General features: G+C 42.6%; 2 protein-coding genes across 11 annotated transcripts in view; one reads left to right on the forward strand and one right to left on the reverse strand.

The window, feature by feature from the left end:
• PLEKHH1 (pleckstrin homology, MyTH4 and FERM domain containing H1) overlaps positions 1-1848 on the reverse strand; it is a 51122-nt gene extending 49274 nt beyond the window's left edge. Inside the window, exon 1 of the mRNA XM_027894051.1 lies at positions 1660-1848. The gene's annotated coding sequence lies outside the window, so the exon portion shown is untranslated. The remainder of the gene's footprint in view (positions 1-1659) is intronic.
• Positions 1849-20928: 19080 nt separating this feature from the next.
• Positions 20929-56076, forward strand: TMEM229B (transmembrane protein 229B). Of its 10 annotated transcripts, none has more exons than XM_027894027.1 (4): positions 22689-22782; positions 24466-24579; positions 32602-32771; positions 52362-56076. In XM_027894027.1, the coding sequence occupies exon 4, from the start codon at positions 52388-52390 to the stop codon at positions 52889-52891; it is 504 nt and encodes a 167-aa protein (XP_027749828.1). In that variant the 5' UTR covers positions 22689-22782; positions 24466-24579; positions 32602-32771; positions 52362-52387; the 3' UTR covers positions 52892-56076. The 10 variants fall into 10 exon arrangements, with proteins under 10 accessions (XP_027749833.1, XP_027749825.1, XP_027749824.1 ...); XM_027894025.1 differs by lacking the exon at positions 22689-22782 and adding an exon at positions 23229-23928; XM_027894032.1 differs by lacking the exons at positions 22689-22782; positions 24466-24579 and adding an exon at positions 20929-21207.
• The last annotated feature ends 15758 nt before the right edge of the window (positions 56077-71834 follow it).

The following is a 71834-nucleotide window of genomic DNA, read 5'->3' on the forward strand; positions in this document are numbered from 1 at the left end:
TGTGCACAAATGAAAGATGTGCCCAGTACATCTGATGTGAACAAATGGTTAAAATAAAAAATTGTGTGTGATTGATGTGAATAAATGGTTAAAATATAAAAACATAACTAAAAACATAAGGTCGAGATTTGGACATTGGAGCGAATAAAGGCAGACTCTGAAATCTACACCTCATTATCCAAAGAAGTAGTCAGGTTTCCAAAGACTCTGAGGACCCTGCAGTTTCTTAAAGATGGTTTCGCTTTAGATTTCTAATCCATTTCCAGTTTCATGGGAATTTGGTTGAATGAAGTTGCCTGTTCCTTTCTAGCTAAAAGACAAAGCATACATTATGGAGCTGGTTCAGGCAGAGAGCAGGATAGCACTACAAAGATATGGCTGGAGAGCCAAGTGGAGACAGGCAAAGAACTGAAAAGAAACAGGCATCTGGTGAGGAGCTCTCTCATTTGGCCAGCTGAGCAAGGACAGGCAGGAATACGGCCAGAAATGGAGCTGGTTGTTGGGACAGTATCATCCAAAGAGATTTCTCTGCCAATTCCCAGTGGAAGGGACTCCAATTGCCTACAATTTGTATTTTGAGTGTGAGTCTGTATTAATCATTATTCCCAGTGATCAAAGAATTGTAATAAATAACCAGAAGCAGCACAATTTATCTCTCTTTAGGTATTTCAGAGGGCAAAAGCTAACTTCACCCTTCAGAGGGTCCCCTCCCGAACTGAGGCTGACCAAAGGCAAAGTAGGAAAAGCAGCCATTCTCTTCGTGTTCCTCATCCTATTCCTACTCCTTTCAGCCACGGCATGCAATCACAATACTTCTTAATCTGAATTTTATGAGGTATTTTTATTCTTCCTTTAAAGGCACTGGTCAAGTTCTCTCATTTGCACCAGCAAAGCCAATCAGATCGTATCACTTACTGAAATGTCAATCTGGCCTTCTGTTTTTCCCAGGCAATGAAGCTTGACTGCCAGGACATTCCTCAGCTACTGAACTTTATACAAAGTACCTCCCCAAGAACCGCCTGCACACACCTTGCTTTAACCCCTGGAGGCCCAGAAGCACATCGGCACTCACACAACCTGCTGCCGTGTTTTTAATACAATTATTCTTCAAAGCTGTGCCTCCTTATGTCTTCTGTTGCTTCTGTTAAAGTATTTAACAAAATTATTATTAAATAAAATAAAATTGTGGCTTCCATTAAACAATGCAAATAGAAAAACAGTTTGAAGTTCAGAGGGAGAAGGTTGTAAGAAGAGCCAGTAGTATCTCATTGTTCCCAAGTGATTTCCCTTGGCAGTTATCTTTAATATGGCTGCTTAAGCACTGTATGTTGGGTCTTTCCAATTTGCAGACATATCATTCAGCATAAAATAAAATTTACTATAAACAGCAAACATCTTACTAACAAAACAAATTCTCTGGCAGATCCAAGAGAACTAGCTTGGCACTGTTAGACTATCACTATCACAACTCAAGCACAGGCTGCTTTGTTAAGAGGACCACATCCAAGATACGTAAACAGAAGGACAAAGAGATAAATGAGAACGAGATGTCAGAAAATGAGAGCAGAAGAAACTCTTTCTCTTAGTAGGCAAAGTTGTCATAGTTCTGCAGGTGGGAGAGAGCATTGCGTTCCAGACACAGCACTGCTGAAAACTTACCAAAGGGGCAAGGACACCAGCCAGACCAAAAGTCCATGCATCAGAGCTCCACTGAAGGCTCAATCCTATGTGGGAAAAAACTTGCACAAAAGCAAGGCAGGAACTTGAAACACCTGTTTGAGGTACTTGTCTCTCTCCACAGGCAATTTAAGCTTCATATTGTTGTTCTCTGAATTCCACCAATGTTACAGGCTTAAAGATGTTGAAAATAGCCTTTGTGCCTCATTCCCTTACTCTGTTTCTCCTGGGCCTTCCTTCCCTTCTAATCAGCAGGGACAAGCTCATGCAGCAGAAAAATAAGAAACTGGCAGCTGTGGATCACCTCACTGCATAAACCAATTGCTCGTGGGAGGACCCAGTGGGAGGGCCAGGAAACCATTGCCCTCAGGTACTTTGCCAGCTGGTTTTGATTGCATTATGGTCATCTCGTCACACTTCACACCCAGTCTACTATTCAAGTCAGAACTTGAGCAAGAGCATGTGTTTTATATACGTGGTCTTGACTGGCACAGAGCAAAACAATAGAGAATTCCCATTTTCCCAAGGGAGTCATGTTAGGGGCAACTTCAGTGTTATTCTCAGTATTAATAGCCCTCTCCTTGTTTCATCTCTGGATTTCTCCAGTTTCAGCTTCTACATACTAGATTTCATTACGTCTTATCCTGATAGAATAAGAAGCCATCAACTATAATTAAAGCAGCCTGTGATAAAAAACTTAACTTTCACTTCTATAAAAATACACAAATATAACATCTCTCACAATAATTAATGTTTTCTAATGTTTGTATTCTCATAGGTCTATCTAGAATATAGATTAGACAACTGGTGCTTAAAAAGTCAATTTGGGATTGTTATCAGCATGCTGGTGTGTACCTGTTCAACTGCTGTTTCAGAGTGGGGAAGAAAGGAGGATGGCATGTGGGAGTCTTCAAGCTGAGGAGAAGGAAAACAGTCCTTGCAAATGTATTTGTTTTGTGTGGTCTTTCTGTGCCTGGCATTGGCTGGTATGCAGCCCTAAAGGTTCCCACATACCACAGCGCTCTTTGAATCTGTTTCTGAGTCTACAGCCTACAGCAGTAACTGCTGTGCAACTGGTACTGCACATGATGTATGTCACAGGTAAACTGTGTCAAGTCCAGATGCTGCAACTATGCAGACAGAGCTGGCTCAACAACACTCGCAAAACTGAATGTTGCTGCTCTAAGGTTGAGGGGCCTGGCTGCTCATGCTGAGATAAAGGAGGCATAGAAAGAGACTGGTGGAACTGTGATGAGGTGCTGGAAGGAATCGTGAAGAGCCCTGGAGAGTTGCACCTCGGGGTCTGGGAGCCCTGGTGATGTGAGGGATGGCCACAGTTCTGCTGCTGCAAGAGAGAGTCCATATCCCTCAACCCTTCCTGGAGAGGCAACAACAGGTCTTTCCCTTTCCAGAGGGAGGGAAGCTCAGGCGAAGTAGGCAGCAGACTGTGGTAATTTTGTTTCCCCAGGAACCCTGTGAAATGCCAGGCAAATACCTATTTACAGCACCAGAGAAACACACCCGAACAACATGGAGAAGCAATGAACTGACTATAGATTACTGGTTTGAATTCAAGCTAAGTAAAAGAAATATCCTCTGGTCAGCTACCCTCTGACATGCAGCAGCACTGACAGCTGTACAGACGGACTGGTCATCTCAACCCAGTTTTTAAACATCATCTGTCTGAGGCACACGTTTATAAGGAGCGAGTGCTGAGGAGGCAATAGTGTGTGCTGCAGGTCACCAGAGGAGCTCCATGGTATAGCATAGACCTGTACTACTGCTGTTGTTCATTACAGTTCTGCATTGACCCATCATTGCAAATAGCTTCTCAGCACAAAAACTCAGGCCACAAGAGATCATGGGAAGTGAACCTGTGTGTCTGATCCTCACTAGAGTTGTGAGAAGAGTTGCTGGATGAGAGAGCCTTGGTTAGGCCAGAAGGGGTTGTCCTTGTCCATGGCAGAGCTGGGAGAAATACCATTTCCAAAATTGTTAAATCAATACTCTCAGTAAAGACAAAAGTAGGTCCCAGCTTGCCCTCTACTTGGATGCTGATCCAAGAACTTTGCTGGGCACCTGGGGCAGCTCTGGTCAGAGCAGGAGAGGCTGCAAAAGACAGTCTCTGATGGAGGATCCTTGCCTCTCCACAACCAGTAGCATGGCCTGTATTGGCTGGGAGTGGGGGAAAGAAGACACTAGTAAAGATGGGCTAGCCTGTGGGAAGGGTTTTTTTTGGCTGTGTTTCCAGTCTTGCACTGAAGTCATGCCTACAGCTGCCAGATGTCAGGATGGGGTGTGGAGAGGAACATGGTTCCCTTCCTCAGGACTTCTACTTGCAGAGCCTCTGTTGCTGAAACCAGTGGGCAGGCTGTCCTCCATGGGAGAGCAGGAGGAAGGCTGCTTTAACAGGAGAGGTTTTTGGCTCTGTTCCTGGTCTCACACCAGAGCCAGGCACACAGCTCTCAGATGTTTGTGATCTTCTGCTCTGGGATCTTTCAGGCTTGTCAAGGCATTGCATAAAGGAAGGAATTATTTCACTTCCACATGGGGGGGGTGGAAATGTCAAGAGCCCCCACAGAGATCTCTCTGCTTGCTTCTCCCAGGATGGGTCACTTCCAGGGGAGGAGCCTTGGAGAGGGTTCTCTCTCTCTTCAGATGAGATGCCCGGACAATGCACTCTCAGAGCAACAGTTGCTGAGCTTCCCTGGCATGACTCTGTTTCTGGCAGTTTCCATGGTGATCCAACAAAACAGTAGAAAAGCACAGATCTCTTTTGGAAGACAGATAATACAATATGATACTGCATATGCCTGGGCAGGGGGAAACAACCCCACTTTCATACAGTCAACTGAGTTCTGGGATCAGTTCTGGGATTTACCTCCCTGCCTCCCTGTGTTGTCAAAGAAAGCATTTCTGTACCCTTCCCAAAGGGCTCAAAGCAGTAGCTCCCACCTGTAGGTGTCACAAGCTGCCACAGACAGGTTCAAAGGATATTTCAAATTGGTTTTAATGGACAGCACTGGCAAATAATGTCAGCAGGCAGCCCAAGCAGCATCTGACAGTACTTTGATTGGTTGGTGTTAGAAGGAAGTGCTGATGAGGAGCCCAAGATGTACCACAACAGGGCCCAGCATGCAAGCACATACACAGGTATGACATACCTGTCAACCTAAAGAAAACATTTGCACTCTGCCCTCTCTCCTGTCATGTCTGAAAGCACATGGAAAAAATCTCAAACCTTTCTTCTTGGTCATAGAGGGAAACTATCCATATGCAAGAAAAATTCAGTTTTACCAGCACAGTATCATGTCACCAAGACTTCAGCCACTGCCCTCAAGGTCTCACCCTGCCCTCGGCTTCATTACAGAAGCAATAAGTGTTAGTGAGCACACTCTTCCCCATGCAGTTTGGAGGTGCCTGCCTGTCTGATACCCCCCACCCACACAGCAACAACTGCCAAACAGCACAGCTGCCCGGATGAAAGGACGTGGAAGGAATGGGTGGATGGGTAGCTTTTCCAATCTGCATCACTTTTGTGATGCAATTTATGGTTTCCAGAAAATTCTGGAGGAGGGAAGGGGTAAAAGTTATAAAGGATAATATGGCTTTCAAACACAATCAACATGCATCTTAAAAAGGAAACCTAATTTTGTGTGCCTTCACCTTTGGGCAAAATATTCTTGGCTTGGTTTCAAAGGTGCTGGGAAATTCAAGGGTTGGATATCTCTGAAAACCCATCTCAGGGCGCCTGCAACAGGGTGACCTGGAAAAGGTGACATTTTTGAAAATGTTATCTTAATTATTTTTTTTTTTAATTTTGTAATTTCCTATCAATGAACACTCCTTGGGATGCTCAGGGATTGATCTAGTACTTGTCTTTCACTTAATGTGCTGTCTGAGGCAGAAGTCCTTGTAAGAGGAATGATATCTTAACTGTAGAATTCAATGGTGCTTGGACTTCACTGCACTGACTGCTGCAATGTAAGAGACTCCCAGTGATTTCCCCATGCTGTGCTCCCTTGCCCAGAATCCTGTGAGTCTGCAAAGGAGCTTCTGAAGTTGAGGTCACTGCCTGGCCTTTCCCTCTGTTGGTGATTTCCTCCCTTGCTCTGGGGCAGCCCTGTAAGCTCAGTCCTGGTGTAAAGGAGTACTGTGTCTCCTCGTGCCCTCAGAAGCCCATGCCAGGACACAGCTCTAGACAGACAGCTAATTAAAACAGCATGAGCAGCTCCAACACAAAACTAAGTTAGGACCTTCTGCAGAGAATGTAATGGGTAATTTTTAATTACTTGTTTAATTAGTGTTAATTGCACACAGTAGGAGGTCAGAACTCAGCATGCAAATGCTCAGTTGGCTGTGAAGTGCGAGTTCTCCAGCCATTCTGTAAACCTCAGTCGAGGAGCAGGAGAAGGAGGGGGATTTGCAATTGGCTGTCATGATGGCTCTGGGGATTTTTTTCTGGACCAGAAGGAGGAGGAGAACAATAAGTAAAAGAAGCTCATCCGATGAGCCACCGAGGGGGTTAGTGGGCACCCCCTCTGCACCGGAGACACCTCAGCCACACCCTCCTGGCTGCACAGCCACCCTCCCAAGGCAGGGGCATCCCAGTCCCACAGGCAAGGATTTGCTCTAGGTATCTAAATTGGGGATGTTCAATTCAGCCTTTCCCTTTTGGAGTTTTCTTTTTGTCAGAAGTGTCTTTAACATTTGTAGCTATTATAAAATATATGGATAATTTCATGTATCTGTGTTTGTATTTATGTATAATAATGTACCTACGCTGCGTACATATCACATATCTGTATAACTGCAAAACGGCTCATGTTACAGCACTAAGTGTCCTCATGGCAGCATGGAATTCCTATTGAGCTATTCTAATTATATCATCGTAATATCAGCTATTACATAAATCACGCGTAATGGGGACTGATACAGCAGGTTAACAGGTCAGTGAAGGCAGGGTGGTTTTAAGAAACCAGCTACGTATCTTGCAAAAAAAAAGTTGTAGAAAAAAAAGCTATGGAATCTCATAAAATTTAGCTCTGGAAGAGACCGTTTTTGGAGCAGTGACTTCTCTTTAAAATCAGCAGCAGCACGATGTGAGCCCACCAGGCCGAGCAGGGCCGGAGCCCGCTCCGGCACCGCCCGCTGCCGAGGGCCGGGCGCTGCGCTCCGGCGCCACCTGGGGGCGGCAGGCGGCAAGGCCGGGCTCGTCTCTGGAGTGTTTTGTTTTGGTCTAACGAGGGGACCCCCCAAAAACGAGGGTCCTGAGAGTGGGCAATGCCTTTGGCTGGTTTCTGCCTTACCAAGGAAACAGACTTCCCAGTGGGAAAGTAAGGCATTGCCCTCTGACAGAAATAAACACAAGTTCTGTTAATTACATCTAATAGAGAACTTTCTTCATCTGGAATAAGAAACCTTGGATCAGACAAACGCACAGGTCCTTCCTAGGGAACGTCATGGGGATAGAGCTCTGAGGAGAAAGGGATTATGAATGGCCATAATTTTTTATGTTATGGGCTTTCTCTTGGAGGAGTGCTAAGACTTAGCCCAAACCATGTCTCTGATACATGGGATGCACATGCTATCATATAATCCTGATTTAGCAGTCACCTGGATAGTTATTCCTAAAAAGCAGATAACAATGGGATTTTACCAGACAAACATATGGGACTTTGTAGGAGAATAGAAAAGGTGTTCCTAAGTCAATGATTGCATACACTAGCTATATTCAGTTCAGGCATTAGTTCAAAGAACCTTTTTCTCTTTTTGATGCAAATTATACAAAGCACTTTAAGACTCTTTTTTCCTGATTTCCATTACAGCTGAACCCAATTCCAGCCTTACAGCAGGTCAAAATTCAAGCCTGATGTTTCTGTGCAAGGCACTTCTCTCAGCCTTGATTTTTTTTCTCATAAGGGCAAATTGACATGATCCATTACCATTTATATTTGCCCAAAGATTATTTAGCTTCTCAGAAGACATCACAGAAATAAAAAGCCTTATAATAAACCTTTTATAAGTTAAGAACTTTAACAAAATATTTTTGTGCTGGATCAAAATTATAATGTCATTCTTCTAATAAGCAAAAGTAATGCCACCATTACCGCAGGGAGGGGTTGCTTTTGCTTTTAAATCTAGGAGAGCATTTGAGCCTGTACTGCTAACTTTACATTCCCTCTGCAAAGCACTCTGCAGCCATACAGAAATGAAGAATACTGACTCCAGATTTCTATAATCTTGTCTGAAATCAATGTCCACAGTTTTCTATCTGGGCTTAGACTGATTAGATTTATGTTTAAGGTAAGTCTGCTGCCATAAAAAGTACTCTGTGAATTGTAGCCATGTAGGCATAAAAAGAGAGAGGATCCAGGACATTTTCCACCAATTTCCTTGCACAGACTCTAGCAACATCCATCTGCTTGCAAGAGGTTATGTTCACACGGATTTGTGACTGAGTCATGTCTTACAATCTCTGCAGAAAAGACAGCGTGTTTTGGATAGCACAAGCTATGCTACTCCTGAAAGTTCATATTCATTCCTCCCAGAGACCAACATCTCTGGGTACTGCCCTTGATGTCCAGTAGCTGCTTACACCATTATCACAAAATCGATCACAGATAGTGCTTTTGATGCTGGCAAGTTGGAAAAAAAATCTCTTGGCTTATATCCTGAGCACATTTGATCTGGACTGACTGGGTGGAATCATGACAGCCCATCATCTTGTCATTGGAACAGAAACACTTTCCTGACTGCAACTAACGCTCGGGCAAGGATGAACATTTTCCTTTAAATAGCAAACTTCAGCCTTAAATAGTTACACTTTGCCCTTGCTGTTTGGCTCTCTTGCATACCAAAGACTTAGCTCTTAGCAACATGAAATCCCATCCTAATTAGCTACTGTTAAACAATACCACTTTGTACCACTCTCAGAATGCTAAGCTCCTTCTGTTCTGGGGCTACAGAGGAGGGAGCATTTCATATCAAGCCCAATGCAGTTCAAGCCTCTTTCTGTGAAATTTGATTTTTTTTAAGTTGAAAGTAGTCCTGTGTGTTAAACCCGAACCACTTTGTATAAGTGACACTCAAGAAATTAAAAACTATTAACCAAACATAGCCCAGTGTAAGCACACAAAACTGCTGTAAGAAATTTTGAAAAATTCAGCAGTGTCATAAATTCAACATAAATGGTGCATGCCAAACATAAAACTCGAGCATAAGTGGTCAGGTCAATTCCTTTCAATTTGACACTCAGCTGGAGAGAAAAATGAGTATCATTTATCACTGGGGAGTCAGTGAGCATATATGAAATAGAGCAACTCACACATACCAATAAGCCATCTTCTGCATTTGCATCAACATTTCCAAAACTTCCCAAGACTTTTAGTACCAAAAGTAGCTCTGTTTAAAACTAGACAGCTCTTCAAAAAGAAGCAAGGTTTTGGCATACTTGACCCTATACCTCAAACAGCTGCCCTTTCATGTCTCACTCCAACATCAGTGTATTTTCTGATGACAAAACTTCCCCATATGACTGCTTAATTGATCCATTGTTAGGAACTGTTCATGAACATATGGACAGGCCCACAAACGTCAAAGAGAAAAAAATAACAGACTTCACACTGAAACCTTACAAATACTGACATAACAGTGACCATCTGAACATATAGGCCTGGCATTTATTTATTTATTTATTTAATTAATTAATTAATTGCAGGCCTGGAGAATCACTTGCAGAAAGCATCAAGACCCATGTACCTCCCTAGAATGAAAAATATACAGGGTGACACAGGCAGCCCTGCCCACCATAAATGCCAATGGCTAATGATGATCATTCAAACATGTGGTTTTGCATATGGTCCTTTTTTATGCTATTATAAATATTTTCCTCACAGGGTAGTCCCTGGGTTCAAGTTTCTTTCCTGGTGCCCTCTGATGATACACAGAATGACAAGGCCAAGCTATTTTTCTTTTCATCCTTTCAAGAAAGCTTGTTACAATCTGTTTCACTTACTATCCTTGAAACTTTGACCTCATTTCCATCTCACAAACTCATTCCGCATTACAATGTTTTTTACAATAATGATGACTGTATGATGACCCCAAATAGGTCTATTTGCTTTGAGTTCTAATATTATGTCATTATATAGAATTCCATAATTCTCTGCAGACTGTGAAGTTGTGCAAGGACGTGTTCACATTCTTTAAAAGAAGTCTTCATATCTTTTAAAATGAACAAAAGAAACACTCTGTGAAATGGGTTTGGTTCCCATTTCAAAAGAAAAACTCCACCATTATATGACACATTCCAACCACTGTAGGTAAGTATAAAACAACCTGGAAAAAATTTTTCTTCAAAAAGTTTTGCTGAGATAAACCTAAGGCTGCAGGTTTTAGTCACTGTAAATTGAATTGGTCTTGGTCCTGTAATATAACATCCAGCAAAGCTTCCTTTTTCAGATCCCAGTGCACATAAGGCCCTGGAGTCAGGGACTGAAATTTGTTGAGATAACTCCAGCATGTTTTGGTCTTTTAAACTCACTGAGTGCACACATGAAGCATATATGAATGCATTGACCTCCTGCTCCATGGGGACACAGACAGCTCCGCAGAACTATGACGTTTTCCTCAGATGATAGAGCTAAAAGACTATGTACTTAGACAACTCTGAAGTCTACCTAAGGGCTAGCTGATGGAGTTGCTTCCAGATAAGATTGTTGGAAATTATTCAATGTCATGGAGAAATCTTTATTAGCTTCTGTCAGTGGTAGAGTTTGTATTTGTTACTCAGCCTTGTAACAGGCACTCTTTTTTTAATTATTACCTTTGGATACCCAGATATCAGCATGGACAAAAGCCACAGATTGCTGCTCTGACACTGTAAGAACTTTCTGCATAATTTTTTCTCCCTCTGTCATCCAGCAGGTGGGAGAAGACCAACACAAACAGTGAAATAAAGGGTTACTGGGTGTACTGTTCCCTTAGGATGCCTGGTTTGCTTGCGCACAACTCAGGGCATATCCAGTTGCTCTAATTTTTATACAGCTATCTGCTGGCCTCAGGGAACATGACAGAGCCATCTTTTTACTCTCTTGGAAAAAAAGGAGTTGGATGTCAGAGTGTCAATATTCATGGGTCACACAAAGGGACACAGGAAGCCCAGCAATGCCTGCTGCACCTTGGAGTTGCCAGCTGGGGTTACAAGACTGCTGTCAGCAGGAAGGGGCAGCTTGGACATTGACTCATCTGGCTGCATCTTTTCACTGGTTGTGTGCCCATCAGTTTTAGATTTTAATTCTGTAAACATAGCTTCTCAGAACATCCAGAAGATGCACAGCCATGCCAAAAAATGCCCCCCAAAAAAGATAATTAGCACAAGTCTAGTGAAGTTGCTTTGCCAGAAGGTGTTGACTGCTGAGATGCTCACCTGGTAATGAGCTTCGATCATTTTTCCCTATCCTGATCATGAGGCAAGGGCAGTGAGAATACAGGAAATGTAAAAACTGGCAGAAAGGTAACAGACCTGTTTTAGTGTAAGGGAAAAGAAGCGGGGGCTGTGATTTCCTAGTTTATCCAAGTTTTATTTGTGGTGCAGTGATGTTTGCAAGTAACAGCTAAATGTTCACAGAATTATGAGCACATAAATGTTTTATAGGTGGTGCGATACAGTTAGTAGTGCTGGCTCATGTCTGGGATTATGCTAGAGAAACAGCTTATTTGGGGAGGTTGTACTATTTCTTTGTCCTCTGGTCTTATTAGGGGGTTGAGAAGAACATCAGTTGATGGTGAAGTCTGTACCTCTGGGACTGGCTAATAAAGAATCCTTAATTGCTTGTATTAGGATAGATATCCCTTAAGAAAAAAGCTTACTGAAAATGTAGCTGACTCCAAATGGATTTTATAAGCTGATATCATCTTTGGCTGTGTTAAAGTTTGATAGAATATTTCTGCCTAATAGCATGCCCAGTATTACAACAAAATTTAAAATGGCTTTGAACCAAAAAGCAACTATGGATTTTTTTTCTGAAGAAGCAAAATTCAGTCCTGACACTTTTACTCTCGAATTACTCCTCTATTAGCTTGTATTTTATCTTTGGAAAGATGTAAAACAGAACATTTAGTTCCCATTTGCAAAGACATCTATGAAACAAACTTCTGAAAGCATTTGATGGCATAGGTGTGACAGAGGTCAAATTATGAAAGTGAGATTTACTTACGCATGAGAGCCTAATTTGGGCTTCTTTCTGACTCTCATTTGACCAGTTTAGGATCTGTCCCATGTAGTTAATCAAGATGTTATAAAACAGAATGTACCTAGTTTGACTGTCAGTTTGGGATTATTTTGCCTGACTTCAGCTACCTAGGAGCCAAGAAATGGACCTGAACTACCCATCTGGCTCCATCTATCATCAGCAGGGACAGAGGAACTTGTTTACTCTCTTTAGGATGGAGTGCATCCTCATCCAGAAGTGTCCAGTTCTCATGACTGAGTAAACAGGGAATTACAGCAGTACTGTTAACAAATGGATCAGTCCATAGATGAAGAGGCACAATTAATTGTGCAGATGACTTTCATAGCTGGGGACCTCAAAGGTGCATCAGGACCTTTGTTCACATTCAGCTCAGTTGATCTAATTCTGTGCTTATATTTCTGAGGTTGACTTCTCATTATCAACATCAGTTATACTAGTTGTAACTGGAAGTTTTGCAGGATGACTAGGATTATTTGGTATCTGGAGCATCATTTTTGGTCTCTTCTAGTATAGAAAGTCCTAGAAATGATGGGTTTAAAGATCACTGGACTGAATATTGTTAGAGAGATGGATGGGAAAAATATTCTGAAAAATATTCTGAGTACACTCTGAAAGTGACATAGCAAAAATAAGGTAACAGTGAAATATCAGCTAATATATTCAATGCACACTGCAAAAGGACTTTGCTTCTAGTGAAACTGTTGTATAACTCACATATTCATTGTTAAGAGGAATATTAATTGATGTTAATCGTTAAGAAGAAAAACATTCATATACTCATTGTTGAGAAGAAAATTAATTGAACCAGCATTCTGAAAACTGCTGTAATAATTTATACAGTAAAATGTCTTGGTTTAGTTTGTCTACAAGGAAAAAATGAGTAAAAGAGGAGTACAAGAAGGAGAGAGCATAAAGAGGATATGCTCTCTCTTAAGTACAATCTTTGACTATTTTGGAATTATTAGTAACTCAGACCCACAGATGCTTTGATATGCATAATGACTTAATGTACCAAATAACAACAAAACAAAAGACACTATTTTGGAAGAAGAGTCTCTCAGAGACCACTGAATCAGATTAGAGAACAGGACAAAACACATCAAAGCTGAGGAATGGAAACTTGGGATGAAAAATATGGCAGATAATCAAAAGCTGTTTAAGAGTCACTGGATTTTAAAAAGGTCTCAATTTCATAAGAATAATAGAAAACAATATTGCTTAAAATGCCCTCATGGATCAATGTATGAAGTGAAGGCATAGTTAGAAAATAAAAAGCCTACATAGCAAATGGTTAAATGGGGAATATTTAGGAATCAATATAAATTAGAAGCTATATAATATAAAAATAGACAAAATAAAAAAGACAGAAGAGGAAAATCATTGGCTGGCAGGCCTTAAGGCAATAAAAATGGGTTAAGGGTATATTAAGAACAACAGAAGTCTTAACAAGGGTACATGCTGCTGCTTGATGCATATGATGAAATGATAATGTTGCAGAAAAGGCAAATATTCCAGTCGTATTTCTGTTGCGCATTTGAAAAGAAGAAAGATAATGAATTTACATCACATGGGCTGATGAAAAACTTTCCACTCTACCAGTGACCAGGAGGAATGTAAAGTATGTACTGAGGGTAAATATTTTAAAATCAGCAGGTCTGGATGGCTTACATGGCAATACTAATAGAGCTTATTTAACTGATCTCTAGCCTGCTGATATTGATATTTCATAAATCCTCTAATAGCAAGGAAATAGCAGAATACTAAAGGAATGTCTGTTCTATGGTAATATTAAAAAAATGGCAAAGTCAACAATTACAATAGATGTGTACCAGCAAGGCTAATGGCAGTTCATGGGGAAAAAAAATCACCTGAATTCTTTGACGAAGAATAAGAAAATGTAGGGATCTACTTCCCAGCATCATAATAATCTTGAAAAAACAAAAAACCAACCAACCAACCAACAAACAAAAAATTTAAGCCATGAGCAGGAAGATGACTAGAGTTGCTCCTAAAGTTCTTTCTAGCTCTACCTTATGTGGTTCCATAAAGAAATAACATGGTAACCAACAGAGAGTCCTCACTGGACAGGAGTGAATACATGTATCGGTTGTGAATTCTGATTATTTCTTAAAATGTTTTGTCACTGCATGAGGATCAGGAGCAATGGTGCATATTTGTACCTGAATTACTCCTATTCTCTGAGAAAAACAGAGGACACAGGATGGTTGAAGCACAGGGAAAACAGTCCAGGCAAGTTTGTCTGCTGGGCGTGGAACACAATAAAGCCATGTCACCTGTGCTTTGCAAAAGCCATGTACTCAGTTCAGTACTGTTCAGCATTCCCATCATTGCCACAGAAGTAAATAGAAACTCACTGCTGATAAAATATGCAGGTATTAGGAAGCCTGGTGGAATGGCAATGATGAGCATTTATATAGGGCAGGCTGGATCACCTAGCAGATCAGACATGTTCAAGCAAAAAGCCTTTTACTCCAGCCAAATGCGAAGTTATGCATGTGGGAACCAGATAGGATATTAGGAGATGTGTAATCAGAAACTCTACCATGGAAAACAGCGCTGTGAAAAGGATCAGGGTTGCCAGAGTATGGAGCAGTTTCACTCCAATGAGATACTGTGGAAAAAAAGGTGAAATCCATCCTTGAATGCATAAACATGGGAATAGTGGGTAGAAGTACCAAGTTGCCTTTCTTCCCTTTGTGGTACTCATGAGACTAATCATATGCAGGATATTTATTTTCAAAGGTTGGTGAAAAGCTGGTGAAGGTGCAAAAGAAGCTTGGTAATTATCCAAGATCTAAAGAAAGTGCCTTATTTTAGAAACCTTACAGTGCTCAACCTGTCTGACTTACTGAAAAGGAGATGACTTGATTTATGGCTTGATTAATGAATTGGTACTGTTGGAGGCATAAAATACTAGCAGGAAAGGGCTCTGAGCAGACTAAGTCATACTGAGGACTAAGTGGAGGAATTATTAAGCCAGACAAATTCAAGTGAAGAATGAGACACAGAAAATTATTAACTACTAGAACAGGCTAATGTGGTGAATTCTTCATCTACTTATGTCTTCACCAAAATTAAGACATTTTTTTTTGTCCTCCAGCCAACTGCAAATTGTCAAGCATGAGCTGTAGCTTTTGGTACTGGAATATGTCCATGAAAATTAATGGTCTATGATATCTAGAGGTCATTCTAGGTGATAGTAATATCTGAGATTCCATTATGCTGTAGGAGAGATATATATTTATTAATTATTATGATTATGTCAATAAGATAAACATGCAACTTTCTCTCTGTTCTGCCCTTTAGGTACTACCATTTAATGATAACAACATTAATTATGGTTTCCAAGAAAACTAATAAAGGAAACTGGAGAGCTGTAAAAGTCCACGAGTGATTTTCTCTCTTTAGACATTCCAGCATATGGTCACTTTACCAGTTGGAGTGGCATAATACACTGGAAATATAAGTTGCTGGGTGACTTCCTTTCCCCTTCTTTGTTCCTCTGTCTAGAAACTTCTTCCTTTGGCTGTGACATGCACCTATGATAAGTAAGTAACCTGGCCTCATGCACACATTGTATGAACAAAAATAGGAAAAGTACTTTTTGAAGACATGAATGAAAGTAGGGATGCCAAAACTAAGTGCTTACCCAGAAAAGTAAAAAACGTAACCCAGAAAGATTGCCATAGAAGACAATGTTTTTGACATTATTTCAATGTTTGTATATGGGAACCTCCATTGCCAAAGTGACATTTGATGTTTGGATCACCAAAACAAAGAGGCATGAATTGTTGCTACTTTATCTTGGTAAACCCTGTAGTAGCAACCTGCATATTCAGGTGTCTAAATGCTTTTAAGAATCAGGTCCACAGGAACTTTCATCCTATATAACTCCAAAGCACTTTAGGGGCCTCCATGGCTCTAGCGCAAAACATGGGTGATACTCAGAGTGCACAGCATTTCAGAACAGCAGTTAAAGCAGGAAACAAGAATCTCATCACTAATGAGACAGCAAAATTCAGTGAATGGAGAAAGCAGGGTAGGTAACTTGCATTTATAGTAGACAGCCCATCTGACAGATTTAGCCACCACTCTTGCTGCTTCAGCACTGTTTGTGAATGGTTTTTGTTCATCTCAGATGTTTTTTTATTCAAAAAGCTCCTGGCCTGTGGAATGTTCTTAAGCAGCTCATTGTGGATATTTGAAACATGAAAGTAGAGAGTTGAACCATGATTTTTAGTTCTGAATCACTTTTATGTATTCCTTTGACACATCCACTGTCCACATAACTTCAGATCTCAGAGGAACACTTTTACAGTTTTCTTCATATGGTGTAATTTCTCTCAACCTTCTTCTTTTATCCTCTTTTATATTGTAACCTTGCCTTTTCCATCACTTCCTCTTACCCATTCCTCTCTTCTCTCTAGTTTATTATCACTATTTGACTGATGTTTGAGAAATGTATTGTGACTTGGAGCAGACATATGTCCATTTACTGTTGCTCAGATCACTTTGCACATGTTGCATTGTGGAAATAAAAAAAACAGGTTTAGAAATATTTAGTCTCTCAGTTATATTTTGCAGTATGATATGTAACAGAGACATTGCATGAAATAAAATTATGTATTATAATTATCCCATCTCTGGCAATGATATTCAAAAGCATTTTAGGTAAATCATGTGCCTTCTCTCTTCTCTGCCTCAGTTTCTTGGCTGGCTCAGAGTTACAAGATGTGTCAGTGAAGTGCTAGCATTGGGTTGTTTGACATTCTAGAAACTCTTCAAATGTAACTCTTTGCTTGTCCTGTTTTCCATTGGCTTGTCTCAAAGCCTTCTAGCAAAGGAAATGTGTTTCCTCTTTCACAGCTGGGCAAACAGGAAAACAGAGAGGTGAATTTGAGGACACTGGGAAGGCCTGAAGCATGTCTGTGAACACAAGCCAAACCTCCAGGGCTCCCATCTCCTGGCATTTTTAATGGGAAACACATCTCCTCAAAACAGATTATTGGATCAAGCTGGACTGCACGTGTGCAGGTTTGTAAAGTGACTTGTCCCTCCCCAAAACTATGTTTGTATTTTGTTAAACTTGGCAAAATAACAGAAACAGTGTTACCTCCAAACCCTTCGGGATTTGTAATTTCTACATATGTAGTATTTGCTTTTCTTCTGCCTCTGAATCCCGAATAGAAACCATTAGCGATTCTTCTATTTATTTTCATTAAAAATTCAAGCAAACACAGGCTTACTTAGCCAGACATCAGTCACGTCTCAGGTGAATCTTGCCTGCTGCTTGTTCTAGAAGATTCAGGCTGCTCTGTTCTGAAGGACCTTTCTGGCATCTAATCCACATGGAGGCAAAGATGGCAGAAGGCAGCAGAGGACACTAAAGCTCTGCCGAGCAATTTTACCATCAGTCCAAGAGATGATCCTTGAACAACATCGCAGAGGAATCTCAAAAGCTTTGACAGGGTCTGTAAAATAATGTCTTACTAACATTCTTTCCCATGGATACCTTGAACAGAACAGCCCTGGAGAGGGCTTTCCTAAACAGGGTACTGTGACAGTAAAAGATGCTTTTCTGTGTGGCACTTCAGTCACATCTGTTAGGAGTAAAACTTTCCTGTTTGCAGTGTTTTGTTTTAGAGCCAGGCTCTCACCAACCCAAAAAGAATGGCAGGTATCCATAACAGAAAAATGCATTGAAGGAAAGCAGGGCTAAATGCTCACGCAAAGTTTACTGTTATAATCTATCTCTACAGGAAAGAAAATGTTCTGAGTAAGGAAATTATTTCAGCAATCCTAGAGAGGAAGGACTGAATTTTCAAAAATAGCTCTGGGTTCTTTGGGGATTGCTACCTAGCCTTTAACATTTTGAGCTTGAACAGCACCTTATCGGCAGAGACTGGCACATGTACGGTTACATGACCAAATGTTTAAATGCCTTCAATTTTGGGCAGAAATAAGTTAAGAACCTCCATGGACTTAACTCCTATGTCCTACTGCGTTTTTTCAGGAGTGATGAATATGGCATTATTGTCTGAAGCCATAGAAAGAACCCAAGTGCCTGATAAATGGAAAAGAAAGAAGATAGGAATGATAAGTCTAGGGAGCCTACTTCAGCTTGAAGGAATCATGTTTGAAAATCTCCTTCATGTTTCCTTCAATAAACTCACCAGATGAGTGAAGGCAGTGAAAATCCATGGCTTGTATTTTTTTCTACCAGCACCAAAAGCAAAAGGAGACAAAGGAAGCAATTTCCGTGCTATTGCACCAAGACCTATGCAAGCTGATCTGAGACAGCACATGATTTTTGATGTTCTTTAAAATCCACTTCCTACTCCATGGATTTGACTAACATTTGTCACCACAGTGACTGGGGTCCACTCAGAAAAAAAAAAAAATTTAGTTCCTTCTTTAATTTCCTTGCAAGCCTCAAGATTGCTCTTTGTTCCTCAGTTTCCTGTCAGAGAAGCCCATATTTTGGTTGTACATCTGTGTGGGTGTGGGGTTATTAAATAAACACACAGCATCTCCTCTCTATTCTACATACCCAAGGAGATGAAATTCCTAATTCCCAGTTGCAGGGCCTCCTCAGGCAAACAGGAAAGAAAGAGCCAAACTTCCTAAAGGAGGGAAAAAACCCTGACTCCAGCTTGAGGGGTTTTAAACATTTGTGATGACTTTTTTATGAAGGTGTTTCCTGCGATGCACTGGCTGGTCCAAGTCATACTGAACCAGGCCTGGGTAGAGAGCAAGGAGTGTTATAGGGCGAGATTCCCATTTCATTTGCTACAGAACCTGTTGGTATGTAGAAAATGAGTCAGGAAATTAGGCTAAGGATGACTTAATAAGCCAGATAGTTAAACCCTGATCTAGAAAGATGAATCCCATTCCTTATTAGTTCCTAGGCAGTGTCAGACAAGTCACTTGAACTAAATTGGTAAGACTAATTTCCAGGTGCTCCTTTTTCTAGATTGGGACTGGATTTACAGAAGGGATGAGCATCCACAACTGGAATTTAATATAAGGAGCCATATAAAACTAAATTCTCTGGGGAAAGGGAGATGTTATGAATCTAAAACTTAGGACTCCTTTTAACTGAAACATGTCTGAACTTCAAAGCCCAGTCTGCAGAGTGAGATCTTACCTCACTGGGAATGACTACAGTGGCAGGGATATTTGTGATGCAGTCAGATACCAGTGTGATGACCACATTAAAGCATTCCTGAAGATCTAAGTAATTTTTTTTCAGTGCAACAATATGCCACAAATAAACCACAGAAATGGATAAGTGAGAAACTAGCTTGGGTATTGCTGCACTGCACTCCTTAGTGTGCCCAGACACAAGAGTGAAGCAGAAAAAAAAAATTATTATGCTACTTTCCAAGATGTTTCTATATAGTCAGGTGTTATGCTGAACCCAATTGGAGAAATCCTTCCAGAACCAGACAGGCTGGTGCAGAGACATCTGAGCTGGTTTGGGGCACACATATGGAGGACCTAGATCAGATGTTATATATGATCTATGTTATTTCAGAAAAAGGCAACACACACATGAAGGGATTATGAGACCATTAATAAGATCAGCTGCATCTCCTATGCCTGTTAAAAAGTGGCTGTAGAGAGGCTAAAGGACACTTAAGTCACCACAAACTGTTTTTATCATGGAGCCAGCTTTCTGTGCACAAGCCTGGACACTCTGCAGAGAATGGTGCTCTCTCTCAGCACCAGGCCTTGGAGAGCTCAAGCCTCTTGGTGAATGCCTGACAAAAGGGCACTTCCAGAAATTGTCTCTCCTTTGTCCCCAGGTATCATCCTACTCCTATTTTCACTGTATTATAATCTCAAATTCATTTTTTTACTCTTCCATTACCAGCTCAGGCTGAAAGAAACAAGGCTGGACAGAAAAATAACAGCTTTTCTGGAGCAGCTACTGCAGCTGGGGAGAGTTGAACTAGCTCTCAGGTGTACAGCACCACTACCAGGTGCTCGCTCTGGCATTTCTCCCTCCCTCCTGTCTGTCCTCTCAGAACAGCACAGTGTTTGCCTTCATTCCCCTCACCCTGTCTCACTGCCTTGTCCTTCCTCCCTTCTCAATCTGGGAGCCCTCTCTTTTCTCCTTACCTCCTCCTTCCTCTCTCTGCATGCTGTGACTAGACAGGAGAATACAGATTTATGTATTCCCTACACGTGCTTCTCATTTTTTCCGGTCCATCTTTGGCTGTTGATTTCTTCTTCTCGTAGGTGAGTATCTCTTAGCTCTCTTCTTCCTTTCTCTTTGACCTTTTCTCTGCTCTTTGTAAAGCATTCTCTCCTCTCATGCTGTGAAACGTTCATGCTGTCTCATACTGTGAAACGATCTCTCTCATGCTCTCCCTTAACTATATCTTAGCACAGTCTCAGTGCTTTCTAAAGGATGCTATTTCACAATAAATACATAAGCACTGCATCAGGCTGCTGTCTTCTCTAACTGGCTATTCTGATATGCTATTTTAAAGGTGCTTCTTAGAACATCAAAGATGCTATCTTAGCATTTTCCTTCTCAGCTCTGTTGAAATTTATATAAAGTAATTGTGGGTTTTCTTGTCATCCAGCTTGAGGTCACCAGCACATGCAACATTGCCCTAGCTTGCACAGCTTGGTTGCTGAGGTAGGGCTAGCTGTGCATTATTCTCCATTTCCCCTTTAAAACGCTCCATCTTTCTGAGTCTCCGGCTCTCACAGTGAGATTGTGCAATCAGGTGACTTGGTGACAGGCTGGTTTGCTGCACTGTGGCATCCTCGGAGCAGCTACAGCGGTTTGTACACAGAACTGCCTGGGCAAGCGCGGAGGGAACGCCAGACAGCAGCTCGGGCGCTCCAGGGTAACGCAGAGCTATGCACAGCCGCGGCAGCTTTTGGGTTTGCAGCGTCTGCTGGCCCTGCCGTTCTGGGGCTGAAGGAGAAGTCTCTCTAGAGAATACCCGCCTTTGACAGAGTCACTGCGGCCTGACATCTTGAGAATCCTTCGTTATAATTGCCTTGGGGCCTGCACAGATCCGATGTTGCCTCATCATTTGGACCATTTATTATTGATACCTCAAATGCTGAGTCATTAAACAGAGGTCATAAAAACATCCTTATTCTGCTAAAAAACATTAGCTCATCATTTCTGGTACTACAGAAGGCAGGAGAGAACCAGGAATCCTTGTGCCTGTGAGAAAGAAAATGTGGACTGCATCAGGGGCCTGGGGAGACCAGAGAAGAACCCAAAGTCAGTACCTCTTTAGAAAAAGCAGGATGCTGGTTAAAGATGGGTCTCTGGGCTCAGGATCAATTGCCATTTCTGAGTTGATGTCACTTCAGGTTACCGTTTTACCCCAAGATATGTCCATTTCTCTCTCTGTAAAGGGACAGAACTAAAAACCTTCCTCGCTTCTGTCTGAAGACTACAGGGCACTTCAGAGATGCTAGCCAGCTACTCCTCACTGTAGAGAGCTCCTGTTACCACCATCTTTTCAGAGGGAAGCCAGAGGTACAGAGGAGTCATTGGTTTGCTTGCAAACGTTGATTCAGGACTGCAATCTCCTGATTAGTAGTGCCAAAGAAAGCCATTTTTTCTTGTGTTCCCGTGCTGCCTAAGAGTTAATGTAGCCAGAGAAGGGAATTAAGTTTATTTTTACTACCTATGCTTTTTTTTCTCAATCCTCTTCCTCGGGCAATTTTCTGAATCTGAAGAGGTCCTTCTGAGTGGAAAAGCACATTTTGCTGAGATTATGTTTCACTATTTTAATAGTGAAGCTGCAGACAAATACTTCCTTTGATATCTATATTTGATTTCTTTCACTGCAGGGATGCCCTGTCAGCGTCCAGATCCAACAACAGGCGCGTGGGGGTTACATCCCTCAGCTAAAAGGGGTGAGGGTGGAGTGCGGTGTTTATTTGCTTTTTTTGTTACGGATTTCTTTAGAGGAGTAAATATGAAGAACGCGTACCGCAGGCTCACCAGCCAAGGAGCGCTGTGAAACATCGTGTTTCCACCTACAGCAACCACCACAGGCGTTTGGGGAGCTTTTTGGGCAGGGTGTTCCCGACGCACACCTGAGCGCACACCGACAGGGTCCAGTTCTCTGGGGGAGACAGGTCCCTCCCGTGGGTCCCCGCCGTGTTCGGTCTCTCTGCCCCGCGCTGGCCTCAGGAGGGGCCCCGGGCCCGCGGACCGAGAGGACCGGCTGCACCCCGGCTAGGGGGCGCGGGGCCAGCGCGGCGGGGCGGGGGAGGCAGTGCGCGGCAGTGCGGAAAGAGTTAAGGGAAGGTGGCGGGGCAGGCTGGCTGTCGGGAGCGAGCATGTGCAGATTGAAACCGCATCCATACTACGGGCGAGTGTCACTGGCACACTTCACCTCCCGCCGGCCGCGGGGCACCCATGGACACCGGTGAGGCCACGAGCCGCGGCGCGGCCGGCCGGGCGGGGGGGCCGAGCGGCGGCACCGGCAGCTGCCCGCGGCCGCCGCTGCCCTCACGGCCGCCCCGCCGGTGGGTGCGCGGGGCCCGCGGCGGCCTCCCCGCAAGCCGAGCGGCGCGGGGGATGCGCTGCCCGGGGCGGAGGGCGGGGATGGCGCCCGGCGCTGTTGGTTTCGGTTTGCGGCGGCGGCTGCAGGGCCGTGCCGCCCCCCCAGGCGGGCGCCGGCCGGAGCGAGACAAAGGCGGGCGGAGAAGCACCGGCCTCCCCGCCGCCGGCGAGCCCCGCGGGGGTACCGGGACCAGGGTGTCGCCCCCTCTCGGGGAGCGGCGCCGCTCCCGCAGGCCGGGCCCCGCCGCCCCCGCAGCGCCTCGGGGCGGGGGCGCGGTGCGTGTCGCGGGGGTTTTGCTGGGGAGCCCCTGGCCCCGGCGGCGAAGTCCTCGGGGCTGTGGGGGAGCAGGGTGGAAAGGTGGTTGAAATCGAAAGTGCTTTTCACTGGAAAGTGCCTTTTTTTGACAAAAGGAATGTCTGGAAACATCTTTTTGTATTGATTTCAGCAAAACTTTATTCTAGGAAAGGGGAAATAGCTCTGAGGCAGCTCAGCGTTTGCAGAGCAAAACTGGAAGGTGGGGGCTGGCTCTGGTCCGTTCAGTGACTTACCAGCAACCTTGTGAATGACTCCTGTGTGTAAAGCCCAGAGATCAGCGATACAGATAATACAATCAGCTAAAAACTGAGAGTTTTTCCTTTTTTAAAAATTTAGTCTCAGGATGTTTGCTGTTGTTCCACTTTTGGTATGGAAAAATATTCAGAATAGCTGAATTTTGGCAAAATGGAAAATTTGATTTCTCCTGCCCCCCATTTACCCTGGGTTTTTGAAAATTGTCTCTAGGATGCTTAGGAGCAGGGATCCTGGGAGGTGCTCCATGTCACTCATCTTGAGCTGTAGCATTACACTGGGACTTCCTAGAGAGCATTTTGCATTGCTGGTCCAAAACTACTGGGGATGTACAAACTTGTTAAGCCTCCTAATTACACAGCAGACGCAGTAAGACTATTATGTGAAGTATTTCATATTGTTCTCTGCCATCGTTTGTTTGACAGGTTTATCCTGTTTCCCTCTTAATTCTGAAGAAAAAAGCAGTCCCTGCAGGAGCTGATTTTTTTTTTGCAGGTGGTAACAGCTCCGTGACTGCCAGAGCTGTATGTGTTGGGGATTTGCAAGAATAGACTGCCCAAAGAGCTCCGTTCTGGGGTTTCCAGGGACACAAATGCAATAATAGTATATGTACGGCATCAGTTAGAGATGGGGCTAGCTACTGTTTGGTGGTAAATAGGATGTCATGGAAACAAAAACTACCATAAATTATCAGGAAACAGAAAAGGAAGACTTACTGATGTGGAATCCTTAATGCCTGTAGCCACTTTGAACCAGCACTGAGGAAAACTGTAGAAAGTCTGTAAGGTACTCTGATGCCCATGACAAGTCCTGAAGGTCCTTCCTGAATCCCAGTGCCTAGTCCCAGTGAAAAGGTATGACCTCTTCCATACAGGAATGTTGGCTTTTCTGTGTTAGGAGACAGCAGCTTGCTACTGTGGATAAATTAAGATTCTTCACTTAATTTGAAAGTAGGTACTTTCTCCTTGAGAAATATATGCTCTCTGTGCATATATCTGAAAATTTCTTAGTTCTGTGTTGAGGCCCCACTGAAGAACATGGGTGTCTCCCAGTCTGTAGAAGGGGACACTGAGGTACAGGCATTTCACAGCATGTCAAATTGAAAGACAAGTTAACTCCAAATGGTTTAACTAGTAGCTATAGCAGCTTCCTATACTGAAACAAAGATCAGCAGAACCGTTACAAGTAGCTTATTCAATGTCTGCGAAACATCCTGAGATCCTCTGATCACAGGCATATTGAAAAAGGGGAGTAGTATAGTCTGGTGGAAAGGAAATGGAGGGACAAGCAGGTATTGAGGTAGTACTGCTTGTGATTGTTTAACTTCTTGCTGAGGCTCTGGCAACACATCCATGGACTTGGTTGGTATTGCTGTTCCCACTCTACTGCAGGCTGATGGTGCAGGAAGAAAAGAAGCTGCTTGTTTGAAGAGTTCAGACCTTGGCATTTTTGTGGCAAGATCCTGTGGCAGTTTACAAAATGATCAAGGGGGTCTAAAACAAGAGGTAGGGATAGCATAGACATGTGGGTTGAGGGTAACCTAGATCTCTGCATCCATATGGAAGGGATACCTGGTAGTGAGGACTCGGCAGTTTCTCTGACAATGTCATAATGTGATGTGATGCCAAACAGTGAAAGGCAAATTTAACCTTGAAGGGAGATGGAGGCTTCTGGCTTTAGTGTAAGACAGGAAGAGGTTTTTGGATAAGGTGATGAACTCAATAGCAGTGGAGTCTTTAAATTAAGATATCTTTTTACAATCTGTACTTTAATTCAGCATCTTGGAGAAGTCCTAAGGAGTGAAGAAATAGGGATCTCTTTGGCCTTGTAATTTGTTTATTCCCACACATCAAGATCTGGGGAGAGGAGTTGTTTTCCAGCATCATAAATGTGCTTCTAATACCTGACCCCTTGGTTAAGACAATGACTGTCCTTGGATCAGGTGTTTCAGGGCTTCTGGCAGGCACTGCATTGTGTCCAGGAAGGGTGTTTCTTCTCATGGCGTAATTAGCCAGATTAATTTAATTTTTGCCTTCCCCCAAAGCGTTAGAAATGAACTGAAACTGGGGACTAAGCGTAACAGGAAGAAGGAGGTCTGAGGGGAAAGTAGGGGAGAGGGAGAAGAGGCTGTGCACTCTTCCTGGGTCGAGGGAAAACCCCCAACTTTTGCTGTCTTCACATGCAAGTTTTGTTTGTATCCTCAGAATCGTAGTTATTGCAGAGTCTGGGGCCAGGCTTTGTAGGTTTTCTATTTGCATCATGGGATTGGTCACTAAGGGTTGTCTGTGTGACACTCATTTGAACAGTCCTTTGCCAGTTTTGGACTTGCCACCATAGCTGTGGTGTGGTATTTTTTTGCTCTTTGTTCATGATATGCACATCTAATCTCCTTAGACTAAAGGACTTTTGTCCTTATCCAAGTTGCTGAGCTGTGTTGCAAGAAACTGCATGAAATTTTAATAAAATGATATGCAGGAGAGTTGACTAGGTTTTAGGCAAAGGAGTCCTTTCTGTTCTTAAACTGACAGTGAATAGAAGTTTTTCCTCATGGAAGATGATTGGAAAGCATCCTGAGAAAGCTTCTATAAAGGAGAAGCTTAATATATGGGGGAGGCTTAAAGAGTGGTGGCATTGAGGAGACCTTTTTGTTCTGATGATGAAATAACAGAAATAATGGGAGATGTTGTTGCAAATTGTACCTTTGCCTTCAGCAAATGCCATGTTTAAGAAAATGAAATTAAGTTGTTGTGTTGTTTTGTTTTGCTGCTTTTTTCAGTCTCAGGCAGCCTGCTATTACATGGTAAGAGGAGAGGTAATGACGTGGCTAATTAAAGGGCAGCAGTGCTTCATTCCTTAGAGCTTTTTATTCTGTAGAAAATGGGTCAATTACTTAGAGAAATTGTTTGCCAACAGGAGGCAGGAAAAGCCTTTATTCCCACTCCTCACCTTCCTTTTGTGGGACACTGCCTACTTCCATAGTAGTTGCAGTACCTTGCTAAGCTTTCAGATGGCAGAGCCATGTCCTGCAGATGGGGAAATGGCGCCTGAGCAAACTTATACGTGGTCCCTTCTGTCCTCTGTGTGCCTGTATAGCTGCAAATGAAGCAGTGTCCAGCAGTATTCCTGGGTTGTTTCTGGGGTGAAAGAGATGAACAATACAAGTGGGAGTTCTCATTCAAAACAAAATTTGCCTAGCACAAAAGGTGAAGTATGGCATATTTCCTTGCTTCTTTTGAAAGAAATTTGATCATCTAATTAGCTAATGTTTTCCACCGTAAAAGGTATTACCTGCTTGTGGCTTGCTTGGTACAGGTTTGTAAATGATCCATTTTGCTTCCCTGATCTGCTTCCTGTGTGTGTTTTAGTATTCCCTGATGACTTGAACACCTGACCATGTTGCTTGCCCTTAGGTACTTAGGTTGCTTGCAGGCTCAGGTACAGACTGGGTGGGGGAGCAGAGGGCTGGTTAGCCTTGTACGTCAGAAATAAACTGGTCTGCTTTTCACATTTCTGCGATGATTTGTGAGGCAGGAGCACGCAGGTGGTTCCTGAGCTCCTAGGTAGGGCGGTTCTGCAGGCAACTACAAGGAGTCTTGAAAGAAAGCCAGACTGGGTAAAAGCTTTGGCTCTGCAGGAGCAGATTACCAACATCTGTGCCAATTCGGAACAACGCTCTCTTTCTGGTTAGCCAGAGACCTACATTCCTGGTTGTAAATGATACACGCAATAATGTTTAGTGCGAGCCAGAGCCTATGCACCTCCCAGTGCATAGTGCACCTCACCTTTTAAAATGAGTAGAAAAGACTTTACAGGTGCGTGCTGCTCCTTAACATGTCCTTGGAGGCAGCTAGACTGCTTTAGAGGTTTGTTTGCAGGCATGTCTGAATGAGCATACCTATCAGTTACTAGGTCAGAGGTGCCTAATCATTGCATAAAAGAGGGAAGTGTTTCATGTTACCCTTTCTTTTGTTCTGGATTTTTATTGGTGTCAGTGCACAAGAGTTCACCACAACCTTATTTCGAAACTCCCCCGCCTTCACATGCTTCTGTCAAAGCTGGATTAAATGACTGAGGGAATCTTCCCTACCACAAATGCTGCTGTCTTGCTTTCAGTGCGTAAGATCCAAGCATTAGCAGTCACTAGGTAAGGGTTTATATCATAGTCTGGTGAAGCTGCTGTTTGACTCCTTCCTTGCTGGATGTTTGCTCTCAGGTGTGCCACATATTGAAGGTAGCCTATATGAAAAACTTCTGTGGAGTACCTTTCTGTCCTGTTTTTTCTGATTCTGCTGGGAACATGAGGATGAGGAAGTACTTCTGAAGGGGGAAGCTCTCTCTTTAGTATGGGTACCCGTGGCATAGTGCTGTGTGTACTGCCAAGTGCCTTCTGGGGATGGGGAGTCTTTTTTAAATTTTTTTTCATTGCGAATGCATGCATATGTTGGTGCAACCAAATTCATTTGGCTCCACCAGCCCAGCCTGGCTGTGCCTGTGCCTATTCAGAGCTCTTGGTGAAATTGTTTGTCTCTGCTTATGGCAGAGTGTGCCTGATAATAGTGGTATATTTGGCTGTTTCTCCTCCTGCTAACCAACATAGGAAAACCAGGACACTTCCTTAACCCATGGGACACTTTGACCCACGTATTTTCTTTGTATTTTGTATCAGCAGAGGTTTATGGTAAGGATGCTTCCAGTTAGTTCTAGAAAAAGTTATTTCTTTTTGTCATTTCTGGTGTTTTCAAGATGTGTACAGTTTCCCCTAGTGGCATGATACCTACCATGTGATTTGGTTTATTTTGATCCAGCAGTTCTTTCCAAGGCAGATCTCACAATTAATCTTTTAATTGGAAGTGGACTTGCACAAGAGCTGCAGGATGTAGGGCACAGTTTATAAAAATGCCCGAATGTCTACTATGAAGAGAGGAGCTGCTGTGAAGGTAATGTAACGATTCTTTAGCAATATTGAGCTTGGCTATTGTTGCTTTTGGTTTTCCTTTGCCTCTTAATACTTTACCATGGAGATGAGATATTGAGTTTCCAAAACATCAGCCTCAGCCACTTGAGCTGACAGAGGTTAGCATGGTATTTAAGAGCACCCTGAGCAGCTAAGCACTTTCCGTTCTGTGCAATGGAACACTCCGGTGCATCTATAAAGAAGGCAGTCCGTTATGTTATATTATATTGCCGTATAACCTGTGGATTTTCAAAAGGTTAACTTCTAGAATCTAAGTCCTCCTATTAGATAATGATAGCCTTTTGGAAACAATGCCTCACTTTGGTGTTTTTATTATAAGGCATTACTGCTCACCATAAAGGCAATAAAACGCTTACTTTTTCATAGACTAGTTAGAGTGTAATTAGTTTCAAAGATCAGATCAATAACTAGAGCATGTTGATTTCAAAAAAGGTCATGCATGCACATTTTCTGATTTCCCTCTGATTTTCATGGTACAAACTCCAAGAGCTGCGATAATGCTTAGTACTCCAACTTCAAGTTGGGGTATGCTGCCTTGTGTGTGGGGTGGTGGGAGTAGGTTTTTGTTTCCTTTTTTTCTTTTCCCAGCTATGTATCAGACATAGACGGTAGGAAAGTATCCCGTTCTGATGTGAAAAATGTAGTTTTCTTGGTCTGAGATCCTTGTTTGAGAAACAAGGACTGGACAATGTCATGACAATGATGAACATTTGCTAGGCTTTGGACAGGGTTTAGCAACGTTTGGGGTATGAAAAAGCTGTAAGTGCTAACACCAGCACTTCCACTGCATCTTTCATTTGAGGATCTCTCTATTCTTAATAAATTTTCACCGTGTCTCTGTGAGGCTGGTATTAATAATGTCATTTTGAAGACAAGTAGATATAAAATGCTTGTATAAGCACATTCAGCAAGCCAGAAAAATGCAGGAATAAAAATCAGGAATACTAATGTTTCAACTTGTTTTTGAGCTACAATCTTGCACTTTCCTTTTTTTGCCAGAAAATAGACTCAAGGAATTAATTTTGGTAACTTTTTTCTCCCCCCTTTTTTTTTCCCATTGGGTTAGGCTGCATAAAAGTGAGACATTATTATGCAACATATCTAAGTGTGCATGTGATACTTGAAAAAATGGTAATCAGATAAGTTGCCAGGCAACAGTACCCTGCCTTCAATTACCAAAAAGCCAATGAATGTGTTTTCATGATGTAACATGTGCTCAGTACTTCTTCATAAAGAAAGTGTAGGTGGACTTTTGTAAGAGTTGCTCCTTTTTAACTCATCTCCTGCTTAACCTGCCATATTGCAAGATTAGATTTGACACCAGTTTTATGGAAAGGTATTCACAGAACCTGAAAACAACAACAACAGCAAAAAGTTAGATGAGCTCTTAAAGATAATGAAAGGTACGTTGAGTAAATAACCATTCCTTCCCATAGCTCATCCTTGGGACCATGAAAAATAAGAAAATGCGCAAGAGATTTATGTTAAAAGGTAGATAACAGGAATACATGGCAAGCTCTGAGAAGTCTTAAAATGTTCAGAGTGGCCCATTGGCCTATAAATGTTGAGAGCCGTGGTAATGCATGAAAACATGAATGTAAACTGAGCTGTTTCATTTTGATTGCCTTAGCAGTCAAATGAAAGAAATATAAGCAGGCATGAGTGTACACAGAGGAAAAAACAAGTGAGACTAATAATGTCAGACAAATCTGCAGCATGAGGGAATTGGATTGTGTATTTGTTTGAAACCTGAGTTTAATTTTTTTTAAAACAGATTGCAAGATAGCAACAACAACAACAAAAAGACTCTTGGCAGTTATTTTAAATGCATTTTTGCTTTCGGCAATAAATAGCCACAGAAGCATTTGCAGATATTGTAGTTGCATGGGGATGCCAGCATCTGCCCAAGCCTCTTTAAGTATTGGGTGGTGGCATGGCTTTTAAAAGAAATCTGCATCTCCAGAGATCTAATGTGCTTCTCAGGACTTGGACAGAAGTTTTGAGAAGAGACTGGGGACCCACCTGGATGTATCTGGGAAGAGATGCATATAACCTTGGAAATCACTTGTTTTCCTTGAGTAACTGCAAGTTGTTGCTTTACAGAGTTGGTTTTCCAATTATTTTGTTACTGTTGTTTCAGAAGGAGCAAAAGATGTTTTCATTTCAAGAGGCAGCAGTGTGTGCTGCAGGTATCCCTCTGAGGTAATTCAGTCCAGCGTAGGAACAGGTTCAAAAGGCCTCATCAAAAGGCATGGTGGGACTTAAGTTGAAAGGGAAATCTGCATCACCCTCCATTCAAGTCCTGCCAGAGCAGGGTGAGTTTATTAGAAGGCACATGCCCACTTTCCATTTCCAAATTTGGCACTTTTTTCCCAGAAGAATTCCAGATAAGTCATGGAGCGATGTTGTGACTTGGTTTCCTTGTTGAACAGTTTATCGCTGGATAGTTGCATGGACCTGAGCTTTCTTTTTAGAGCCTTGTGGAAATAATGAAGAAGTGTAAATACTAAAATAGATAAATGAAGGGATGCACTACTAACCAATTTGCAGTCAGGAATTTGCTTTCCTTTTTGTTTGTTTGTTCTTTGTATTCTCATTTGATGAGCACTACTGCTAAATTATGCTTATGTGCAGTCCCCAGCCTGCTGACACCAGAAATGTTGGTGTCTGTGTCAGAGGAACAGTCAGAGCATGGGTAAGTGCTGTTTTGGGAAGCCTGAGATTTTAGATTTTAACTACTTTTGTATATGCAATTGAATGGTCACACTATTGTTGTTGGGGGTTTGTTTGTTTTCCCTCTCTAATATAAACATTACACATTTTTAATCATTAGTATTTTTACACAGAAAGTTCATTTATATACAAAAGGAAAAACAAATCCCTTTTTCTGAACAGCTTAAGCTTTGTCTTAATCATGTGAGCTTTAAGGCTGAACTTTTCTCTTCAGCTCTACTGTTCTGCTCATGTGTATTATGACGTAGTCTTTGCTAATGAAGATTTTCTTCAATGAGTATTTTCTTTCAAGTGCAGATACACGTGTAGCTAAAAGTATAGTTTAGCAATACTTGGAGTTCGTAGAAATGAAGTATTTTGTGAAAAAGGAACTTCTTGCTGCTAAGTGGTGGGCTGTGAGCCAAATTTGGGAGGTGATACAGCTGAGAACTAACAGGCATTAGGGTAGCATGGGTGTAGCATTCAGATGGCTGTTGAGTTCCTTGATCTGGTTCCTGGTGAAGCCCCATGGATGGCTTGAGTGCCAGTGCTAGGGAAGGGGGTGAATTGAGTTGGACTGCGTTGTCCTAAAGTTAGATTGGCCTGAAACCTTCTCTAATGTTTATATTTCTTGTTGAAGGAGTTGGGAGTGTGTTGCAGTTGCTTATTTCATATGTGTTTGTTTCTCAGTCTTTTAATATCAAATCATAGACAAGTGTATCTGACTGTGTAAAAAACAATCTCAGTGTTCTGTGATTCTAGGCAAATGCTTTAAAAAATTTTGTTTTTGTGTGTCTAATAAATAGTTCAGTAGAAACCTATATTCAACAGTGACAAAATGTGTATAATGAAAATAGATAACATGCAAATAATTTTTAGGAACATCAACGTGACAGCAATTTATACCAAAGCTAGGTAACAAACAAGTTCTTTCCCAGTTTGATATACAAATTACCTAGCTGTTGAAATAGGACCTAATTCTCATGATAAGAGAGACTCCAAAGTAGATGCAAGCTTTAGTGCCTAGGCAGAAGGTGCTAAATGTGTCTATAATACCCATGTTACATTGATTTAATTAGTGGTTTTATATTATTCATTGCTATGTTAATCTTGGTGGGAAGGTTTTTTTGGGAGGATTAGTTATTTAATCTGCATTTTTAATCAAAGTGTTTTTGTAGCACAGTGTCCATAAGTCAAAATAGTGTAGGTCTGGTTTTTGTTTTGTTGGTTTTTTTTCTTAAGAAAACATTTCTCCTGAATTCCTCTTGGACTTTGGTGCTCAAAAACTCTGAGATTGAGTAAGATAATGTGAAGAGCTCATTTGTTACACAGTCTGAGTGTCCTCGCTTTGACTTCTTCGTATGCAATTAATCCAGAAAAATGCTATGTATAGACAAGTACTTGGATTGTAGGGAGGCAATGTTAGCAGAAAGAGGATGGGGGGAAAAGGAGTAAACAGTGAGGCTTACTTAAAAATTGGGAGATTGGCTAGGAAAATAAACTAATTTCTGTAGACCCTTCAAGAATTAACTGAGACCTTGGCCGACCTGGGGTAGCAGTGAACCTTTGGTCACTGGCTCCAGTGAAGTTGCTCCCTGTGTTTGCTGTGGCTGAAGTGAAGAGTACAAAGTCTCAGCCTCACCAGGGGAGAGGCAGCCTGTCAGGGAGCTGCCCTGGGCAAAGGACAGGTATGGGTGCTCATCTGAGGGCTCTGAAGAAGTCAGGTCTTCCAGGGCCCAGTGTACTGGAGCTAAGCTATCTGTACACATAGCTCTTTCAGCGTTTAAAGCCTCTCTTGCACTGTGTTACGTTAAGATTAAACTGTACTTCTTTGGTTTAGGAAGGCTGTCTGGTTGGTGTATGAGCTGTTGGTCACGTACACCTGATCTGAAAACCACTGGAGTCTGAAACACCTTGGACTTGCCGAAGGCAACCTAGTCTACCTGCGGATGCTGTGAACTAGGAGCTGACCAAAAAGTGGGAGAGCTCCAGGAACCCTCCCTGGAAAAGGTAAGTTCTGGAGGGTAAAACTGGTTGGACTGCACTTGTAGACCAGAAGAACAGAGCAGTTCTCTGAGTACAGAGATGACTGCATTGTAGATGGGACTTTGAAATTTAAGTATGTAGACTATGAAGTTATTTCCATTGGTTTAGACTACAAGTTGTTTTCTGGAGCTGTAAGATCTCCATTTGCACACATCACCCCTGTTTTCTGTCTACTTTGAATCATATCATTCTGGTTGCTCGTAGTTTATACTGCCAAACTTTTCAGTGTTATTGTCTCTTTAAAACCTCACGCTCTGATAGCCTTAGGCAGTTGAAGCAATCAGGACAGTGGAGCAGTATCTCTGAGCTAAACCAGAGCAGTAGGTAAAGAACCAAGGGTTGTTCTCTCCGGTAAAGGCACAGGTGTGAGTCGGATGATGAGGAATCTATTCCTGGCACTAACAAGCAGTGCAGCTTCTGCATCTGATTCGCTAGTATGTTACTCTACTAATCTTTTTAGCCTCATCTTGCCACTCTCTTGTGTGCTGGGGCAGTCTGTTACACTTGCACAGACTGCATGTAAAATGCTATCAGATTGAAAGGATGAGAAAACCTGATATTGATTCTGGTAAATGAGCCATTGTGGGACCTCAACAACAATCTCCAGACCCTGCAGCATTTTTTGCCTGCTCTGTGTGTCTGCAGTATGTGGTGTGGTGCCCTCGCAGGATGTTAATCATGCTCTGATACAGCATGCAATGGTTCAGGCTACAGTATTGTTTTCCCTTTTGTGGATAAGGTTTCATGGCTAGGTTGTGCACAGTACTTTAATTGGGAACTTGCTTTGAGTATATAGGTGCTACATGTATAAAATTCAGATACATGTAGCACCTTCCTCCCTCAGCCCGTCCTGTCTCGGGTGTCTCATGACCCTCTTTTGGTAGTGTGAAAGAGATGCTATGTTGGGGGTATTCTTGCTGATAGACCCCTGTCCCTCTCTGAGACTAGGGAGGAGACCCAATCAGCTGCTGAGGAAAAGCAGTAGACTTAATTGTGGCAGTGCTAACATTGTGGATAAGCAGGGTCAGCTGCTGCCTCGAGCTCCAGCTGTGATTTTGCTGCCCATTGTGCAGCTGAATACAGGGCTTCAGTTGGTCATCAAGTGTCATCTGTTGAGCAGTAAAGTCCAGACCAGTGCTGCAAGGTTATGACAAAGCAAGTGTCAGCAGCTTCCCAAGAAGGCTGCTTGTGATGGACTGAGCCTTGTATGAGTCCAGCTGTTTTGTCAGTGATGCACTCATGAGTATTTCTGAAGAAAGTTTTGTCTGGCAAGTGTTCTGCTGTGTGGTACTAACGCTGTGAGTAGAGCAAATGCTGCTTCTTGCCTGCCCTCAGGAACCATCAAAGGAAGTGCAGAAGTCTCCTATTACTGCTAAAACAAAAACGGAGTGCCATACGGGCACATAGAAAACATAGATCCATTGGCAGCAGAACAAGACTATGAATTATTCATTCCTCCAATGCCTCCCGTATGTTCCATCTACTCAGGCTGTTCAGGATGCTGTCTGCTGGAGATGCAGACTGATCTGCTGCCAAAGCCATGGGGCCATGACCCTGCAGACTGTGATCACCACTCCGTTCAGCCTGTACTTGATGAAACTGGCTTGGGCATTGCAACATCCTTAAGGACAGAGATAAACCTTTGAGCATCCCATGGGTTGTTAGTAGGAATTCTTGTAACACCGGTGAATCTGGGATGCAACTGGTAATGCCAGCCTGGAATTGTCTGTGAGGTGAGGGCAATGAGTTAGGACCAAGATGGAAGCCCTACCTTCTCTGGCCCATTATGCAAAAGGGAGGTGGGAGAGTTGCATCTTTTGTCTAGTATTGCTTTGGATTTTCTGAGTGAACTTATACTATGTCACTTTGTTCTTAGCTCTGTCTTGCTGAGAAGCCAAAGTGTCCTCTGAGCACAGGCAGGATTTTTCTGACCATGCAGAGTGCTTTAGTGGAGAGAAGTGTATTTTTGTGTCTGTTTGGGGACATCTGTGAAACACTTAGTTTTTCTCAACTCATTTATTAGTGGACATTTTTCTGTGTAATGGTTGTCAGTTGGCAACTGAATGTGAGAGGCACCGAGGGCTTATGAAGCTGCAGAGACTGAATTCTCCTCCAACTCTTCCATGAACTGCTCTGAGCTCAGGTAAGAGGTGCCCAGTATGAGAGAAGCTGTTGCTGACGATTTGTTCAGAGGCTGTTCTTCAGCATAAAATGCACATTCTTAGATGCAGAGGAGTTTTAACTATTTTTTGCTTTTTCCTTCCTAGTGATTGGTATGAAGGTTCCTTCAGCCACTTCACATACCCAAGCTGCACCATGCATGCCATACTGCAGATTTTTGACCATTTTTCCCTATTTTCCTTCTGCAGCTTTCAGAGTTGCTCTTGGCTATTAGGCTTTTGCTGAGAGGTGTTCAGATTTTTAGTGCAGGAAAAGCTACCTGTAACTAGCAACAACTGTAGAAATGATGGACTTCTTAAAGGAAAAAGGTAACCCTTGCATTTACAGCTGTCTTGCAGTGTGCCCTACTCCATTTTGAGAGCACTTCAAATGTTCTTGACAGCTTTGTGGAAAGGAAGGGAATGTAACTCTAGTTAAAATAAGACACTGTAACTTGTGTTCAGAACAGTTTTCAGCTTCTCATTATGTCAGCTAACTGGATTTGCCCTAGAATGAGTCATCTTTGGAGTTGTCCCCGTCCAGAAGCTGAGGGAGGGTGTGGAGGCTAAGATAAAATCCCAGACTGTGTTTGAAGAGCCTCACTGAAAGAAGTGGTGAAAGCAACTGGGGGGAAGACTGCTGAGCTGGGTTGAGAGGTTGGGTGGGTTTCACGAAGAGGGCTGTCAAGGATGAAAGAGTTGCCTCTGAAGCAGGTAAAACGCGGTTGTCGTCCTGTGGTCTTGACCAAAGTGAGAAGGTGATAAAATGGAAGCATACATTTTTATTTTGTTTTTAATCAGTGAAAGAAGTAGACAAACAGAGCAGGCAATGGATTTGCGGTTTCCATAGTGATGTAGCTATGGAAGCTTTTGTATGGCTGAGCTTTGCCCTCACTGCAGTCACACTTGAAGGCTTATGAGTGTTCAGGAAAGTGTAAATATACATCAAACACGGAAGTGGCTGAAAATGCAAGTGCATCTTCATAATTTGTTATGTTTGCCATGTTATCTGAATATGTGCATGTTCGGAAGCTCAGCTTATTTCTTCTTTATCTGAAACAGTGCATCAAACTATATTGATACCACAGTTCTTGCTGCACTAGACAGTGATATGTTGACCTTTGTCCTTTGCTTTCTCTCACCTGTACTTTCACACACATCCCACACCACCGATGCCTGTGACTCTGCACGAACACACATTTTTCAAACAAGCACTGATCAGGAAATGTACACCTAACTCTTTCAGGGCATGCTAACTGCTCAAAGCACTGTCCTGTGAAACTTGGAGAGGTGTACTTCATACTGTTCTTAGCCATCAACTCATTTGTTCCTGTCATATGACATTAAATCATGCTTTATTTTAATGGGCATTTTTAATGTGTTTTAATAGTCAAAATACATGACCCTTGGGCAATATTTGCATATGGAGAGAGCTGTTTGTGACTGTGAATGGTCGAATTTAAGAGCCTTTAATTCTGGCTTTCAAAACAAGCTGGAGGTGGAATTTTTCAGTTTCTTAGTGATGAGATTACCAGTGGTAATCTTAGAGGTAGAGGAATGAAAATGCTCAGTGTGAATGCTGGGTGCATACATCAGACAGTTAAGCGCGTGCTAGTCCTGCATACCCACATACATAGTCTAGTCTTTGCGGTTCACAGGGATTTGTGCCTTGTCTTCTTCCATTTTACTTGTAGTGCTGCTGGATGCTTCTCTTGCTGTCTCCCTGAACAAATCTTCCTTACTTTCAGCATTTGTTTTGCTTGTCTAATGGATGTAATGGGTCATCTGTTCCCTTTATAGAAAGGAACGTTAATTATTTTCAGAAGGCTAATTAGGTTGCTAATGAGAAGCTCTACTGCAGAAATATTACCTTTAATTACTCACTCTTAAATGCTGTACAGAGAAGCTTTTTGAATATGCTGTTAAGTACAAATTCTTGTATTTGGCTTAGAGATGCTCCTTCAGGCTCCCAGAAAGAAATACTTTGGTAAACTTGGGAATCCTTGTGACACAGATGACTGAGCAAATGAGACTGGTGCTGAGAGCTGCCTAGTCATGCAGCCTTTTTGACTCCATGTCAATTTTGTGCTTGTGCAAGTGACTGGCCGCAGTTGCTCTTTGTATTTCAGTTTTGCCTGATGACTTTTGTCAGTATCGGTAACCAATTGTGCTACTTGCCAAACCAATCTATAATTAGATGCAGCCCTCACACCAAATAGTTTAGTCTAATTATCTAGATGGTAGCCAGAAGCACATAGAGGTGGAGTGACTCGTCCAAGGTCATGTTGCAGATCACGACAAACCTAGTAATAAAGCAGAGGTTTTGTCAGTCCTGTATTAATGCACTGCACTATTTGGCCCCTTGTGTCTCTCTTAGGGCCAGCATCGCTCACAAGACTTGCATCAGTTTCGATATGGTTTCGTGAGGCAGCACAGCTGCTCAACAACCCCATCCATGTATCTACCTTGGCACTGACTTAGGAAGGTCCTTTTGCTTCTCCATCTGAGTCCTGGCTTCGAGTTGCTTCACTCCTTTTTTTTCACCCTTTGTTGTAGAAATCTCGATGCCTTTTAGAATTGCCTGGGGAGAGCTGCTATATTCTAGATGAAGTTTTAGTACTCCCAGGGGAGAGTTGGGGTGGATTTCTAACTTTCCCTGCTTTTTAAGTGCTAAGCCTTCATGAAGCTCTGTAGAAGAGCTTTGTTTTTTTGCAGCATCCTCTGATGTCCAGTCCAATCCCTGAATCTGCTCTTAGGCAGACTCTTGGAATTCTTTACACGTGGTGGCTCTACCAGGGAAAATGGTGGGGGAAGTCTGCTGAATGGAGGCTGCTTCCATAAGAAGATGCTCCTTATGCTTTTATATACTGATTATTGTAAACTAATCTGGAGAAGGAAGGAAGATCTGTCAGTGTTGTGGATGCAGTGCAAAACTTCATATGTTGTACTGTGCTGTTTAAATGTCATTAGTGTAGCTGACTTGGAAAAGTGACTTCAGCATAAGAAATACCCCAAAAAACTATTATCGGCATGGGATGGCAAAGTCACCTTCCATTTCTCTTCAGGAACAGATGTGGACTGCTAGAACTTGTATTGTGCTCCACACATGCAGCACTGTCTTGGCTGAGGCACATTCATTTAACAGTTCAATTTGCATATGTAGCATTTAAGTTAACTTTGCATATCTTTACAGCTGTGGGATCTCTGAGAGACAGTTGAAGGTACAGCAAAGCAAATTGGTTAGCTGCAATAGGTTCTGAGGTAGTACAAACCTATGCACAATGAGCATGCTTAAAATGTTAACACTTGGAACACCTTGACATTGTTATGAACTGTTGTGGAAATAGAAGCTTGTGTATAATGTGATGGGTTTGTTGTTGCATGTGTCATGACTAGTTATTATGGAAGGATATTTAGATTGCTTTACTCATGGCAGGAGATAAAAACATAAATTCTTAGTCACCCTGCCAACAGCGTATTGCTTAATACCTTGTGATTGTCCTAGAAGTCCTTGCATGTTGCAGGTTTGTGTACCTCTAAAAATGAAGGGACAAGCTGACCAGAATGTGTAGCTCCAGGACTGCCAATAGTAGATGCACAATTCAGGCGCAAAATGACAGCTCTTAAACATCTTACATAAACAGGGACAAGATAACATATGGTGTCTCTCTGGTTCCATTTGCTATGGGTCACCTGATGCTCTGTTTGTTGAGCAGATTTTAAAGATGGTTTAAAAAGAATTTAGGGTTTGGGGTTTTTTGGAAAGGGTTATTTTTTCGTGGCCAGTGTGAGCAGTATCAAACCATTTCACTTAAAACTGAGAAGTTATTTTCTAGTCTTATCATAAGACAAATTCCCAACACACAGATGAGAACTGGCATTTCTGTCAACTGGCATTTTGCCCAGAGGCATGAGGTACTTACTGTTGCCCAGAAGGAAAGCAAGATAAAGAAAAAAATCTTGTTTGATAAGACCTGAAATTACCCTATGCAACCTCAAGTATTTCACCAAGGTGAATAAATCAGTGTTGTAGTGTAGAGTGCTTTAAGCACCACTAAGTAGGTACTGGAAAGATGCAGGAAAGGTAGCATCAGAAATGCTCAAACTCCACTTTTGTCTTCAGGATGTGCCCATCTCTAGCTACCTTCACAGGATCTAGTAACTGCAAATGGGAGCCTCTAGGGAGACAAAGCTTGTAATGAAGTTACCTTTGTTAAGTGCCTGAAATTAATTTGGGCCTCTGCATGTGTGTGTATGTGCATAATATGTTTATATGAAATCCAAAAGCTAGTAAAACTGTGCTATGCAAATAATGAATTTGTTAGAATGGTATCATATTCCAGCAATAGTGTAAGTGACATCACTGGAGGCTGAATCTGTGAGGGTGGTAAGGTACTGAAACAGGTTTCCCAGAGAAGTTCTGGATGCTCCATCCCTGGAAGTGTTCAAGGGCAGGTTGGATGGGGCCCTGAGAAACCTGATCTAGTGGAAGGTGTTCCTGCTGATGGTAGGTGGGTTGGAACTGGATGATCTTTGGGGTCCCTTCCAACCCAAACAATTCTGTGATTCTTGTCCCCCTGTCTAAATACAAAAGGACAATTACATGGTAGCTGGGTAAAGCCTTAGGTTACAGTTCAATGAAAGGCCACTTGAATTGACCATCCATTAAAAGGCCTCTACTGCCTTTGGATGAGACTCCAAGATGGCAGGTTTGCCTCCATGCTGCAGAGTATGGCACAGCCATGATTGTTTTCCTTTTTAGTTGTGCTTGCCAGGCCCCAGCGTTTCAGCTGAGAGTGTCTTGTGTTACATAGCATTCAGCTGCTAGGCTGCCATGAGACTTCAGAAAGAAGCCTCTTTTGGGAACCAGGTAAAGTCTGCTTAGCTTCATATTCCCTTCTCTGCAAAGATTAAATGCAATATGGTTTTCTAAGGAGATGTAATATGTTTTGCTGAGTCAACTGATATTGCAAGGGAGGAAGAAGGGAGGCAATAAGTTACAGATACTCCGGCCATCTCTGGGCTTGAAGCTGTTTGAAATTGAGTGTCATGTTTCTGTCTGTGATCTGACCAAAGTAGTAAGATCGAAGTTACTGAAAACATAGTCTGGATCTGCAGTCCTAATTATTCCTGGCGTACGCATTTTTTGTGGATCTTCAGCACTAGGGAAAGATTGTGCACATCACAATCCCAGCTGGATGGAGACTCTGGGCCACAGGTCAGTGCAGATAGTCTGCCTATATGCTGTCATTTTCCTTCTGCATGCCAGCAGCTGCTTGGCTTCAGGCAGAAGGGAGTGCTAAACTAAAGAAGCACAGGGAGCTCTTGACTCAAAGCAGAGTAAATTTACTTTAGTAAAACTAAAATTGTGTCTTATATCAAGAGAAGCTGTTACTAATGTGTCTGCCTTAGCAGAGTCATCTACAGAGAAGCAGTCTTGATTTACCTTTGCATCTTTTATTGTCAGTGGTCTTGCAGCATATGCAGTCATGAGTCATAACCTTAACATTTTTCCCAGTGCTCTCAAGGTTGTTTTTCATCCCAGCGTAGCCTTTTGGTCCATATTCCCTCACCTTCCTCTTCGTCTTCCCATTCTATATTGCAGCAGCTTCAGCTTCCAAGCTAGTCTCTCAGAGCATTTCTCTCCTTAGCCAAGTCTGGATATATACTGCCAGGTTAACTTGGCCACTGAGCAAAACTGATTGTTTTTTCCAGCTGCACTGATTCTACAAGCACTGGTGCAGGAAGCTGATATGGGTCATCTGCTCTGATGTAACTTTCCTAAGTCTGTTGCCATGTTTGGCTACAGAGAGACTTTTTATGTGCCTTCCCAATCTCTTGACTTTAGATGTCTTGCCCATACCTGACTGCTGCCTCTTCTCAGCGATTGCTCAGCAGCTTAACAATGAGAGGAAAATATCTTCCCTTTCCCAGGCCATTTTCCAGCCCTGTTAAGGTTCCCAGCCAGGCTGGTTTGAAGGAGTCTGTTGGGGGTTTGTCATCAGAAGAAGGATGGAATGATGTATCCAGATTTTATCTTGTCACTGTAGTAGCTGTGTAAATCTATGAATCTTCATTATTATCTGCTTAGGTGATATTAATGAATAGGAAATAGTGATGAGTTTACTTTCCTGATATCTTGCCCCTACTAGTCTTCTGCTTACCAATACACTTACTATTTTACTTCTTTGTTCTTCTGTGTTTCCCTCTATTCTACAAATCCTCAAGGGTCTTTCTATCCTACTTCTTTTAACTCCACAGTCTGTTCTCAAGGCAAGGTTCTTGCAAAGCTTTTCCCAAATTAATTCTTGCCAGCTTTTCCTCTCTTTATGTGCTTTGGCTCACTGGGTCCTATAGAAGCCCACACAAATATGGTAGTAATTTTAAGACCCAAGCAAGAAAATTGCTCTGCCTTCTACTTCAGTAGCTCTGTGTGTGGACTCAAATTCAAGTGTCCTTTTATCATTGTGCTTTGACCTTTTGCAACTGTGCTATCTTTCTGCAGCTGAGAGTGGTAAATGTCTTCTGTGCAGATTGACAATGAAGTGAAGAGGTGAGTGGTATTTTTACCTCCTTGCTGAGTTTAGGATTAGAGTTAGCAGTTCTTAAGGATTTTCTTTTCTAAGGTGGAAGCTTAATTCCTTTTCAGGTGTTTAGCATGTAGGTGGTATTAACATGATGCAGTTAAATTCCATGGGTCCTGAAGCAGATGCATGTTAGCTGTTACTCACAAGAGGTGGTTTAGATTAGAATTTTTTTAGAAGACTGAATGTGTGGGATCTGAGAAAAGGGTTGAATAGGAGTGCAGTCTCAGCCATAAAGGGATAGATCTATAAAGCAGTCCAAAGCTGTAGTACTGCTTTATTTCATGATCTGGCCTTGCTGTACTATTACAGGTAAATTCCTGGACTTCAGGCATTTAGAATAATCTGAAGCAACTCTGCACATACATATGTGCAGAGACAGAATTTTCTGTCTTAAGGAACTTTCTTGTATAGGAGCAATGAATCTGTTGGTTTTATTGTGGAGACTGTTTGGTAGGGCATGGTCATTTGGACACACTGCAGTCACAGAAGGCAATTTGAAAGAAGATTATAAACATAATATTAAAAGGGTGCACTTTCAGAGGGGCTCTGTAAAGGCTGGAAGTGAGCGTACTCTGTCAAGCCGTGATACATAATTGGCAGGTGGAAGGTAGGAATCGAAATCCAGTAGTAGTGATTGGAGTGTTTGTAAAATGTCACCTCAGCATAAAAGTGAACACAGTCAGAAAAAGCAATTATAGGGGAAAAAAATCCATCCCCTTCAAGTAGAGTGGAAGAGAGGGCAAATCAGCAAATCAATAAGGACAGCATATAAAGTTGTCTATATATTTTTACATATCTATACATCTGTAGATAGAATTAAAATTATGTAGATGTAGCAATTTGGTTTGCCTTCATTAAAGTTTCCATCTGTGGTGCAGTGCAAACTAGAGCATCAGAGAACAGTCCAGTTCTGTGACTACTGGGGAGAGAGGCAGGAAGAAGCTCAGAAAGAGTTGGAAAAGAACCAAGGTGACATCAGCTCAGAGGAGATGTGGGGCATCCTTATAACCCAGCTCCCTGCCTCATGAGCTGGAGTGCACGAAGCTGCAGCCAGGAGCACATGTTACAGCTGGAAGAACAGCATTGGGATATGCTCCTGGGACATTACCTTCGTAAGCTGACTGACTAGAAAAGAAAGGAGCTGTTGGATGCAGCAGTAAAAGCTTATGGACCAATGCTGAGTTAAGAAATCAGTGCCTGAAGAGGCTTCCTTGAATGGCAGAGAGAAATAGCCTGGCAAATACCAGTTCTGTGTGGGGCACAAATGTTGAGTTATTCCTTTTTTTAGCAAGAACTTGTGAGTGTTCAACTTGCCACCTCTCAGAAAACTGAGTTTCAGTCACATTCCTCTGTGGGAAAGCTCCTGTGCTTCCTTCTTGGGACACACAGCATATAATCAGATGAATAATTCTGACTCGAAGGGTAGTCATAAGCAGCTGAACATTAGGGGTTTATGGTGGATCTCATGCTTCAGGTTTACAAAAGAGAAAAATGACAAGTGTGCATAAAACATGAAGATGTTGACTTTGTGTTTGTAACCTGAATGCTAAGCTTCCTGATACCTCAAGAAAATAACAGTGCTAAAAATGTAAGCCTTCTTTTGCAAAGATATAAATAGCAATGGAAGTACCCAACACAGTGGAGGGGGTATGTTTGCTGTGGAGGACCTAGGCCTGAAAACCCAAGCTTTTGTTGACTTGTTATCCAGGCCAGAGAAACTTGACTAGTCTACAAAGACAGATTTACCCAAGTGATGTGCTTACAGGCTGCTCCTTGTTTTTTCTGAATTGGAATAAATCTGAGCAATAGAGTACAAAACTCAGCACTAATTTATTTGCACATAAAATATATTTCCACTGCTTATTACATATTGTGCAAGCCTGCGATAGCATGATTAATACGCACCCTACACTAATTGATGGCCCCTAGTGGGAAAAACTCTGGGAAACTGCTTACAGGAGCTGCCTTTCCCGGCTGTTGGCATGGTTGCCTATATGAGGATCTTGCTGGACATGATGAGGTAGTCAGTAGGATTCTGAGATTTATCCTCTTCTATCCTTCCTTTTCAGGATGTTTCTACCTCTGATGCCTGTGTGAACTTGAAATTAAGAAGATGAGGTAGATGAGGTAATCTTGGAGGCTCCATAGGGATGGCTTTGGTGAAAAAGAATAATTTAGTACTCTGAAACTGCTCAAGTTTTCTCCATCGTGGGTGTTAGGCCAAAACTTGAGGAATCACAGCCTGGTGAATAGCAGATCGCACTTGGAAGACCTGGTTCTTTCACATCTCAGCAACAGTTTAATGTTAGGAAGGAAAAAATGATAAATTGAGGAGGAAAAATTGTTTTATGTAGAATTGCCATCAAGAGACTTCCAAAAGGGGAAAGAAATAAGAAAACTCTATATGACAGTCTTGGGCTGTGAATCTGAAGGTGCTTAAAAGTGTGCCCCCTCCTATTTCATATGACTTTATGCAGTACCTTCTGCTTGCAGGCTTTAAACCTAACACAGCTTAGACCAAGATGCTGTGTTTCTTTATAGTCTGCAGCAGTTCTGTTCCTTCTAGGTGAACAGTGACTGTAGCTGCGACCTGCTGCAGGTGTAGGAACTATCCAGTTACCTACTATCAGTTGTTTGCTGGGAATTTATAAAGGCTTGTGCACTAGTGAAGAGTATTACAAGGAGAGGGAAACAGTTCTCTACAGCTGTATATATGCAACAAGAATTTCCAGGAAAAGAAGCAGCTAACTTTATGAAATACTACTTTGACCTTTACCTGCAGCAAATGAGGAGAGACTGTTTTGAATCTGTCAAAGTGCAGATTTAAGTGACTTGGATTGCGTCAGAATATTAGCAAGCTAGAATTTTAGATATTTAACCACCTTGATCATAGTATTTTTTTCTGTCAAGCTTTATTTTCGGTTTGAAAAGTGTTTGAATTTTTTGCCATTCTTTTTGCCATACCTGACTTTCATCCACTGCATGCTGATTCTGGCTTATTTTTGCAGATTGTTCAGAAGAGCTGGGCTAAGCTGAGCTAATACTGACCTCTGTGAGTTGTCCAAATCAATTTAGTATTGTAGTGTTGAAGTAGACTGGTTTATTTGGTTTTCATTTTGCTTTGGAAAGAAGATAAGGGCATTTGCTAAGAAGAAGAAATCTCCACCTTTTCATAAATAACCTGTCTGAATTTCCAAAAAGCTTTAAGAAACCATGTAAGATGGGTGACACATAATGTCTTGACCAAAATGTTGTCTTTTCTTTACATCTGTTGGCTCCGTAGTGACAGTGGAAAGGATATTGGCTATGGCAAAATCCTGTAAACTTTTAGCATGTTTCAGGGTAAAATTCTCTCTCTCCATTCACCACTCTGTTTTGGGTTGCTTTTTCCTGGTAAGCCATGATGTGTATTATGTTCTTTGAATTTCAGATTTTCTTCAATCAGCTAATATCACATGTTAAGCTCAAGCTTTTGAAAACAGCCATGAATTTTGATTGCCACTGTACTTGAACACACAGTTTGAAATGAAGGGGCCCAGCTTGCAGGAGCTTACCAGTCAGGTGGTGGCCCATGAGGGAACTGTGAGTGCTCAGACCTAGGCCTGAAGTCATGTGTGAACCTGTGTCACCTTTTGAAAACTGGGTTCGAGGAACTCAATTCTGCTCTCACTGCTGAGAATGGAGTCAACCTGTCTGGTTAACTGTCCCTGTTAAGGTTATGGTGAATCCAGCAACTGAGCACCCAAAACTGGAGGATGGCTGATTCAGATTCTTCTGGACATGCCATCTTCTTGGGGACAGACCTCCTATAATGCTGGCTCCCTCCTCAACAGTGTTAATGGAGAGCTCTGCCTGCTCCTACAGCAGGGTCCTGGTTTCGAAGTCTCTGCTTTGTGCTAGAGCCACTCCAGTGGCACTTGGGTCCTTGCTGGACACTTGCTTGTTTGAGAACTGTAGTATCAGCAAATGCTGGGAACTCAGGGCAGCTTTTCCAAATAGAGAAGGACAGCAGGTAAGGTACAAGAGTCTTACAGCGACAGGCTTGGAGAAGGATGTGACTTTGAAAGAGATGCTGGGGCGATTTGGGGTTAATACTTCTAGATGTAAAGTTTGGACTCAGTCATTTTTCATAGATTTGTCTTTCAAGTCTGCTACTTGCATGACTCTTGGGGGTCTTAACTTCCATCAGGATCAAAGGAAACATCCCTCTTGGTCACTCTAAGTAAAGAGCTGCTGTCTTAATTTGTTCTCAGGTTGGAGTGGTCACTGTGGGTAAGTGTGTTCAGGTAACATGAGTCTTTGTGTGAGGCAGGACATGGGAAGTCTCCACTTCAACTGCCAATCATGAGATCACATTAGTCGGAAAACTATTCTTTAAACAAACAATGCCTTCATCTTTCCTCTTTGTTCTCTGAAAAGCCTCCCCCTCTAAACTCCATCCCAAGAAAACCCTACCTTTCTCCTTCCCATTGTGAAATGGTGCTTCTGGGCAGCCCACACACAGGCATTACTGGTAAGAACTGCACTTCCCCATCCCTTTGGCTTAGTCTGGTAATTGGATTCATTTAATCTCCTTTTGTCGTCATTCTTTTTTACTGTATCCCAATTCTCTTTGGAACAGATTTGAAAGATAGACAGGGATCAGAGGCTGCCAGCAGGTACAGAGTGAACTGGGCAAGGGAACACAAGGAGTGGCAGGGAAATGATGTGCCCTTCTATGGGAAAGAAGCTAGAGACAAAAATAAGGGGAAAATGCAGATAAGAAATAGACCACGCTTTCTTACTCACAGTACGTGGAAGGGAGACAGTGTGCATCCTGATGGAAGTAGAGTCCAAACAGAGAAACAGCAAAACCAGATGACTAGTACATTCAGAACTGACCAAAATCCCAGGGCTCAAGATCTATCCTGAAAGCACTGGGAGTCTATGTTTGGAGATGTCTGTGGAATGCTTTTATCTTCATTGCAGGGCTTGATTAATCGATCTGCTGGAACTATTCCATGATTCAGTAAAGCTGAAATTCTGGTTTTGAGCCACAGTTAATTGAGCCTCCCAGTTACCTGAAGGATGAATATCTCCTTAGAGTTATGACTTCAGCACAAAAGTACCACTAACACTTTACTGTATAAATCTTTAAACACTGATGAACTAATGTCTTGGGACCAAATCTAGCACTTAATGTTCTGTATACATTTAGTTCCATAAATTTTCACTCCTAGGGGCTTGAGTGAGATTTTCTATGAAAATGTTTAAGCCAGATTTACAACATATTCACTGAATGTTGTCCATGGTTGCAAAGGCATGCTTGTTTGGTGCTTACTCACAAGGAAAATATAAAATAAGAAGAATTAAATTTAAAAAGGTATTGCCAAAAAATGCATGTCAATTTTCACCAAAACATCCTTGTATCTACTGTAATATTTGCTAAAGCAGAAAAGCAGACATACATCTGATTCTCACAGTCCTGTCGTTAGGAAAGACTGAAGTATCCTACTACATATGTGCCTCCTTTACAGTTACTCTTTCAAATTTCAAAGTAATTATGAGATGTAAATAGGGTTTCAGATTTATGTAAGGCATTTCTTAGAAATATAAACATGCATGTTATGGAACTAAATATTAGTAAATACTTCAAATATGAATTTGTAAAATAATACCGTGCCCTAATTTTTTAACTTGTAGAAATAACTAGGCACTACAAGTAAGGAACTTGCAACAGTAGTTCAAGTTCACCTGTGGTGGATCAAGTAGCTGACAGAACTTGTAGCCTCAGGACATCACTAAGAAGGGAAATTGTCTCATGGAGGTTTTTTGTTTGTGTTTTTCTTTTATTAGCCCTTCAGAGTTAATTCAGAATTTCTTGATGAGGTCTCATTACACCCATCCAGAGGCTGTGAGTCTAAATAATTCTGCTGGATTAGAGGGAATAAGGACGATCTGTGAGAGACTTCTTTTTAAGCAGTTTGGCTTGGTAGGAGGGAAACGGGCAGAAAGCCACTGCAAAGGAGAGCATTGAAAAAAAATGAGCCAGGCAGTGCTCAAGAACTTAATCAGGCATGAATAGGACATCCACTGATGTCTCCCCTGCAGTGCTTGTGTGAGACAAATGTGCCGTTATTTCTTGGTCTACGGTCAGTCCATTTTCCAATCACTTCCCTCTTGCCTGCCTGGGCTGCATCACCTCCAAAACCAGATGTGAGTATGGAGGTGCTTCCCCTTGCACAGAAGAGTCCCACATGTGAAGTGGGGCAGTCTGGAATGTAAGTCCTTTTTCCTTGCTTGGTCTGGTGCATCAGGCTTATCTGTATCTTACCTCAACGTAGGGGATTATTAATATCCATTTCAGAGTTGAAATTCTAAAATACAAAAGTGTAATCTTGGTGCTGTTTAATGTCTTATGGCTGTAAGTCAAACTCCTGCCCTGATCACAGATTCACAGAGTGGATAAGGTTGGAAGGGACCACAGTGGGTCATCTGGTCCAACCTTGCTGCTCAAGCAGGGTCATCCTAGAGCACATCGCACAGGGTGGTGTCCAGACATGCTGAGTGTCTCCAGTGAGGAAGACTCCACAACTCCTCTGGGCAATCTCTTCCTGTGCACAGTCACTCAAAACAGTAATGTTCTTCCTCATATTCAGGTGGAACTTCCTGTGCATCAGTTTCTATCTGTTGCTTCTTGTCCTTGCATGGGGTTATTCTTCTTCAGGTGCAGGACCCTGCATTTGTCTTTGTTGAATTTCAGACAGCTCTTCTCTGCCCATCTCTTCAGCCTGTCAGGATCCTTTTGAAGGGCTGCACAGCACTCTGGGGTATCACCCACTCTCACCAGCTTTTTGTCATCAGCAAACTGCTGAGGAGGCACTCTGCAACTTCATCCTCTGAACTAGATTTCTGAGATAAACTCAGTCCTTTATATACTTCCCCCTTTGTTTCCAGCAGAGTTATCCACACAGACAGGGCAACTGGGGGGAAGGACTGTGTGTTCCTCAGAGACAGCCCATGTGTGGTTTCCATAGACTTGCCTTTTTTTCTTCTCTGAGCAAGCTAGAAAAGAAGGCCCTGCTAGAGAAAGAGGGGAAAATCTTGTGCTGGCCTAGCTCAGGCTTCCTGATAACATCGTGTTAGAGGATCTGTTTCTACTTTAGCTATTTAAAATATAATTTGCTGATAACGGAAAGCATTTTCAAAGCTTTGAATTTAGAATCTCCCTATTTTTCCCAAAACAGCAGTGTGAGAAACCTCAGTGCAAGCGTGGCCATCCGTGTGCAGTCTTCATGACTTGTGTGCTCTCTGCTGAGACAGTAGCGTAGGTGGCAGCTGTGTTTCTGGTTTTCAGGAAGCCGTTGCCCATCCCCCTGTAAGTACCTCAGTGATAAATGTCATTTGTTTTCCTCAGGAGACTGAATAGCGATCCTGCATTCAGAGGCTTTTGGTCAGTATTACTGTCACTCCATTAAGTCTTGCGTCACCAAGTTCAGTTACCTACTTGAGGCTTTTCAAAAATCTGCATTTCTTACTGAATCCAATCTTGGCCTTCTGTTTGGGTGCTTCTCCCACTAAATATCATGCAACTGCTTTTCAGCTTGATCCTTTCATCTTGAATTGCTGCCCAGTAAACGACACTTTTCTCCTTTACATCCTTCGTGAGACCTTCTTATGTAGTATTGCCTATCAGACACCAAACAGTTTGGTGTGGCTGGGAAATAAGTTGCTTTGGAAAAGCTGCAGTTTTAATTGTTTTGTAAATACTCAAGTGACTTGTAACCATTAAACTGTATAGTCCCCAGCTTATGCAGTGATGTGCTGTGGCTTGTGGTAGCCCCCGTAAGTGTATCCTCCATTCCCTTCTATGTCTTCCTATGTACTTTTTGTTTTGTTTTGGATGAAATATTTTACAGGAGGAACTGTGATCTGTGGATTTGCTTAGTGCTTAGCACAGTGGAACCAGTTTATGTTTGGACTGCCACAGTTTGGCATCTGCCCTTTCTTGGGATGCTCTTAATCACCAGGATGCCTTTGAGGAGTCTTTCAAGCATACTGTAAGAAGGAAGTTACCATTGAAATTGGGCCAACTGGGCACATGACAGAAGGCAAATACTGAGACAATGCCAGTGCATTTTTGTTTGCCTCTGCAGTTGTGGTGAAAGCCATGGAATTCAAAAGAAGTCAACACTGGTCTTTGCAATTGGTTAATTTTTACTGTAGATGTCCCAGACCTGATCTAGACTCAGTTACTAAAGACTTCTAGTGCAGTGACTAGATATTTTGCAAACAGTAAAAAAGAAACAGAGAATAAATAGGTTTTTATTAAGTATGGGGTATAGACCTAGGAAAGAGAAATCTTCATTGAACAGAGGAAATAATGTGGGGTAGAACCAGATGTGGATTGTTGACTATGTTTCTATGAATCTTTGGATTTTATAGGGAGGTGTAAGGTAATGGAAATAATTGGTGAGGTGATCCTTGGAACACGAAGGGAGGGACTGAGACGGAAGGACCTTCTGTGCATTTGATTCAACTTTTTGAAGAGATTTTAAAAATTACAAGGAAAACATTAAAGAGATAGCATGGCATGCTGTGAATACTCCCAGCTAACAGTTCAAATACATTTCATGTAAAGCTGTAGAGTGAAGTACAACGACTAAAGACTGCAAGCAAAAAAGTTAGGAAGCCTTACACAAAAGAGAGGAAAACTATACAATCCCTTGGCAGCTTGGTAAAATCTTTACAATAATTTTCTTCTCTGGAGAATGACATGTATTACATTAGTATTACATTTTACTTTGAATTACTAAACTGTTCTTATCTCAACCCATGAGTTTCACTGTTTTTTCCCCTGATTCTCTTCCCCATCTCATTAAAGAGCAGTGACTGAGTGGTTGTGTGGCACTTAGTTGCTGGCTGGTGTTAAACCAGAGTGCCTTCTTACTGCTTTCCTCTAACTCTGTACCTCTCACTTTTGATTTGTTCTTGAAATTACTTGAGAATGGAGGAATGATATGAAGACTCAAACTCTTAAGCTTAACAACTGTGCTGGCCAAATTAACCAAGTAACATTACACTGACAAACTCATTCTCTTCAGTTGGCAGTGCCCTTACACATCAGCTTCTTGTGGACTTTGTGGACATACACCTCCTGTATATTTCTCATGTGCTATTCCTCTGCTGTCTTGCCAGGTCTCTTGGAACTGAACTGTTAGGAGACATAAGGGAATCCTTGGCGATTCATTAGTCTTTCACCTAAAAACTCACACTGTGCTGTTGACCTATATCTGTAGCATCTGCTGATGGATCAGTGTCCTGTGTAAAATGGATTGTGCCTTTAGAAAATGGGTCTTTGTTCAAGCATCCACATCGTATGAACTGCCAAGGCTTTGGTTGGTTGTGTGTCCATTTAAGAAAGAAGTGAACAGGTCATGGATATAGCTCTGTCCTTTCCACTTTCGATATTCCCCTGTGCATATCTTCTCTATGTTCATTATTATAGTTCCTTTTTCCCCTATAGAAGTTTCTCTTATTTCATCTCCTATTAGAATTTCAATCATACTGCATGTTCAGAGGGGCACTGCATTTGGAGAGCAGGGTGGGAACAGTCTCTTTCCAGATGGCATGGAACGACTGCACATAAAGTTAATGTGGTCCTTTCCTAGCACATTTTGCCACAGAACTGACAAATGCAAGCAAAGTTAAATAGTGCCTGATAAAGAGTCAAGAGAAACTCAACTTGAAAGTGAACGTTTCTAAGAATGAAAGAGGTCAAATTCATCCTGTAATGTAAATCTGTAAGGCTTCTGTAAAATAATGCTTATAATCACTTTGTATCAGTGACTGTACCGTAGAAGACTTATAAATCTCTACAAAAACTAAAACTAATTGTGCTGAAACAGTTCAGTCATAAGCAAACTGTGCCTTTTCAAAACCTCTTCACCAAGTTTCTTCCTGTATAGACAGCAAAGTTTGTTCTTATTTCCTATTTATCATGACTACCTCTCTCTAGGCTCAGCTGTTCTTTCTTTTTCTCCTCCTTTGTGTTTTGCTATCCTGAAGCCAAATCTGAATGGATTTCAATGGGTCTCCTGTGCTTTTTGAGTTGGTATCAGGCAGTCTGACACCATAAGAAAATTTTTTTCCAAATGGTAGCCATACAGTGCATGAGTTCTTCAACAGACGAAATAAAAGTTCAGCTGAATAATGGGTGCAAGGTGTGGTGTCTGAAGGTATAAAATCTCTGAAATTTTCTCCTCCAGTTCCCTTGCTGTAGCTCCCATCAAAGCTCCGTTTTTCACTACAGCAGACATTTTGGGTATAGAGACTGTAGGGGACAGTTGGAAAGGCCCAGGTTTTCAATGTTGTGTTCATCTAACCTATTCCATATTAGAATCAGAAAAGTAAGGGACAGTGCTGTTTCTTGAAAAGAGCAAACAGGTGGCATGTGCTCCTTGTGAGATGACTGTGTTTTTCTGCTGACTTGCAACCAGTAAATTCTTTGGCAGCCTCACTCCTGGAAAGCTGCTGTACCTGTCAACTCCCTCCTTATCACCGGTGCACTACCAGTGTCATCCTATTTCTCAGGCAGAGCAGTTTACATTGTTCAGGCCCATTCTGAGTCATGGAGTCCTATACGGTGCCACCTTTCCCCAGGACTTAAAATGTGCTGTAGTAAAAATTAGACAATTTAAAAATCACTTTTTTCTCATATTTATCCTTTGTGGGTGTTATGAGTTTCTGTGTTGCCATCTGGGGGATAAGGACTTGTGACACCCTTGTTGACTCGTCTCTCTCTCTCTCTCTCCCCCTCTTCATTTCAGAGTGCTGCTGGGGTGAGTGCAGAAGAATGGCTGCGGCAGAACCTCTGACCGCTTTCTCCCGATGGTACCTCTATGCCATCCATGGCTATTTCTGTGAGGTGATGTTCACAGCTGCCTGGGAGTTTGTGGTCAACTTCAACTGGAAGTTCCCAGGCGTTACCAGTGTGTGGGCACTGTTCATCTATGGCACCTCCATCCTTATTGTGGAGAAGATGTATCTATATCTCAAAGACAAGTGTAACATTTTAGTGCGCTGCTTCATTTACACACTTTGGACATACCTCTGGGAGTTCACCACTGGCCTCATCCTACGACAGTTCAATGCCTGCCCGTGGGACTATTCCCAGTTTGATTTTGACTTCATGGGCCTGATCACTCTGGAATATGCCATCCCATGGTTTTGTGCTTCTTTCATCATGGAACAGCTGGTGATCAGAAACACCCTGCGCTTACGATTTGATGAGACTGCTGAGCCGGGGGCCCCCACCGTCCCCGTTGCCTTGGCCAATGGCCACGTGAAGACAGATTGAGCAGTGACTTAGAATCACACTTAGCAATCTGGGAGAGCCCAGACCGCTACCACAAACTGTCAGCTCTGGCTCCGAGGTACTGCTCCTTGCTGTATGATAAGATTCATAAACCCCATTTTTCTAATGGGGGTGTGCATGGGATATACCAGAAAAAATGGAACCAGTAGATTTTCTATGGATTTTACTCTTTGGGCTCCAAGGACCAATATCAGTTACCTGTTAGTTAGGTCATTTCTGATTTTAACTTATTACAGATGAAAGCAGTCCTTTTGCTTACACTTTAACGTGGAGAAAGAAGAAAAAGAAATGCTACATCAGAAATGCATCCAAAAGAAAAACACCTAATTATTTGATGGTCATGGACACGCCAGCTGAGTTAGTGATTGGCTTACTCCATTAGGCAATATTCAGGTGCTTGCTTGCAACCAATACCTCCTGTGGGACCTGAGATGCTGCAGGAACAAGGAAAATCCATCTGCTGTTGAGAAGAACCTAAGACTGGCAGTCTGCTGGGGAGGTAGATGGTGTTCCCCTCACCAGGTCCCATTGGCCTCTCCCCAGGTTCTTTTTTGCACCATGAAATAATTGGTGCTGGACATCTTGCTGAATTTATACAGATCTTGTACTTTTTGAAATCTCAGTCCTGATACTTACTAGAAATTTTTTCTTTTTTTCTTTTTTTCTTTTTTTTTTTTATGAAGGTCTTTTTTGCCAAGTGAATTTTACCATAATCTGTGCAATCTGAATCTTGGCAAAAGGCGCAAGAAATAGTGCAAGTCTTCCCATCTCCTCTGTACTCCCAAAGCAGACTTTGCCTGACAGTCTGCTTCAGATTCCAGCTCCCATCTCATCCATGCAAACCTTGTAGAGACTATACAGGCCACAAGAATTTTCTGCCTTCCTTTCCAGGGATTCCTCTGTTTCTGATAATGTCGGTGACTTATGCTGGCTGCAGCCCATTGTATTTGAAGGTCAAAACCTTCGTGTGGCTAACATGGTATCTGGGATTTGCTCCTCTGGCATTGACTCTCATGTTCCTTCAGCACTGGCAGGTCTTGGCTCAGTTCTGCCCAGTGTTCTCCTCAGTGTATCAAGTAGATTTGCTTTTTCTTCCCAAATTCTGCTTTAAATAACCACAACCATATTGTCATGACAATAATTGGAGGCAGCAAGAGATATACCATGCTGCCTGATAAATTTATTAAAAAAAAAAAAAAAAAGAAAGCAAAAAAGCCTTCTCTGAAGAGCACTTAATTCTTCATGATCTGCCTGAATGAGACTTTTGAGTTAGGGTACAAGAACAGTGGGAGAGAGGTGGAGCAGGAGGGAGTGCTGTGGCTTCACTGTGGAACTACCTGCACTGGGAACAGTTTGAAATTTAACCCATTGGGAACACCTATGGAGTACAAGGACAATTGTGGTACAGGGAAGGTTTTTGATAATGGCAGCCAAAAGTTCACAATTCACTCAGGCAAGTCTTGGCTTCTGAAGTTAGCAACAAACACGGAGCTTCCAGCTGTCATATGTCTCACTCCCAACCTGGGTTATGGGGAAGGTTTGCTGTAGTTGCTCTGTAGGGCCAGATTAATTTTTTGTATTCTTCCACCATAGTCAGCAGAGCTGTACAAGGGATCAATTTGGCTTGAAATGCAAATGTGTTGTAGGATTCCATTCTTGTTTTGGAAATAGTTGGGCTATTTATATGTAGGTCACTTGTCTCTGGTAGGGGGTGCTCAGCTGTGAACCTGCTTTTTGCCCTTTGGTGGCCATTCCTGAGAGGAAAAGCACTGTTGGTCCTGTGAGTTGAATTGTTTCTTGGTTCTGCTCTTATGAACGCAGTGTTAATGCTTTTTTGTATCACATAGAGAGCAATTATTTTATTCCTTCCCTCCCCTTTCTCATGTGGCATCCATTGCTGGCAATGGACACATAAAAACAGTGGTGCAAGGAGTTAATCAAATCTGCCCTGAGTATGCAATGTCTCCTGAAGCACTGAGAATACTTAGGTGAGTATTTAGAGTCTCCTTTTTATAGTTCATTAAATTAAAAGAGAACAAACACTGAACAGATAGTTCTTCTGATGCTGTGATGCCAGTATTATGAAATAAGAACAGTATGTAGTTTATCAGCTGTGTTGGTCTCAGGCATATAGGCCCAGGCAAAATAGTCACCTGACACTGTACATGGAGTTAAAAAAAAGAGATTTGTGCATGGAATAATGTAGATGAGCTGTACTGGAGCAGAACAAGAATTGCAAGGTGCAGATGAGAATGGGATCTCACCATTTTGGCCCTGGTTCTGTCAAGGTTATCAAACACAGTGTCTAAAGCTGGGTTGTCCTCTCATAGCATAGCTTAAACGTGGTGTTGTGCTGCCTCCTACATCACCCCCACATCATGTAAAACCCTCAGCCTCATAGAAACATCCTTAGGATCCCTGCTTTCTCCTTAGCTGTTAGAAAATTTTTAGAAAGGTTAAAAGGAGTTAGCAATGTGGTTTGGAGGAGTGGCTGTCCACAGAGCTAACCTGGTACACAATAACAGCTATGTGTGTGTTATTGTCTGTTCTTTAGGAGGTTCCAACTAAATGACACTGGTTTTGCTCAGTGGGGTAATATTTAGATGCTCAAACTATGGAGGGGTTTCCCAGCAGCATCTGGTATTTAGTGTTTTATCCTTCTTGCCTGTGTCATTGTAACAGCTGTTTTGTCTGCTTTCCACTGATGTCTGACGTGTACCACCCAGCTATTGCATCTTTATAGAGTGGTAATTTATACCCAGAAGTGCACTTTACTTGCAGCTTGCACACCAGAAACAGAAAAGGACCCAGCAAATTCTTAAATCAATTAATTATATATAATATCACATACCTAATGCAGCAGGATTAGCCAGACTTCTCCGTTCTGAGCAACGTGGCTGCAGTCAGAGCTTTGTCTTTTCTGCAAAATCTCCCTTTTTAATACATGTGATGCTTCTTACAACATCTTGCAGAAGTGCCCAGAGCACAGTACCAGGATCTTGGTGGCAGCTCAGTGAGAGCTTCGGAGCTGGACTGAAGTTGAAGAGACATTTACATTAAGAAGAAAAAAACGCACAAGGCCTAACATTTGTTGTATGTGTATCTTCCTCAGTAGATTAAAGTTGCCTGTTTTGAGTTCACCAGCAATAAAAAAACCTTGTGATTTATCTACCTTGTCCTAACTGCAGCAAGGAGAGAGTGACCCATCTCTGCCTTTCTTTTCCAGGGGGTGGTGGGATATGGACTCCAATTACCCCAAGGTTCCAGTTTTGTGTCTGTTCTCTTGCTTATCTCTTGTATGGTCCACCCTAAAGGATCTCAAAGTACATGATAAATAAACACAGAGTCTGGTGTTCTGCACACAAGAGGCAGTTCAAGCATTACTGTGATGTCTATTCATACTCCAAATATCTTGCCAGAGGGAAATGTTTGATTTACAGCAGGACCAGATGGCATTTTGGTCTTTGGTGTTGTAATTGAGAGAAATGTGTACATATGTACCAGGTACTATTTTGCCTTTGGTCTGAGCGCATTTTGTAATTAAAGCAGAATAATCCAATCAAGGGTTTGCTTGACTACTCCTGTGACTATAAAAGGTAAAAAAGACTGCAGGGCTTTAGCTGTTTTGAGAATTAGGAGGCAGGTGACTGAAGTCTTGTGTTCAGTAGCATTGCTCTGCTGCTGACTGGTTTTCTAAAACCTGCACAGAAAGAAAGGGGATTTCTTTGCTCACGGAAACTTCTGCCCTTTCTGTAAATAAAACATGAGCCACCACTAAGATGTGAACTGAAACCAAATGTTTTTCTATTTTAGTTTATCCTAGGCCCTGAATATATGCAATATGCCCTGTATTCAAGGGGGAGGCTTGCAGACCTGAGTTCTTTTCCTCCAGTCCTTCTGCCTGCAAACTGCAGCTGAACCACCTGAAGGGGAGACTATTCTCTTGCCCTTCCTTCCAGCACATCAGCAGCTACAAAATCCCTCTGGTCCATCCCCTCTTGTAGAAGGAAATTTCTCTTCTGGTGCAGCTCCTCGCTAAACCAGAAGCTCTTAGTAATATGTGTCACCTCACCCAGCTGCTTTGGCACCTAATGACCAGGTGAGATCACAGAGCTGGTGAGAAGGGATGAGTGTTGTCCTTCTTTGGCAAATGGCCTTCAATTGAATCTCTCTTCCCTTATGCCCCTTGCAGTGTCCTGAGCCAGCCACTGGGGAAGGGACTTTCTCTTCCTTTCACCTCCTGCCCCAGGGAACAAAGCAAGCTCTGCTGCTACTGGGAGAGCCTTGGCACCACTCAAGGTTTTACGCTAACACAGGTCTGTCTCCACTTGGGAGTGGGAAGTGGGCGGAGGAACACTGATTTTAAGAGCTCCAAGTTCTGGCTCATCACTAGCAAGTCTCCCACAGGCCTGACAGTGAATCTGTACCATGTGGAATGGTTTACCTCTAGGATGGCAAAGATTTGCTCCATCAAGGGTTTGGCTACTTGTTTCACTGCTTTGTGAACAAGAGTGCAAGTTACAGAAACAGGTGGTGCCCCCAGTACCTGCTCTATTATTGGCCCTGGGCAGCTAGCACAGATGCCAAAGGAAAAGGTGCTGTTTTGATAGAAGTCCTAGGGAGGGGCTGAGGATGCACTGGTTATTTTGTGTCCAATGGCACTACTTCCTCAAATACACAGTTGTGCTTTCCCACTGAGATCTTCACTACCTGCAGCAACTCAAATGTTGTCTGCTTGCCTCAAATCGTATGATTGCTTGACCTTAGTCTGAAGTAGAAGGAACGTTTTAAATCTCTATTCCTCTTTCTCTTTAGGCAATTCCCAACTTACAACTTTGTGGCAAAATACGTCACCTAGGGATATGCAAGCTAATTCTCATTAAGCTAGTATAGGTACTAAAAGCCATACAGCGCTGTGCTCCATCCTGCTAAATTAATCATGCTGAGAAGCAGAATACCTTGGTCCTCGGAGTGTGCTGCCATTTGTCTATACAACTTCAGCACCTGAATTAGTACAAATGCCTACTCAGGAACGCATTTTACTCGGGATGGCTCATTTCTCATTTTGCAGCCAGTGGATTTTCTGATATGAATGTCCTTCATTAGTGTCTCAGAAAATACCAACTTTTTAAATGGTAATCCCAAGTGCTTGACGTCAGTTTGTATTTATGCTTTAGTCAATTTAGGAGCTAAAAACCCTTAAGTATCTGGTGATGCTGTTTGTTTATACTGTTGTGTGGCGTGCTATCCTGCTTTAATGCTATAATGCAGAAGAAAGAGGAGGAAATACAAGCAATTTGCTCTTTAATAAAAATACGTAAACATGCAGTTGAGACAATATTTATTAAATGTCTGAGCTGAGATATGCATATGCTTGTAGATCTTTCAAATATGGGACACTTTTCCGTGCAGAATTTCACTTTCCATTGTGGTTAATCCCCTTTGCAGGATATCTATATTGCTGTTTCAGTGTGGTTCTGTATCTAGTATTTTGGAAATGAGAATAACAGTATTTGCCTCTATTTTTCACTTTTCACTGAAGGATCTTTTAAATGCTTTTCAAAAACTAGTGAAATAATTTTTACTTCTGAAGAATTACTGAAGTAGGTCAGAATTAACCTCAAACAGCATTGACCAGGAGCTGATGAAAATATCCTGACACAGCACTGATGGCGCTGATGAAAATGTCCTGACAGTTCCCAGACGGTCATTTCAGTTCTGGGACAGGGAGTTTAACACTTCCAGATTTGAGGAGTGAGTTAATAGAGTTCCAAGAAAGTTGGGAAACTGGGAAAGTGCTACCTGGTTTCCACCATCTGAAGGTAGAAAGAAATTATCACATTGCTCTTTCTGCCCAAGTTAAAGCCAGTACATGAAGGGACTGTCAGAGCTGATAGGCAGCCTGATTCTATCTTGTATAAAATAGGACTGATTTCCCTCTGTCTGTTACATAATCCCATCTCCATCAGTAGAGTACTTTTGGGTAAATATTGCTAGGGACGACAAGCTATGTTAAAGGCTAAACTGAGGTGACCATCTGCTCTATCAGCTTGTGTTGTTGCAGTTACTGCAGAGCTTACCTATTATGCTGTTTCTGTTGTCAGACCTCTCATCTGCAGCTCTTCCTATTGCTCCTCTTTCTCTCGCATCTCCTTTGGGCTATCCTGTCCTTCTCCCTGCTTTGCCTCCACTGGAAACCCATGCTGGAATGACAGGTATCCTAAGCCTCCTATCTGAACCCCACCTTGGGCAGTTCTAACACAAATGCTGTGTTAAATGATTGCGGATGAGCTGTATCTTCCATTGAAGTCCACAACAGCTGCAGTTGTCAGTGCTTTGGAAGGCAAAAAATATTTTACACACTTGCCTCCGGGCACAAATATAGCAGCAAGTTTGCAATTACTGTTCAGTGCATTTGCTGTACCTTCCAGACCATGTCTAAGGCAAACATGTCATACTATCCTGCTTCATCTTTAAAAGAAGGGGAGTTATCACTTGGGGACCTTCTAGTGTCTTTGCTAGGGTTTGGCTTTCACTCTGAATGCACTCTGTTAACACTAATGAGAGCAGCCTGAGATAAAGCACCAACCAAAAGTACTCCCTCCCACCCAGGCTGCAATGCTGATCCTAGACGTCCTGTTCTTCTGCTGTTCATCTGTTGGCCATTGGTATCTGTCTGCTGTCTCTAATCTCAGTCATGTTGCAAATTCTCCAGGCCAGGCCTTGCTTTTTTGTTGTCACATTGCTGTGAGCATGTCCCCAACGGGATCTGTCAGTGCCATGATATCATAGCAAGCATTAAAAAAAGTTTCTTGAAATTGTCAAGGATAAGAATAAACACACCAGTTCTGTTCCACTAATAAAACAGCTTGGCCAAAATGTCCAAGAGGCACCTCTGTTGTCCCTTTCCATTCAGCCTTGTCTGCCAGCATCATGCAGAAAGGCAAATTGCTGCCAATGACTTGAGCATGCCAGGAACACCAGTGGAGTGGAGCATGGCTTGTGGCACACTGGGAGTATCCTCCCTGAGACTCCTCTTCAGATGACACACAGGGGTCCACATTAGCCAGATGCTGGCATGCTCTAGCAAAACAGATTTTTAATGTTATTGGATGATCAGATGGCTCTTCAGCAGAGGCTGATTAGAGTTAGCCTGGTAATGATAATGATATTTTGGTTGACAAATGTGATGACAAAGCACAGCCACCCTTTGATCTCGCAGTAAATGTAGCATGGTGCTCCCCAGTGTGCTTATCGTGGAGCTTTTTGCAGCATGGCTGCTGAAAGCAGCACAAACACCTCCAAACACCAGCGTAGGCTGCAGTTGTCCTGGCCACTGATCTCTGGGCAAGAGTCAGGCATGCACCCAGCATGAGCTTGTGTTGCCACTACACTGTTAAAACAAGGCTGCCTGTGACCTTACAGCTGCTGGCAAAGCCAGCAGTAAGCCTGGCCTTGGCTGCTGTCATGTATGGTTTATTAAACCCTTTTTCTCTGCTTTAACTTCCAATGCCTCTCCTGTCCTTCCTCTCTGTCTCAGCAGCTGCCTTCTGGCAAGGTCTTATTGTCTATTAGGGCCTTGGTGTTCATCTTAATTTCCTGGTTTAGAACTGGTAACTTAATCTTTGCCACTTGATACTTTTTTCTTGACTGGGGCTTGACAGCACAGTTATTTCCAGCTCTTTATTGTCACTTTCTCACAGCCACTCTGTTGTCTCTTTTCCTCCTTGGGAATCCCCTATTCAGCTCAGCTGTGTCCCCCGTCTGGGCACACACATCAAGTTACACAGCTTTTACTGCCATCTCCTCTCCATGTCTCAGACCTTTGCCTTCCTCCTAGCTTGCCACCATCTCTCTAGACCAGCATTTTTCTCAGCTCCTCTGGCATTTCTTCCTGAATGAGTTACCAACAACTCAAACTGCCCATAGCCACGGTGGATTTCTGGTCCCCTTTTGCTTCTCATGTTTCCTGCTTTTGTTTTTTCTCCTTGGCAGACATATAACAAATGGGAGAGGCAGAGACATCTTTGATCCTGTCTTTTGCTCTTCCATATTTGCCTGGCCTTTATGTCTTGCCACCTTGTCCCTGCCCCCTTGAGGTCTCCTTGCCGGACCGGTGCTGGTGTTCTGTATGCCTGTTCCACATTACTCCTCCCCTACATAAGATGTTTTCTTCAGCTGACCTGCTAGAATGTACCCATCTCCTATGCCAGTCTGTCTTGCCAGCCTTACAGAACCCAGCAAATTAAATCATCTGCGTATCTATTTCACATATTTACGAGCGAGATACTAATCCCTGCATAGTGAAAGGGTCATATGTACAGAAGGGGAAATGAGGACACCAGCAGTAAAGGGAGAACTGGGGGAAGGGATGACCAAGACTGAGAGCAAGGTAAGGACAGATTTCAAGGAGATGAGTTTACAGTGTTGAAAAAAAATATAGAAAACTGAAACAAGAGCAGATCAGAGTATCATTGGCAAGCCACATTCTTGTTCTTTCCTTGCTAGTGAGTGCTGTGTTTAAGCACTCACTTTTTTCTGCTCCCTCTGTCTTTAGAGCAGAGACCAAGTCCTCCAACTGGCTCAGAAAAATGTATAAAGAAAAAACAGGAGACACCCTTTTCTCCATGTCTTCTGTGAAAAGAGACACCTCTCCTTTCACTCCCAGTGGGAAAGCTGATCTACCAGACTGATCCATTTGCCAAGGCAGCCCTCCAAGGCCTCCTCGCTGAATGCCTCCTCATGAGTAGGAAAGCTCTTTCTGGCTTCCCCAGCACAGCTCATGCACCATACAGGTCCCAGCGGGCAAAGGATTCCCACGTGATTCCATTACAGTAACCTCCTGAAATGGCTCTATTTCCCATCTGTTGTGTGCTATTACCTTCCCATGACACAAAAGCATGTGAAGTGTCTGTCGGATACCAAAGAAACCTCTCAGGCTGCAGCTGTGATAAAATATCCCTCCTTTAAGCAATAAAGAGAGATCATTTTGTTCACAAGAGCTTCTTTCAGATTAGGCTGGGATATTTTATTGTCCTGTAAAGGATTCTGCAATGAGTGAGTTGGAGATTTGGCAGTTGCATGCCAGTCGTATTTTAGCACAACACAGACAGCAGATGCTTCAAGAAGATTATATTTCTTCGTGCGTGTTGGGTCTCCAGGGAGATTACACATTCAGGGTCAAGGGCTTTAGGGGGCTGGCTCTACAGCCCTGCAGGAGGATTTTTCTGTTACCAGCAAAAACTGTCTGTAAAGCACAGGGCATTCTGCCAAGCCTTCTATATGGAGTCAGCAGGAAATGGTGCTCCCAAGAGAGATTTTACCTACAGCTCTGTCACGGATAACTTTTATTATAATAATAGCAGTTGATCAAATATCCCCATTGCCACAACACCTTGCAGGCTGAGTATCAGGGCTAAGCCTAAACAGAGGAGCAGCAGTGATTCATTGAACTGTTAAAGGATTTCTTATGTGTGGGAAAACTCTCTGCCTCTGTAAAGACAGGCAGAAATGGGCCCTTCGTCACAGTATGGTGTTTTTGAAATGCAGATATCCTGGCCAAGGAAATCATCAGCTAGCCAGCTCAGAAGACGATGCAAGGGAAACAGTTATGTCCAAAGATGCAACAAAAGCCTCCACAGGGTTCTCACTGTACGCACTGACAAGACAGAGATATTTTAATGAGGCCTTACAAAGAAGCTGCCTCTTCCTACTCCCAATCCTGTGTGACCATTAATTTATCTGCTCTGTATATTGAAGGATTAAGATTGAGCAAGCTCTGCTAAAATAGGAATTTCCACAGGATTTAGCAATCCAAACCTTGACACTAACCCCTCTAAAATCCAGTCCTGAGAATATCTGTAACTATCAGTACAATTCAAGTGCAGATACAGGCACTCCAGGGTGCCAGGTCACAGCCGAAGGGCTCAGAAGCCTCTGGCACCAGCCTGGCCCAGCACAGGCAGGGCTACTCACCCAGGTTCCAGCAGATGCTGAAGCTGGACTATCCCAACAGGGATTTACCTCAAGTGCTGAAACCTGCACAAGGAGCTGGTGTTAACAGGTGCCCTCTAGAGCCTACAGAGCTATATGGGGCATCAGTATGGCTTTGTAGTGCTGCTGGCCTACAAACATGAATTGCCCCACTATTTTTCCCCAACCCTCATGCAGAGTTTAATGGTGCCAGAAATGGTAAATGTCAGGAGGTGTTTCTGCTGCAGAATGTAGAAACTATGGTTAGATAAGAAGTGATCACAAGAGAGGCTGCATATATATAAAAGAGCCCTTAAATAAATGCCACAACTAGCCCTGATTTTTCTCTTTACGCTGCATACAGCTGCCATGTGCTATAATCCCCTTGCAGGGGAGTAAATCTAGTAATGAAAAAGGATGTTTCAGGATGCCTGTCAGAATGTGCTTTCCTGGCACCTAGCCCACCCCTTTGCTAGGGATCAGCAGCACTGCAGTAGCCAGTCTCAGCAGACTGTGGGGTCAGGACATCCCTGTGACATCTCCCAGAGGAAGAGCAGGTCTGTGCTAATTCTCTGAGCTCCCTCTGTCAGCAAACCAGATAGAAAAGCCACATTTGGCCATGACGTCTGATCTAGACCTAATCTTTTTCAGGCTCAGGAGTAAATGAGTTTCTGAGGGGTATGCCGGGAGCACCGTTATTGAGAAGCAATGTAATAATAAATTTCATTTTACCAAGTCATCAGTTTGCCCGCCTTCGTGTACATGAACAAAGTCTTGCTCCTCTTGGATTTCCTCCACACTTTTGTGGCTGAAGTAGTGGCAGCAATTTTCTTTTTGCTCCAGGTTTTAAATAGACAGAAGGAGGAACAGAGGCACTTGTAAGCAGGGGAAGTTAGCAATGGGGAGGAGAGACTGAGAGAATTCATGCACATCTCAGCTTACTTTTTTCCGTTTCTTTTAAAATGTGTAGTTTTGAAGTTATGTGTTGACATCAGTTGTTTGCAGTCTGCATGAGCTGCTGTGTTACTCTAGGCATGTTTGGCAGATAGGAAGGCAAGCTATCCAGTTAAGATGAGCAGCTAACCCACAACAAAGCTTAATTTCCAGCCAAAAGCTTTTTCCAACAGAAACGAAACATCTGCCTGTCTTGAGTACTCTAGGATGGAGACAGAGGTCTTGGCTTATGGGTAGCTCCAGAATTGTTCTTCATCTTCTAACTTTTCCCGGAAGACAAAGCAGGGCATGTGCACTTGCTCTGTGGTTTAGGTAAGAGACTGTGGTGTGGTGTGGCAGATGCCAGGCTCTCAGAATCACAGCTACAAAACCTCAGAGCGAACCATACGTAGATCTAGTACAAATCTTGCCCTTCTGCTATTTCTGGCTTTTCTCTCCCAGAGTCTTTTTTCATATACAGCAGATTGAAACCATTATTCCAGGAATAACAGTGTGGATATTGCTTTTTGACTAATTTCTGACCTCTCCTGCTTTTTAGTATTCTAGTCCTGGTTTATAATAGGAAATTGAAAGCCCAAAGATTTTCTTCACATCTGACATTCATACTCCCAGCTTCCTTTTTTCCCTGTCAGATTAAAGGCAGAGAGAAAGAAACAACCAAAACTATGCATTTATGGTCTGTATTTTTAATACTCAACCCCCGTCCTTATTCTTGCTTTGTGAAGCTTTATTCATTTCACTGACCTTATTGTGGATCCTCACCAATGTAACAAGGAACTCAACTGATACATTGGAAGAGTATTTGTTTTAAACATGACATTGAGTGTTAAGACAAACAGGTATCATGCTCATCTGCTCATTTCCCAGACCTAATGACTTGTCTACATTCCTGATCTTATCATTCAAGCCCAGATATTTGACAAGTGACCATAGATTTAGAGTGACTCAAGTTTTACCAGGCTGGGACATCTCTATCCTGATTTGCTTCAGATGACTCCAGTTAGAAAAATGTCAGCTGTGCAGCCCTGGGGCTGAAAGTATTTCAAGCTGGAAGTCCTAAAATCAAGCCAGCTCATATCAGAGGCTTTTAAAAATCATTTGGACTTTGTATATGAGTTGGTGAGTCCCTGCTGCAAGGTCACAGAAACATGCAGTTCCCAGCAGAAGCCAAATGAGAGCCAGTTGATTCAAACTTTTGGTACCATACAGCTACTGAGTCACACAGCCCAGGATGCACCTGTCCCTCCTGATGCCATGACAGCACACCTATGATAAAAGTCAGGGATGAGTGCAGGATGGCTCTATCTTCTGTCAGTCTCAGTGGCACCTTTACTTACGGTGCATTTTATTTTGCAAGGCTGGGAGTATTCTCATTTCATGTCCTTTCCCTCTTGGGTGTGAAAACTCCTGAGGTTTGGGAAAATATTCCTTTAATGACTGAATTGGACTGGACTCTGATGCTTCATGCAGATTTATAAGCCTACATCCTAAAGACCACTGAAACAAAAGTTTGTGTTTTTTGACAATTAACAGGACCCTGGTTCAGCAAAACAGCTGATCATGCGTTCAGCTTCTTGCTGTACAAATGTCCTATTTTACTTCAATTAGTATAGGATTAATTTCCTGCATAGCTAATTTAATATAATTTGCTATAGTGATTTATTTTAAAAATAGATATGGCTCTGTAAAATCAATTTGTCTTGGGTAGTCAGCAGAAGGTAAGGATAATGTGGTCATAGCTATGGCATCATGCCCAAACAGTGAATAACAAACATGCTTGCCTTAATACTTTCTCTAGTAATTGAGTTTGTTGTAGTGCAGTCTTGGGGTGATATTTGAATATATTATTGCTGTGTGGATAAGAAGAACCAGCTTCAAGGTAAAAAAAATCACCACAGAATTAACTTGATCTCTTCTTTCCTCTGGGGTTAAATTCTCCTATAATTATCCACTAAGAGATCTCTTCCATCTGTTTGCCAACACTGCTAAGGCACAGGACACTGGGTCTCTGGTTTGATCTTGTTTGAGACTGCTGAGTTCCTTAGAGGTGGTGTGTAAGACTGAGTAACACTCAGTTGCAGGGCAGGAAGGTGTCCCATTCTTTTGGGGGCAAGCAGAAAACTCTAAGGCACAAACACTGTTGGAGTGGAGACCTTCCCCTGCTTTCTCTGGACATGTTTGGTGTTTTTTTCTGTCTTCCAGGCCACTCGGCCACCCCTGGAAATAGTTTAGCAACATCTTCTAGGGAGGATGGTGAGGATCTCTCGAGCAGGTTATTTTGCAGTCCCAGCCATAGGGATCTCGTTCACTGCTTTAAAAATTAGTAGAATGAAAAGCATGCAACACCCAAAGGCCCCAGACTGAAACAATTGAAGGAATGAAATTTTCCAGGCTTTGTTTGCTTGCTGGTTTGTGTTTGTTGTTTGAAATAAAAGCTACTGGGCTCAGTTCATCTGCTGGGTTATCAGGGAGATTATCTGTAACATCACAAAGTGAAGACTCCTTTTCCCACATTTCTGGCAACTGCACAGAGATGAGTGTCTGCGATCTACCGTTCTCTGCTAGTGTTGTCCAGGCAAAAAAGCTCAACTCAATAAAGTTTTATGACAAGGTAACCATCTAGTTGATCAAGGGAAGCCAGTTGATGCAATCTTTTGGGACTTCAGTAAGGCTTTCAATAGTGCCTCTCAGAGAATCCTTCTGAACAAACTGTCCAGCACACAGCTGGATAAACACATCATGTGATGGGTGAGCAATTGGCTCAAAGGTTGAGCACAGAGGGTGATAGTGAATGGGGTGACATCAGACAGGTGACCTGTCATTAGTGGTGTTCCACAAGGCTCTATTGTAGAGCCTGTGCTCTTCAACATCTTCATAAATGACATAAAAGACGCAGGACTGGAAGAGATATTGAGCAGGTTTGCAGACAACACAAAACTGGGAGCTGCTGACTCCCTTGAAGGCAAGGAGGCCCTGCAGAGGGACCTTGAGAAATTAAAGGACTGTGCAATCACCAACCATATCATGTTCAACAACAGGAAGTGCCGGATTCTGCACCTGGGACGGGGCAACCCTGGATGTTCGTACAGATTCGGGAATGAGATGCTGGAAAGCAGTGCCACAGAAAGGGACCTGGGGGTCCTGGTTGATGGCAAGTTGCATATGAGTCAGCAGTGCTCTGGCAGCCAGGAGGGCCAACTGTCCTGGGGGGCATCAGGCAAAGCATCACCAGCCGGTCGAGGGAGGGGATTGTCCTGCTCTGCTCTGCACTGGGGCAGCCTCACCTTGAATATTGTGTGCAGTTTTGGGCACCACAATGTAAGAAAAATATTAAGCTCTTAGAGAGTGTCCAAAGGAGGGTAATGAGGATGGTGAAGGGCCTGGAGGGGAAGCCTATGAGGAGTGGCTGAGGTCACTCAGTCTGTTCAACCTGGAGAAGAGGAAACTGAGGGGAGACCTCATTGCAGTCTACAACTTCCTTGTGAAGCGAAGAGGAGGGGCAGGCACTGATCTCTGTGGTGACCAGTGACAGGACCTGAGGGAATGGCCTGAAGTCATGTCAGGGGAAGTTTAGGTTGGATATTAGAAAGAGGTTCTTCACCCAGAGGGTAGTTGGGCACTGGAACAGGCTTTCCAGAGAAGTGGTCACAGCACCAAGCCTGACAGAGTTCAAGAAGCATTTGGACAATACTCTTGGCCACATGGTGTGACTCTTGGGGATTGTCCTGTGCAGGGCTAAGGGTTGGACTCAATGGCCCTTGTGGGTCCCTTCCAACTTGGCATATTCTCTGATTCTGTGGAAGTCCACTGGCTCCCATTGTCTCTTTTCTCCACTGAAGAATTCTGCATATGGAGTGAGGGCTGTACCTGAAAGCAACAGATGTCCTACCCTAACAGCTAAAACCAGCCACCATCAGTGCTAATTTCATGGTGTCTGACTCAGAGTGTGATGACAAGGGGTACACAGTGCACTTTCACTACTGGTCGCTGGATTTCTCTAGTCTAATTGCTGCTCCTCAGTAGAGGCTGGCTGCTGTGAAGGATGGCAGGGTGACATGCTGAATGCACATGTCCCCAGAGAACCGGGCTGATCAAAGGGGAATTGCTGAACTACTGTTTGCTTCCATGGCTGGTCACAGTGAAACACTAATAGGGTATGTTGCAGTTTTTCCATGCTTCAGAAACAAAAAGGTGCAGTGGGGAACCTAAGGATTACCTCAGTCAAGTATTACCTGCTTTGTGCAATGCTCCTAAAGGCCTGCTGCCGTGATATTTGTTGCTTCTTGGTCTACCTCAGCATCACAGGGAAAGCTGCAGGAAATTCTGCGTCAAGAGCTGCAGGGCCTGGTGATTGCAGACAGCACTACTGGGACAACCGCAGAAACCTCAGTAAATAGAAATTCAAGATAAGGCAGCAAAAAAGGAGTGTTGGTAAGGCACCGTTGAAACAGTGGTAAAAACAGCTCCACACAGATTATTAGGCTGCTGCTGTACCAGTTCATGGGCTTCTCATCTAACAGAAACTTAACAGGAAATATAAAGAGCCCAAAGACTTGAATGACTCCTCCTGTCACTTTAATGAGAAAAAGCTAAATGAAGTAGGAAGCTGATCTTGGAAGGTAATCTTCTTAGATGAGTACAGGCTAAAAGTGGAATAATCCCTGAAGTCTCTCATTTCATTTGTAGTAGTTTGGGCTGAAAGCAAATGCAGCTGAATTTTTCAAAGCTATAGTGCGCAGGTGGGTCTGCCCTTCTGCCTGCAATAGCAGTGAATGTCGCTAGTCTGCTTTTCTCTCTAAAAAGGGTAGGAGGCACAGATGCTCCCTTTCAAAAAACTCTACATTGCTGCTGAGTATTTCTGAAATAATTTTGGGGGTGATGAATAATTCTGGATTCAGACAAGGATGCGTGAAAAGGCAGAAAACAGAGAAATGTCTTCTGCCTGTCCTGAGGAAAAGAAATATTTTTTTTCTGGGTGTAATGGTGTGTGGTGAGACAGGTCTTCACTAATACCTGAGGGGATTCATTATAATTGGGTTTATTCATTCCTTAGCAGGAGGAAAAAGGTTAATTGTCTGGGGAGAAGCATTTAACTGGTCCACAGACTGTTCAGAGGCTTGGAGAAGGGGGAGAATAAGACAGAATGAAAAGATGGGTTACTTTTTCACAGGTCTGTTGTTCTTGATTTGTTTATTATAGCTGATTATAACAGCAAGGTTCTGCTGAACACCTCGTAGAAACAACAGAAAGGTGGTTTCCTTTCCCTCCATCCCACCCCTGGGACAGATGTTGCTGGCAAAATCTCAAGTTGAAGGAGCTTTGCTAAAGCTATGTTGGTATGGATGGCATGGAATGTAAATAATTTTTAACCAGGGTGCAGGCCTCCTTATGAGATCCTTTGAATTTCTTTTTTTGAGGTGGGGGAACCTCAAAAGATTGGAAGTAAATTTCCAACTCCTTTGGGGAGACAGCAGTGGAGAGTATACTTCACTGGAGGTTCCTTTTTGTATTGTTATTGAGCAACCTCTTGGGACTTTAATCCCAGGAAAGCATGGACTGGTCTATAACTGTTTTCCAGTCTCAGGAGCTCATCAGTCTTTTTTTTTTCTATTAAAGAATGTAGTAGGCATCAAGTAGATAACCCCAAGGAATAAGAATATATTAGACTAATTAGGCATTAGTCAGCAAGCATAAGGTGGGGAATTGCTCTGAATATCTGGATTCCCCTTGTGTTATATTCTCAGCTATATTCTCTTGAAGTAAACTCTTTTGGGGAGACACTTTCACAGGGGTAGGGGAACACTGATAATTTTAAGGCAAGAATTGCTAGTCGGAAAATAGTAATAAACCTGAGGATTGTAGTAACTATCAGTGAGCTGATACTGTGTAAGTAATTATGTGAATCACCTGAAATGTTCCAGAATGCAAACTATTATCTGAAAATGCCCACAAAAGGCTGTCTTGGGTTTGAGGAAGAAACTTTTCTGTGGATTCTGTCCCAGAAGGCAAAAATTTTGCATTATCTTTTCAATTCTAAACTTGCAGAATTCCTAACTGCTGAGGATTTATTTGGGTAAGAACTGATAATATTTCATCATGTGCCCTTCAAATCAGAGTCTGTCCCCTTCTGCTTGCTCCTTAGAATGTTAATCACCATTCTCTTTTTTATTTTAATTGGTGTCCTTGATGTTAGATCATTCTGCCTCTATGAGACTTAGCTTGTTGGTGCTGTTATATTTTGCCTTTCTGTAAGACTTTCTCCAGTACTGCCAGTTTAAATGACCTTCTTAAATTAATGTGGTGAAGCTCAGTTCTTATAAAGTAATAATATCTTAGCTTTTTAATCCTGTCTTATTATAAGTTCCAGAAGCAGCAAAAGGCTTAGACCAGAGCAGTTCTCTGCTGTATCATGCCTGACACTTTAGTCTATTGGGTTGGCACTATTTACTCTGTTTGCAGACTAAATAGGTAAAAGCAAAACTAAAAAGGAAAACAGATACCCTGTTGTGAAGGGGCTTGACCAAGGTCACACAGCAGAGCTGTTTGCAGAGGGCCCTAGCGGATTCCCTAGCAACTACTATCCTAGTCAAACGTATGGAAGCTGTGGAGCTGCCTGCTGTGTTGCTGCGTATGTGAACACATCTCTGATTATCCTCTGAATATTATTTCTCTCAATTTACACAGAGAGGATGATGCACAATTATTTGCCAGTAGGTTTAAAATTGTTTCTGCAGATCTGAGAAGCAGAGAGTTGAACAGTCATGACAGCACCGAGAAATGAGATTCAAAGCACTTGCAGGAATGCTACCAGGGTATACTGATTTTGCTCACAAGTTTTTTAAACCACTTAGCTGCTAAGATTTGCTTCCCTTGATCAACAAGCCAGAACAGTTCTCTGGTTTAATATAGGTATTCTGTTTTTACAGAAAGTGGAAGGGAAGCCTGTTGACCTGGAAGTGAATAGCAAGCCCCAATGCATTTGTGGGAGGGAAAAAAAAAGTCATCAAGGCAATCCTCCTTTTTCTTGCACCTCATGTGGGAAGGTCAGGCTCCTGCTACTCCTGTACTGAGGAGGAAATAGTCCACAAGTAGTCCATGATGAGTTATACCATGGTCAATTCCTCCTGTTTACACAGAAACTAAACTGTCTGCAGCAACAGACATCCTTTCCCTTTCCTCAGACAGCTTTTCTCAGTTGTGACTTACATTTTTCATCAACTTTTAAAGGCCAACTACACTAGGAGGAGCTCTTCCTCTATCCCATCTCTCCCTGTTCAGCTACCTATTCACTAAAGCTCTGAGTTGCTTTTGTATGGGCTTCTTCTTATATCTGACAAGCTTCTTAAATCCTCTGGATTTCTTTTGGGTATCTAAGCTCCCTTCAGGGTATGAAAGAAACACTAATTCCACTGACCCTTTTTGACACTACAGTTTTTGGGCATTTCCCCATAGCTTCTTCCTGTTTCTCCAGATCACTCGTTTAGAAAAGTGGTGAAGCTTTCCTGTGGCATTTCTTTTTCAGAACAGCAAAACCTGGGCCATGCAGTTCCCAACACGCAGTCTCTCAGTAGATGTCCAAGATAACATTGGCCCATTTTTTTTTTCTTCAGTTAGGTTAATTTGTAGAACTAAAAAGATTATGTAGATAACATATGCGCACAGTACTAACTGCAATACTTTCTAGTATTGAATTTGACTCTCCCCATAGCCATTCACATCAGTTATGTTTTATGACTACTTCTACCTGTTACACTCAGACATTCCCTGTCTCAGAAATAGTGTGGCCAGCAGGACTGAGGAAGTGATTCTTTCATTCTACTTGGCACTGGTGATGCCACACCTTGAGTGTCCAGTTCTGGGCTCCTTAATTCAGGAAGGATATTGAGGTGCTGGAGCAAGTCCAGAGAAGCATAACAAAGCTGGTGAAGGGTCTAGAGAGTCAATTATATGAGGAGTGGTTGAGGGAGTTGGGATTGTTTAGCCTGGAGGAGTGTCAGGG

The sequence above is a fragment of the Empidonax traillii genome, unplaced genomic scaffold, assembly GCF_003031625.1.
Source record: "Empidonax traillii isolate 1590-97213 ecotype Southwest subspecies unplaced genomic scaffold, ASM303162v1 scaffold415:size763157, whole genome shotgun sequence".
NCBI classification, from domain to species: domain Eukaryota; kingdom Metazoa; phylum Chordata; class Aves; order Passeriformes; family Tyrannidae; genus Empidonax; species Empidonax traillii.